At 32.9% G+C, this 71107-nt stretch overlaps 8 protein-coding genes and 1 pseudogene across 11 annotated transcripts in view; 5 read left to right on the plus strand and 4 right to left on the minus strand.

The window, feature by feature from the left end:
* The first annotated feature begins 7841 nt into the window (after positions 1–7841).
* LOC100265112 (protein STAY-GREEN homolog, chloroplastic) lies at positions 7842–9865 on the plus strand. Its single transcript, XM_002282147.5, has 4 exons — positions 7842–8553; positions 8652–8825; positions 9122–9289; positions 9386–9865. Exons 1-4 carry the CDS (start codon positions 8434–8436, stop codon positions 9746–9748), a joined length of 825 nt encoding a protein of 274 aa, XP_002282183.1. The 5' UTR covers positions 7842–8433; the 3' UTR covers positions 9749–9865.
* Positions 9866–13972: 4107 nt separating this feature from the next.
* Positions 13973–15550, plus strand: LOC100251244 (protein STAY-GREEN homolog, chloroplastic-like; annotated as a pseudogene).
* Positions 15551–17662: 2112 nt separating this feature from the next.
* LOC100256403 (B-type cell cycle switch protein ccs52A) lies at positions 17663–27197 on the minus strand. The gene is made up of 10 exons (XM_002275613.5): positions 26404–27197; positions 26187–26309; positions 25797–25901; positions 21379–21558; positions 20993–21055; positions 20673–20867; positions 18780–18881; positions 18626–18688; positions 18441–18509; positions 17663–18089 (listed from the first exon to the last, which is right to left on the minus strand). The coding sequence occupies exons 1-10, from the start codon at positions 26941–26943 to the stop codon at positions 18036–18038; spliced, it is 1494 nt and encodes a 497-aa protein (XP_002275649.1). The 5' UTR covers positions 26944–27197; the 3' UTR covers positions 17663–18035.
* Positions 27198–29308: 2111 nt separating this feature from the next.
* On the minus strand, positions 29309–31316 carry LOC100261490 (uncharacterized). Its single transcript, XM_002275597.4, has one exon. It carries the CDS (start codon positions 30689–30691, stop codon positions 29774–29776), a length of 918 nt encoding a protein of 305 aa, XP_002275633.1. The 5' UTR covers positions 30692–31316; the 3' UTR covers positions 29309–29773.
* Positions 31317–32089: 773 nt separating this feature from the next.
* Positions 32090–34363, minus strand: LOC100266697 (expansin-A7). The gene is made up of 3 exons (XM_002275577.4): positions 33463–34363; positions 33041–33356; positions 32090–32437 (listed from the first exon to the last, which is right to left on the minus strand). Exons 1-3 carry the CDS (start codon positions 33626–33628, stop codon positions 32125–32127), a joined length of 795 nt encoding a protein of 264 aa, XP_002275613.1. The 5' UTR covers positions 33629–34363; the 3' UTR covers positions 32090–32124.
* An 89-nt stretch (positions 34364–34452) lies between these two features.
* Positions 34453–43800, minus strand: LOC100242824 (PGR5-like protein 1B, chloroplastic). 3 transcript variants are annotated; one of them, XM_002282084.5, is made up of 11 exons: positions 43396–43800; positions 43017–43132; positions 41688–41784; positions 41488–41588; positions 39701–39757; positions 36542–36618; positions 36307–36358; positions 35866–35976; positions 35674–35771; positions 35441–35516; positions 34453–34834 (listed from the first exon to the last, which is right to left on the minus strand). In XM_002282084.5, the coding sequence occupies exons 1-10, from the start codon at positions 43610–43612 to the stop codon at positions 35447–35449; spliced, it is 996 nt and encodes a 331-aa protein (XP_002282120.1). In that variant the 5' UTR covers positions 43613–43800; the 3' UTR covers positions 34453–34834; positions 35441–35446. The 3 variants fall into 3 exon arrangements, with proteins under 3 accessions (XP_002282120.1, XP_010661470.1, XP_059599221.1); XM_010663168.3 differs by having other exon boundaries at positions 34453–34848; positions 43396–43761; XM_059743238.1 differs by having other exon boundaries at positions 34453–35771; positions 43396–43761.
* Positions 43801–52022: 8222 nt separating this feature from the next.
* On the plus strand, positions 52023–52575 carry LOC109124255 (receptor-like protein kinase ANXUR2). The gene is made up of 2 exons (XM_019226207.1): positions 52023–52157; positions 52243–52575. Exons 1-2 carry the CDS (start codon positions 52023–52025, stop codon positions 52573–52575), a joined length of 468 nt encoding a protein of 155 aa, XP_019081752.1.
* Positions 52576–65165: 12590 nt separating this feature from the next.
* LDOX (leucoanthocyanidin dioxygenase) lies at positions 65166–66404 on the plus strand. Its single transcript, NM_001281218.1, is given in 2 exon segments — positions 65166–65668; positions 65840–66404. Coding segments are annotated over 2 exon segments (1068 nt in total).
* A 3597-nt stretch (positions 66405–70001) lies between these two features.
* The window catches only part of LOC100253090 (glyoxylate/hydroxypyruvate reductase HPR3), a 3476-nt gene continuing 2370 nt past the window's right edge, over positions 70002–71107 (plus strand). Inside the window, exon 1 of one of the 2 annotated variants that reach the window (XM_002282042.4) lies at positions 70002–70821. In XM_002282042.4, the coding sequence (XP_002282078.1) occupies positions 70333–70821 (489 nt within the window). In that variant the 5' untranslated portion in view covers positions 70002–70332. The remainder of the gene's footprint in view (positions 70822–71107) is intronic. The other variant, XM_019225395.2, reaches the window with a different exon arrangement.

Genomic DNA, 71107 nt, shown 5'->3' on the forward strand with positions numbered 1-71107 from the left:
GAGTTTTATCTAATTTACAAATTTAAGAAATAAAAAAATATGCATTTTTGTATTAAAAGATATTTCAAGAAAGTTGTTTGAAGTAGGTGACCGTAGTAGAAATTTTTAAATCAGTCTAAGAAAAATTCTTCTTGTCTATTTACTTTTATCATTATTTTTAGGGTTATTTGATTAAAATGACAAATCCTTCCCAATTTGTAAATTTAGTCCTCTATTTTTTTACAACCTAAAAAACATCTATTTTGGATAAAAATTCCCTCACTTTTTTCTTACAAAAATAACTGTATTTTTTAAAACATATATTTAAATAATAGAAAATTTAAAAGACATTTATGTTAAAAATTAGTTACTTTTCAAGTTCAAAAGTAAGAAATGTTAGATTTACAAATTTGAGATATTTTCATCACTTTTAACTAATTAATTCTTATTTTTACCAAGATGACATTAATATTTTGTTTCAAAACTATAAAATCATTTTATCAAAATTTTTATTTTGAACTCATATGTTTACATTTTAAAATATATAAAATAAGGGACCATAGTGAATAAACAATACTTTAGAACTCTCCATGGCTAAAACCCAAAAAATTTCCTAGAAAATAATCACAAAGCTACTAATATAATTAGGATGAAACTAGTAATTTTTTTTTATCTTTATAATAGTTTCTTTATTCAGCTGATGGAAAAATAATACACACCCATGGTTATAGCCTCTTAGAGAGATCTTTTACTTTGAGTTTGTTTCTCAAATTCAAAAACCTAACACTTGAGATGGTCTTGGTTAGAATGTTTGCTATTTGGTTCAAACATGGTACATATCTAACCTCAACTTGTTTTTACAATACTCTTACGCGAACAACTTGTTTTTACAATCTTCTTTTGCAAACAAAGTATAAATCTAGCTGGATGTGCTTGGTTCTGACATGTAAAATAGGGTTAGTAGTAAGTCTGATTGTACTAATATGATCACACCAAATTACTGGTAATTGTGGTATATGAATTCTAAGCTCTATAAGTAATGATTAAATCTAAAAAGCTTTTCTACTAGATTAATGAAACTCCAATACTTGACTTTTGCGTTTGACTTTAAAATAGTATACTGTTTCGTTGAATTCCAAGTAATCAAGTTAGATCTCAAATAAACACAAAAACTAGATATTGAGCATCTATCACTAGGGTTTGAGCCCTAATCACCATCACAAAATCCTGCCAATTCAAGCACAGTTGATGTTTTGAAATGCAAACCATAGTTCAATGTACCTCTTAGATACCTCAAGATCCTTTTGACAACCTTCCAATGAGCTTTCTAAAGGGTTAGATGTGAATTGACAAACCTTGTTTACAATGCAAGAGATTCTAGGCTTAGTTATTGTCATACACTACAATGGTCCAACAATTGATTTATACAACTAGGGATATGCAACTAGAGGATTGCTGAATCTAGACAATTGAAGCCTACTTGTCATTGACATGGATAAAGGCTTAACATATTGCATTTTAGCTTTGTACAACAAGTCTGTGATATACTTTAATGCATATTATTTGTAGGTTGCTTTAATTGTATTCCCAAGAAGCAATTGACAACTCCTAAATCTTTTGGAGCAAATTCCTTATACAAGTTCGTTATCAAAGTTGAGACAATTTAAGCATCACTTTTGATTACTAGTATACCATGTACATATACTAAAACATAGGTAGCATGTTGTGATGTGGTCCTTATAAACAAAAATTGATTTGACCTAGTAAAAAGAAATTGAAAGGAATATAGGGCTATTGCAAACTTCTCAAATTAACCAGGCCCGAGGAGCTTGTTTTAACCCGTATAATGCTTTGTGAATCTTGCAAATAAGATGGAATTCTTTAGTATGGACAAAACCAGGTGGCTGCTAACTTCTTGTTTCATTCTCCAATTGATCAATATGTGGAAGTGAGAAACAATCTTTCAAATAAGCTTTATTTGAATTTGAGCATTTTACACATACTTTCCATTTTCCATTATTTTTTAGGGGAAAACGGTAGTGTTGAATAACCAAGTAAGCTAGTAAGCTTCCTTAATAAATCCAACTTATAAAAGTCTTTGAACTTGATTAACATTTTGTTGCATATCTAAAGCATATTATTTATCTAAAGTGAGGTTACCTATGAATCCACAGTTAGTTTGTGCATGACCGCTTCTAGATTTATCCCCTTCATGTTATCTACCTAATATTTTGGATCACTTAGACTTTAGACTTTTGTTGATGATAATATTTCCCTTCTCAAAGAACTTACTTGTCCATCAACCAAACAATTAGCTAAGTTAATGACTATAGTCCCCTTGACAATTAAGAAATAATCATCCCTTGAGCATCACATTGCAAGGTGATGGCATGTCCATTATCAAGAAGTTAACTACAACTGTTTGTGGTCCAATGTTATCTAGTTGGGCTCTTCCCCCCTACCCCAACCCCTAGGGTATTTATTTTTCAATGAACCCAATGACTTTGTTAGTAGGACCTCTTTTAGATATGAAACTATCTAAAATTTGGAAACTACAATATTTCTTTGAAGATTTGCATATATGTTGTCATTATATTGGTGAAAATTGGCTTAGGGTATCAAATTTGAGTCTTAATACTCTTTGTGGAATTGATGGATTGTTCCATGCATTGATATTTCACTTTTGAAAACTTCCTCAAGTTCTATTAGCCTTCCTTACTTTAAGGTTGGCAGTCACAATTACCCGACGCATAGAGGTTGCCATATCCTGTAAACTTGCATACTTGTAAGCTTTAGTAAACGTCTCCTCCATATTTTCTAACTTTTTTTTATAGCAACACTAGAAAGACAAAATATAACACTTTATATCAAATACTTTCATAAATTTTTATAAATAAAATAATACCATATATAGCATGAGCCCCACACAAAGACAAGATTACATGTATATATATATAAATGTATGTATGTATATATGTATGTAACAATTAAAGGAATTATTGGAATAAACAAAAGATGGTAAATTTGACAAAGGAAAAAGTAATTATCAAGTCATATTAAGAAATAAATTAAATACTACCAATATTTCAATGGATTAAGACTATTAAATATAAATTTTTTAAGTCTCCCTTTATATTTACTTAAGGAATAAAATTTTCAAAGATTAAAAAGCCTATCTAAAGTTAGAGTAGAACTCTTCAAAGAGATTCAAAGCTTTTTGAAATCTTCAAAGGAGATTTCAACAAATATCTAATTTCCTCAAACCGTCTTCAATTGTCATGATTTTCAAAACTTCAAGTTTCAAGCTTTTAAATCTAAATCTAAAAAAGATTTATTTGATATAAGATCAAGTTGCTCATGTCATAATTCAACATTGTTTAAGTCAAGTTAAATCTTAAGCCATGTGAAGGCCTAACTCAATCAAGGCTCTAGCACGCCAAGGCCTAAGTCACACTAGGTTTAAGTCAAGTCAAGTCAAGGTCTAAATCATACCGAAGACAAAATTAAGACAGGACCTGAGTCATGTAAAGACTAAAAAAACTAAATCAAGTTAAGACTTAAATTAAGCTCAAGATATCCTAGTCTTTGATTAACAACTAAGAAAGAAAGAGTTAGATGACAAAATAAATATTGTACTTGCATCATTCTTCAAATCAATAACAAAAAGAAAAAAGAAAAAATCAAATTTGACCATACCTAGTTTTCCTCTAAGAGAAGTTTATATGCATTACAATGAAAATAAAAAAATTTGAATTTGCCAGCAATTCCCTTTTAAAGGAAATTCTTACTATGGCATTATCATAGTTTTCACTTGCATCTCCTGTATATCCTCAAGAATAGCAAATTCTGGGAGATAAAACTGGTACCTAGGAACAAAATCACCAATGTTGGCCTTTGTGGACTTGTAGAAATATCTTGCAAAGAAATATGTTATTTCCTTCCATCAAAATCATGAGTAATGCATTAAATGGAGGACAGGGTCTCTCCATCATAAGTAAGGAATTTTGAGAACGTAAATCCTGGGGCTATGTTTGTCACTGGTAAATGGACTATTTACCAGACCCAATAATTTGGTTCACAAAGTCACGAACAATTTTCCCTTTCATTGAGTCAACTTTGATTTTCAAGTTTCAACTCATCTAATTGCTCCTCTATCGCACCCCTCCTTTGTTGGAACGGGTTGTTTCATTCTGAGCCAACTTTCTTTCTAAACAGTGAGGACGAATCCTTTTGGTAAGAGCTATCATCAACGTGTGGTATGGATAGGCTAAGGGTACAATTGAGTGTCTGGAACGCAACATCTCAACTCCTTACATTTGCTACTGTTCTGGCTGTCTTTGCATTCGACACATTGACTCCTCTTCAGCCATGACTCTCTCCTACAATGATGCGTGTTGCTGAGATATTCTCCTGAGTCACTATTCTTCTTCCTCCTTTTTTCAATCATATAAGCGGGTAATTATATGAACATGGTGTCTAAATATCAAAATACCCCCTTTCTTTGATGTGAAATGGGTATAAAAAATTTGACAAAGGGTGTTTTTATTTAAAAAAAGAAGTTATTTTTCTTGTTTTGAAAATATGAAGGTCATTTTTGTAATATTTGGTAATATTTTGACTTTTTGTAATAAAGACAGTCAAAATATCATGGTTTAAAAATTGGACCGATTGATTATGGTTCCGGTTCAGTTAATTGAGCCGATAAAGGGTTAAACCAGAATCGAACTCATTGAACCGGTGGTTAGATCGGCGAATCGGATGAACCGACTAGTTCCCTTCGAACCAAACGATTCAACCTTTTTTTTTTTTTTTTTTTTAAGCCAAAAATACATTTTGATGTATTTTGCACCAAAACGATAATGTTTCCTAGGGGAACCAGATCACTCTATGAAAAGCTCATTCAACCCATTTGTCATCAAACCCAATAAATTTTTAGTTTTACAAGTTAATGATTTTTGCTTGCCTTTTATGCCTTACAATCCCTATATATATATATATATATATACATATATTATCTATTTTCCCTTTCATTGAGTCAACTTTGATTTTCAAGTTTCAACTCATCTAATTGCTCCCTCTATCGCACCCCTCCTTTGTTGGAACGGGTTGTTTCATTCTGAGTCAACTTTCTTTCTAAACAGTGAGGACGAATCCTTTTGGTAAGAGCTATCATCAACGTGTGGTATGGATAGGCTAAGGGTACAATTGAGTGTCTGGAACGCAACATCTCAACTCCTTCCATTTGCTACTGTTCTGGCTGTCTTTGCATTCGACACATTGACTCCTCTTCAGCCCTGACTCTCTCCTACAATGATGCGTGTTGCTGAGATATTCTCCTGAGTCACTATTCTTCTTCCTCCTTTTTTCAATCATATAAGCGGGTAATTATATGAACATGGTGTCTAAATATCAAAATACCCCCTTACTTTGATGTGAAATGGGTATAAAAAATTTGACAAAGGGTGTTTTTATTTAAAAAAAGAAGTTATTTTTCTTGTTTTGAAAATATGAAGGTCATTTTTGTAATATTTGGTAATATTTTGACTTTTTGTAATAAAGACAATCAAAATATCTTGGACCGATTGATTATGGTTCCGGTTCAGTTAATTGAGCCGATAAAGGGTTAAACCAGAATCGAACTCATTGAACCGATGGTTAGATCGACGAATCGGATGAACCGACTAGTTCTCTTCGAACCGAACGATTCAACCTTTTTTTTTTTTTTTTTAAGCCAAAAATACATTTTGATGTATTTTGCACCAAAACGATAACGTTTCCTAGGGGAACCAGATCACTCTATGAAAAGCTCATTCAACCCATTTGTCATCAAACCCAATAAATTTTTAGTTTTACAAGTTAATGATTTTTGCTTGCCTTTTATGCCTTACAATCCCTATATATATATACATATATTATCTATTTTCGATGTGGGATTAGTTAGTGAAAAGAAAAAAATTTTGCAAGCCTTGAGTTGGAACCTTCAAGTGTAAAAATTGAAGTTTAACCATTAAACTATGAAGTTTCTTCATTATATTATATTTACAAATAAAAATATATAACAAAATTAATATTTTTTTTTTCAAAATTTTATTGTATAAAGGTATAAAACACTTTCACATTTATTTTTATAATAATTATATAATGTAATTTCAAAAATAATATAAATTAATTAATATAATAATTTCAAAATAATAAAATACAAAAGACATGATAATAAAATTAAATGTTATTAAAAAATTTCATTTTAAATATATCTTTATATTTAAATATTATAAATATTCTATTTAATAAAATTTAAAATATTAATATATTTATATTTCTCTTCATCATTTAATTTGATATGTCAAATATAAAAAGAAAATATTATTAAATTTTTTAATTATATATAATTTTAATTTCTTATAATTATTTAAAATTTTATATAATATATAAATTATTATTTACGACATAACCAGACCATGGTCCAACTATCATTTTAACCAATGAACCGTGAACCAATAACTTTTCTAATTCAATTACCGATTTGATTCTAAAAACATTACAAAATATCAAAGATCCATAACTTTAAGAATGAAAGAAAATATAAAATGGAAGTGATTGGATAAGCTATTAAGTATTATGGGTCATGTTCTTTCCCATCAACGACTTGAAGTTAGGGCTTAGGCAACAGACTCTTTGGTTACCAAGTAACCTTATCTTTATTGAAGTTTTCAATCCTTCTCTTCTTCAAACTTTACACTTCAAACTCTTGAATTGCTTTTTTCTTTCAAACTCTTTAATATGAAATAAAGATTAAAATAACAAAAATAATATAATCAAGAGACAGATGAGTTTTTACGATGACAAATTTTGTTTAATATCCACAAGCATATTACCCATATAATTGCTTAAAAATTAGCACCATATCTTCGCCTCATCTATTTCACAGTTAACCATATCAAGTAATTACCGAGTGAAATAAGTAAATCCGCTATTTCATCCACTTAAGAAGTCTTCCAAGCCAAATCCCCGTCTGATTAATTTGGTAAAACTCGTATCTCGAAATATAAAAAAAATACAAAATGTGAGGTTTCTAATAATTTTACTTCTCTGAAAGGGGGTTTTATTGGCCATAATTCTCAATACAGACAAACATCATATTGCGCCTTTGAAAGAGAGAGAAAAGAGAAAAAGACTACAGAGAGAAAATAGAAACGTGCAAGAAGAGAAGAGTAGTTGTGATGGCTCTGTAGAAAACTCCAAAAGAACCGGAGGACGACGGAGGCTTGGCAGTTGCAAACAGGTTATTTCCACATGGCTCCTCCACTGCTCCCAACCTACTACCTGCAAATCCGGGACCCACCCTTTAGTTTGCCCGGCCATGGGGCCATTTCTTTTCGTAAAAAAAAAAAAAAAGTTTTAATTTTAAAAGATAAACACCATCTTTCATCTTTTTAATCCCTCCCGAATTTTCAATTTTCAAATATTTCAAATTTACATTAAAATTTATATATCACTTATTATTCTGTATAAAATAATTTTATCTAATTTTCAAATTAAGAGAAAAAAAAAAGAAAAAAAACCCACTGATTTTTTGTATTTAAAAGAGATTTCAAGAAAGTTGTTTGAAGTAGGTGCCGATAATATTGAATTTTAAGCCGATCCCAGAAAAGGGCTTCTCTCTACAACTTATTTTTATAATCATATGGAAACTAGTAATTTTCCCTAGAAAATAATCACGAAGGATGAAACTAGTAATTTATGGAGTCCATGAAGTTACAAAAATGGAAAGAACCAGGGAGGGACGCGAGCATTTGTCCTTTTCTAGTGCTTAATTTTTATGATTGTATTTATTGGGAATACGTGAGCATCAACTGAAGCTCCATCATTTTTGTTTCCATTGATCGGATTTACAAAGTTAGAAGGCATATAAATTGTCGGAAAGCGGCCGAATTAGTCAAAGTAAGAATCTAACTTTCGGAAATGAATCGATTAGAAGTTGAATTTGGATGTTCCGGAAAGATCCGTCCAATTGCGAGGCATGAATATCAAGAACAACTCAACATCAGTGGAAAAAGGAGGCGTGTGAGTGAAGAGAAGTGGCGTGGGTGCACAAGCAACCTTCTCGTAGCCTAGGCTGATCTGCGGACACGCAATCAATTTATCCTTCTTTTTCGGAGAACAAAACTTAAAACTCAACTTGAGGTCTTCACAGCCCCAGCTGCCCTCGGTGCAGTGCCGGTTTCAGTAAGCAAAGTTAAAGCTAAAGGTAAAGCTAAAGCCAGAGGCATAGCGTAAAAGCAAGAAAAACATCGAACCTACAAACTCGGCCCATGAGCAAATACCCCACGAAAGTTTCTCTCTGTCCCCACTTGTAAGTTTTTATTTGTTGGTTTCTAAATTTGGGTTGCGCTCACAGTACAAGGGTTTGGAGGTTGAAGGAGAGTTTAACGAAGACGGTAGGAGAGAGGGGAGATGGCTACTTTGACTGCTGCTCTTGTGCTTCCGTCTGAGCTCAAACCTTCTTTCTCTCCACACCAAAGATCTCTCTTCGTTTGTCGAAGAAGACCAAAGAAGAGTCACCCTGCTTTTCCTGTATGTGTATCTTTTTTTTTTCTATGTGGTTTTGACTAGTTTTCAAGGGTTCAGTGTATTTTTATCTCTTGTGAAGTTGATGGGTTTGATTGGATCAGGTCGCAAGGCTGTTTGGTCCTGCAATTTTCGAAGCTTCAAAGCTTAAGGTTCTGTTTTTGGGAGTGGATGAGAAGAAGCACCCAGGGAAGCTTCCTAGAACTTACACGCTTACGCATAGTGACATAACATCTAAACTCACTCTGGCTATATCTCAAACTATAAACAACTCTCAGGTAATCATGATCCTCGAAACCCAGATCAAAGTGACGTTTTGTTATCGATTTTAGCTTGTGGGGTTTGAATATTATTTCTCTTATCTGTTTATGAGTCGATCTGGATGTATGAATGAATTTAAAAACAGAGGAAAACAGGGGTTGACTGAGAGGTATTAGAATACGAAAAAAAACAGAGTCAAACATGGATTATCGTTTGTTTAGCATGGATTTGAAGCTAATTTTGATGTTTTATCCTGGTTGAGTTGATCACAAGAACTGAAAGAATGAAGGGTAATTGGAGTTCTGAATTGCAGTTGCAGGGGTGGTCCAACAGATTACAAAGAGATGAGGTGGTGGCAGAATGGAAGAAAGTGAAAGACCAGATGTCTCTGCATGTGCACTGCCACATAAGTGGAGGCCATTTCCTTCTAGATTTGTGCGCTAAACTTAGATACTTCATCTTCTGCAAAGAGCTTCCAGTGGTAAATATCCAGCAATCTCCCAAGTATTGGCTTAGTTTCTTCTAGTTGTTTAGTGTAACAAATTAATTTCTTAACGGAATGATGAAAAAATCACAGGTTTTGAAGGCTTTTGTTCATGGAGATGGCAACCTGCTCAACAATTACCCAGAATTACAGGAAGCTTTGGTTTGGGTTTACTTTCACTCGAACCTCCCAGAATTCAATAGAGTAGAATGCTGGGGGGCGCTCAATAATGCAGCGGCGCCTCCTCCTCCTGCCGCCGGTGCTGGCGGTGGTAGGGTGGAGGCACACCAGGACATGAGGCAGGTGGAACCATCAAGCAAATGGGAGAGACCAGAAGAGCCATGCATTGAGAACTGTACATGTTGCTTCCCACCAATGAGCCTCATCCCATGGTCACAAGATCTCGCCCATGAAAATATTCATGATACCCAAAAGGGATTACGGCAGCAAACCTGACCAGATGATCTTTACTCTTTAAGAGTCTGTAGGCTGCTATTCACTATTTTCAAGCACTTGCATTGCTACTGTAAAATTTGTTGTAAAATGTAAATAAAAGGTTCATATTAGTCGGCATGGTGGGTTGGAACATTTATGGCTATATGTCTCTGTTCATTACCATCGTCTTTGTACAACGTGACTGCACAATCTTTCCCTGTTTCAGAATACTGTTAGTTGCCTTCTCAGGGCCCTGAATGATGGCCATATCCAAGTATCGTATTTTGGTATTGTGCTGGCTGTTTGATGGGACCAAAACCAACTACATTGACACATAACAATAGGAAAGGAACAATCGTGTTCACAATAAAAGCACGATTTTTTTTTTGATATTTGTGCGGTAGATCTCAACCTGTAAGACGTGTTGAGTTCGAATACTCTCCCTATTAACATCTGATTTCCTCAAATTGTGAGGTCCATTGGAGTCTAGTGCCATGTCCATATGCAATGCTCCGCCACTAATATTTGTCATATATAAAAATGAAGAATTGAGAGGATTAGAGAATGGAGCAAAAGAGATTTTTCTTGGGGGGTGGGGTGGGGTGGGGGGTTGGGTGGGAATGGCAAGGGGGTGGGTTCGGGACGGGTTGCCCCCATCCCAACCCCGTCCCGTTTATTAAAAATAATTCCCATCCCCATCCCGTTTAAAAAATTAAACGGGGCGGGGTGGGGCGGGACAGGTATGGGAAATTCCCAAACCCGCCCCGTTTAGCCTCTTTTTTTTAAAAAAATTTGCTTTTAAAATTTTTAATTACATTAAAATAAATATATTTATAAATAATAAAATTATTATATTTTTTATAACTTATTTTATTAATTTTTTTTATTATTATCTATATATTAAAAATAGTAAAATAAAATTAATTTTAAATTTTAAATTAAATTAAATTTTAAAATTGATTTTATATGTAAACGGGGCGGGGCGGGGCGGGGCAATACCCGAACCCGTCCCAGGTTTAAAAAAAAAATCTCATACCCGTTAAAAACCCGTTTATTAAATTTCAACCCCGTCCCATTAGGGGCAGGGCAGGGCGAGTACCCGAAAAAACCCGCCCCGTTGCCATCCCTAGGGTTGGGGGGTTGGACAGGGGGGGGTCCGAAGGTGGTGGTCATCCACCATCATATTGAATGCATTTATAACACTTACCTTTGGATGTCCACGGTATTAAGATGAATATATCTCATTAAAACTTGAATATATCTCATTAAAACTTTGCTAGTAAAAAATCTTAGAGGAAAAACCTAACGAATGGAAAAAAAAAGATAATATCCTTATAATTCTTTAGTTGCTCTTAGTCTATAAGGACTACCTTGTTAAAAATCTTACTAATAAAATCCATTGGGACAAAACTTTCATGAAGGGAGAAAGAGTACATTATGCTAATAATATCCTTGTATAAACTTGCTCCCCCTCATTCTTATATTCTTATACTAAATCATTACAAAATATCCTTGAGTTGGTGAATTTCAATCTTGTGTATTAACCTCTTAAATGTTGAGGTTGACAATGACTTTGTAGATAAATTTACAAGATTATCACTTGAACATATTCGTTGAATATCAATTTTACGAATCTTTTGGAGTTTATGTGTATAAAAGAATTATCTGTTTGGTTTTATCCCATTTAATATAACATCTTTCCCTCTATTTGTTCAATGTATGTAGTATTATCTTCATATAATATTGCCAAATTGCCTTTGATAGATGAGAGTCCACATAATTCCCAAATATGCTAGATCATATATTTTAACCATATACATTTATGACTTGTTTCATGAATTGTAAGTATTTTTTAATGGTTTGATGATATGACCACCATCGTCTATTTGACATATCTCCATGAAATAATAATATCATCACAATTAAACACATATAGATCTTGTTTGTGGCCTAACTTTATATGAATTTAAAGGGTCTCCTGCATTTGTATATCTAAATAATTATAGCTTTGATTCTCTTGAATAAAATTAACTCATATCAATATTTTCGTGAATATAGTACAATATATGTTTGATATCATTTTAATGTCTTCGAGTTAGAACAAAACCGAATCTTGTTAATAAATTGACATAAAAAACAATCTATGGGCATCTAAAATTGGCACGATACATACGTGCACCAATAACTTTAAGATATGATACTTTAGGACTAAATAATTCTTCGTCATTTTCATAAGGGTGGAATGAATCAGTTTTCAAGTTAAGTGATTGAAGAACTTAAAGGACTTGCTTTATACATATGAAAACATTTCAAAAATTTCTTAGTGTATGTTGATTGATATACTGAACTCTAATTGGAAAATACTTTATTTATAATCTGAGTCAAATTTTTTTCCTCAAAATCTATCATCTCAAATTCCTTTATCAAATAATTTATTATTCTTGTAAGCTCTTCAAGAGTCCCAATAAGATTTACGTTATTAACATCCATTATAATAATTGCAAATTTTCTTTCTAATTTCTTTAATAAAAATGCATGAACATATATATATATAGGGTTATTCACACAATGTCTTTTTGTAGGTATTTACTGTCACATGCATTCAGATTGTTTCAATCCATACAAAGATTATTGTAACTTGATCACATATGTGTTGCAAGGCTCTCCATTGCTTGCTTTTGGTAATTTAAATTATTCAAAAAATTATTTGCTTCAAACATTTTAATCTTTTAAGGAATTATTTGTTTTATACATTTTAAATCCTTTAAGAAATTATTTTCTTCATGCAATTTAAATCTTTTGGGAAATTATTTGTTTTAGACATTTTAATATATATATTAGCTATGTAATAAAGTATAAATTAAGTCCTTCATAGACTATTGATCATATAATTAAATCATTACATGAGTTAATACAAAGTTTCTATAGGAACCTTATGCTACTAATCATTTTTTTTTTATGATATCATTTTTCTTATTGTGCTTTCATACAAATACTTATTTGTACTCGACAAGCTTTATGTCTTCAAGTCTTTAGACTACAGGTCCAAATGTTTCTCATTTTATTAACGAGTTTAATTTTGTCTACACTGTTTCTTTCCAATTTTTACCAATCATTTTTATATTGGGATTTTTCCATATTTTGTGGTTCAAAATTTTCATCATTTCTTATGATTTTAAAGGCCACTTGGAAAGCGAAATTATTGTTAATAACAAAATACTTTTGATCTCATTTTCCCTCGTATGTACATAACTTATTGAGATCTCATTATTTTCAAATAGTTGTGCCTCTTTAGAGGCTATTTATTCAATTTATACATTTTCAAAGGTTTTTTATTCAATATTTACTTCTTTAAGGGTATGTGATTTATTTGTGCATCTTTGGGGATTATAGATTCATTAGTTTTCGATTGAGTAGTCATTTTTATAAGCTCTTCTAGAGTGCCAAGTTTTCCTTCAAGTCCACCACTCTTCAAACATATCTTAAACTCACTTATTAGGTATCTTATAAGGACATTAATTTGTGTTAGGATATTTGCAATCGAGATATATGACTTTGTTATTTTTTTTGTATCAATAAATGCATTTGGTAATTAGCAATCCATAAAATGGTTGTAAAAACATTACTTGTCAAGGGTTTTATATATATCTTATGATCGATAAAGAATCAAATCTTATATAAATCCCAAGTCTTGGTGAAGAAACCATTTTAGAGAATTGTGTAGGTTCAATTGGTTCATAAACTACATAACTAAACGTTAGTAAGTGAGAAATTTGATTTTTTTTTTTCCAACATATGCTCAATATACAACCCCTAATTGACGTGTAATAGTTAATAAATGTTTGAAAAGTAAATTTGTTAGCATTATCAAAATCTATAATTTTGATTGAATAATTTAGAAATTGTGTTTGTAATTTTATTATTTATGCAATGAGCTTGGAAAAGGTAAGCATTACATTTAAAAATGAGACAAATATATGATCACCTGATTGAAACATCTATTAAGATCATAAAATAATGAAATAATTCACTGGGTGGATACTCCCTGAGGTAGACGTAGATATGATTTTAGTGAAACATGGCATACCTATCAAATTAATCAGAATTCCCATGTGAGTATTTGACGTATCATTGAAGAGATTGGGTGAAGCACAAAAATTTTTGGATCGTTGCTGGCTTGCGAGAGTTAAAATTGGCCCATAATATGCAAATACCCCACGAAAGTCTCTCTCGCCCTCTTATAAGCTATTATTTGTCGATTTATTTGGGTGAAGCAAAAAGAACTCGAGGTTGAAGAAGTGTTCAGCAAAGAAGGTAGGAGACAGGGGGGATGGCTATTTTGACTACTGCTCTTGTGCTTCCGTCTGAGCTCAAACCTTCTTTCTCTCAACATCAAATTTCTCGCTTCGTCTCTAGAAGAAGACCTAGGAAGAGTCACCCTGCTTTTCCTGTATGTGTATCTTTTTTTTCTCTGTGGTTTTGAATAGTTTTCAAGGGTTCAGTGTATTGTTTTCTCTTGTGAAGTTGATGGGTTTGATTGAATCAGGTTGCAAGGCTGTTCGGTCCAGCGATTTTCGAAGCTTCAAAGCTTGAGGTTCTGTTTCTGGGAGTGGACGAGAAGAAGCACCAGGGGAAGCTTCCTAGAATTTACACGCTTACGCATAGTGACATGACATCTAAACTCACTCTGGCTATATCTCAAACCATAAACAACTCTCAGGTATTATCGATTTTAGCTTGTGGGGTTTGAATATTATTTCTCTTATTTGTCTATGAGTCGATCTGAATGTATGAATGAATTCAAAAACAGAGGAAAACAGGTTTGACCGAGAGGCCTTAGAATAAGGAAAAAAAAAAAAAACAGAGTCAAACATGGATTATTGTTAGTTTAATTAGAGCATGGATTTCTAGCTAATTTTGATGTTGTCATTGTTGAGTTGATCACGAGAACTGAAAGAATGAAGGATAATTAGAGTTCTGAATTGCAGTTGCAGGGGTGGTACAACAGATTACAGAGAGATGAGGTGGTGGCCGAATGGAAGACCAGATGTCTCTGCATGTGCATTGCCACGTGAGTGGAGGCCATTTCCTTTTAGATTTGTGTGCTGAACTTAGATACTTCATCTTCTGCAAAGAGCTTCCAGTGGTAAATTTCCAGTATTCTCCCAAGTATTGGCTTAGTTTCCTCTAGTTGTTTAGTGAACAAATTAATTTCTTGACGGAAGGATGAAAATAATCGAATATCACAGGTTTTGAAGGCTTTTGTTCATGGGGATAGTAACTTGTTCAATAATTACCCAGAATTACAGGAAGCTTTGGTTTGGGTCTACTTTCACTCAAACCTCCCAGAATTCAATAGAGTGGAATGCTGGGGGCCGCTCAATAATGCAGCGGCGCCTCCTCCTGCTGCCGCTGCTGGTGGTGGTGGCGGTGGGGTTGACGGACAGCCGAACATGAGGCAAGTGGAACCATCGAGGCCAGAAGAGCCATGCATTGAGAACTGTACATGTTGCTTCCCATCAATGAGCCTCATCCCATGGTCACAAGATCTCGCCCATGAAAATACTCATGATACCCAGAAGCGCTTACAGCAGCAAATCTGAACTGATGACCTGACTCTAGAGTCTGGTTGTTGCTATTCATTACTTTCAAGCACTCGAGTTACTGCCGTAAAATTTGTTGTAAAATGTAAATAAAATTTGGTGTTTAGGCCAAACACATGTTTGGTCGGAGGGAAGGACAGTGGAAATCGACATCTTGTTTCTTTTCTCATCCATTCTCATATTTGGATACATTAAATAAATGAAATGTTGGAAGAGTGCATGAATATGTGTTGTGGTGTATAAGCTAAAGTGTACCTTTCCCGTAGATAAGGGACTGAATACTTTAAGTGTCTTGTATTGTGAACCATTTCTTAAATCTCTTGGATGTATGAACAGGAAAGTGAGAGTCTTCTACGTTCATGGGTCCAAGCCTGTCAGGTGGGATTTCAGATACCTCGATCTAAGAAACCTTAATTTGAGTCCATTATAACCCTCTTACATCGGAGTCCATGGTTGACTTTCTCTCCACACATCTTTTGGGGGTCCTTCAAAATCTCAATTTTTTTAATTGGTTTTTGTATCTTAGATGACGTTTTGGTTGTTGAATCCCAAAGGTAAAACATTTATTCCCTATTGAATCAAGACTGATCTTAGAGGAGGATAATCATCTCTCACTCCTCAGTCACACTAATCCAATAAGTGTCCTATAATTCTGTTTGTTTCCTGTTTATTCTGTTTTAAGCTTAGTTGGTTTAAGTTTCAAACCTTAAATTGTTTTGAACCAATATGAAATCTTATTCATAAATGGATGTCAATTTATTTCTAATGAGAGATATTTTGATTCTTTGAATATAAAAAAATGATATAAAACATGTTAAACTTATTATTTAACTTCATCTTCCTTACGTTTGTTTGACTTTTTGCGGTTATTGTCAATATTCTTGATTTTTCATTTTCACTCGCATTGTTATCTAACATTGAAATGTAAACAAATAATAATTCAAACCTATTTTTAGGTGCATCTAAACATAAAAATTGAAATCACCAAATTCATTCATATTTAAGAATGAGAATCGAAATAAAGGCTTGGTAACTGTTTTTTTTTTTTTTATAACATAAAAAAATAAAAAACCCAAAAAAATATGGCCGACAACCAAAAAAATAGAAAATATTTTTAAAAAAAAAATAGAAATCATAGTGTTTTGAGTTAATACTTTTAAGTAATTTATTTGTTTTAAAAAATAATTATACAAATATTAAGAATGATTAAAAATAAAATATTATATGTCAAAATTATTTTTAAATTATAGAAAATAAATTAAGAACATTTTACATTTCAAATAAACTTTTATTATACAAAAATTAGGGTCTATTTGGCCATATTTGCTGAAATTTATTTTTAAAAACTGTTTTTTATTCTTTAACTTAAAAACAGTATTTAAAACAAGTTTCTAAAAACATAATTAGCGGGTCGTGTTTTCCTTTTGTTTTTAAAAATTATTCTATATTTTACTTTGCTTTTAAAAAACAATAGTCAAATGATATTTGAAAATTTTAAAAACGGTTTTCTATTTTTAAATCATACCATCAAACAGATCTAGTTTTCTAAATTGTTTTTTAAAATACGTCCCGAATAAACCTAAAATATTTATGCTTATTTTCCATTCTCATTCTCATTTATCCAACATGGCCTTAAAAAGTGATGAAAAATGAAAATGGTGGGTTGGAACATTTATGGCTATGTCGGTTCACTATCATCCTCAACATGTGAATACAACTGTGATGTACCATTCGAGGGCCCTGAATGGAAATGTGCAGGCTGTTGGAGGGGGGCCCAAACCGACCACATTGACACATAACAATCATGTTCCAAATAAAGCACGTTTCTGATATTTGTGCAGTGGCTCTTAACCCGCGAAACGTGTGAACTGTATATTCTTCCCATGGAGATATCTCATGGAGTCCATTGGAGTCTACTCCCGCTTGAAATGTTCCCTCACTAACCTTTGTTTTATATGTATATTTTTCTTCGCAGATTTTTCTAATAGAGCATATTTTTATAGCCTGATTTTTTCTTCTATGTTGATGTTGAAGAAGATGAAGAAGAAAACAGGAGCATTTCCATGAACCAAGCTAAAAGAGCAGTTTGTTGAACAAAGAAATGGAAAAGGGTTGGGTGATCAAAAGGGGTTTTGAAATGCTCTCATTATTATTGTCTTTCATACCTACTTTCTTCCTTCTTCTCTCCATTTTTTGATTTTCAATGGAGTATATTAGAAGGCATACTTCCAATACCGTTATGTGTTCCAGAAGACGTCCTTACCACTGGGTGGGCATCATACCTAATATTTCATGAAAAATCCACAAATACTTGTTCAGGGAGGCAGAAATGTGAAAGAAAACTAATTTATTTACATAAACTTTCAAGAACCATGCTACATCTGATCATTGAAACATTCTTAATTATAGGATGGAAGGGGGGCAGTTAAGAGTTAAGAGTAACTGACACCGCTTCCCACTATACATTGTATAACCATTCAGGGAAAACTAACAATAATCAATTTGCAAGAATGCAGGCATAATCTACAACTTCCACTCAGATCTTTGCTTTTCAGGTTCATGCAAATTTTCTTGTATGGGTGTTGGTTCCAGTGGACTAATCTGATGAGCTCGTCATCTTGACAAGTTATTACCTTTCTCCTCATCCTGCCATGGCACAAGCAAGTGCAAAAGCTGCTAACTCAATACACATCAATCCCAAAGAGTCATCGGATTTGAGTTCTTCCAAGGGATGATGCTCCAATTTCACTATCAGTATTCTGCATTAACAGTTCCAATTGTAATAAGTGTTTTGACTTTTGGTCTCCCATTTAGATTAAGAAAGGCTAAAGTAAACAGGTTGATGCACGAGGAGGCGAGATATATAGTTTGTATATGCCTTTCATTGGTCAAACAATCAAAGGGAATCAACAGGTAAAACAACCTTCCATGAAGATTCTGCCTAATAGGGAATCAGTTTCCCCTCCAGCCTAAATAGTAAATAGAGAACCCAATGCCTAGGAAGTATGACATGCATATTTCCATCATAATCAGGCTTAGTTATTATTAAAAACAACTTAATAGCATGGGAGCCCCAAGAAATTTTTTTTACCATCTAACAAATCACTTACCTGTGATTTGGGAGAAGGGAAGACATTCCAAAACCGAAGTGTTTCATCTCCTGCTCCTGTGACGATTGTCTGAAACAACAGCGATTATTGGAACTATGAGATGAACATCCTCAAACTAAAGGGAAATAAATGGTATTACAGCTCTCTCATAAGAAGAATACAAGGAATGATGAAGGATGAATTACCTGTCCATCGGGGGAGATGGCAAGATAAAGAACTCTATACGTATGGCCGGTAAGGGTTGCCAACTGTATTAGCCAAACAAAATTATAGAACCAAACTAATAAACAATGCTTCTTCTTTGCTGTTTGACAAATAATAATACACCAACTTTCATACCTTTGACATGGTAGGATATCTCCAAACTATTATTTGATTCTGGGAGTACCCATGGGTGCTTACAAGTTCATTGACATTTTTAGACCAGACAAGGTTGCATACCTGTCATGTTAAATAGGAAAAAAAAACAAAATTAGTACTGTTGAAAACCATGAGATACAATTTCTCTTAGTGTTGATATAAAACATGAGAGAGAGAGAGAATAATTCATTTTTATGAGTGCCTCATTTCTCTTGGTCTCCTTATTACCAAGGGGAGGTAGAACTACTTATTTGAAGTGCCTAGTATGAGGTTTCTTCATCCTCTTTTACTCGAGTCTTGAACTGACCTCCCTTGGAATGGAAAATGAGGACATAAAATAGATTTGAAGGCTTGATAAAGTGCTTTTTATTAGAGTGATTCTCGCTCCCTTAAAAAGGTATCGTCTCTTCCACAACATTAGTCTTTTCCTAAATCTCTCCTCCATTGCATCCTACACCTTGGAAGATTTGTATGAGGCTCTCAAGGGGAAACCCAAATATTCTACCCCTTATTACTCTTTCATCTTCCTTCTCTTGCTCTTTAGTCTTCTTCTCTATTTCTAGTATGCCTGCTTCTCTCTTACATTTCTTATTCTTTCTTGCATCAGATTTATTTATATTAAAATGGAACCCTCACTTTTTGGGTTTTCTACATTGCTGATCATACTTTCAGAAGGCTTCTATCCTAAATATTGCTTCATACTCTTGAAGTTTGCAAGCATTTCTCTGATATAGAACCACACTGCCAACATAATAGAACTATTTAACACTCCATTTTTCATTGCTTGGAAAGTTTGAGGGAAAACAAAGCGAAAAGAGAGAGAAAAAATGGAAAGAAAGTAAAACTGAAAGGAAAAAAAAAATTGAACTCAATAAAATTTTCTTAAATCCTTCACCAAATCTATCTCTTTTTCTCTCCTATACAAAGTATAAAGAATTTGAAAATATATAAATTTCAAAGTAATTTTCATTAAATTTGATTTTTCTTCATATTTTCTTTGGTAAACCAAACAAGAGATTTTGAATTTGTTCCTCCCTTTTTTGTTTTTTTTTCATTTCCCTACTTTCCATGATCTAAACAGAGCTTATGGGAAAAGCATTCCCTTATTCTCAACCCTGAACCCACTTCCTGCAGCCACCTCTAGATCACTCTAGGCTATGTATCTTTGTGATTTTGGTCCACAAGACAATGTGATCCCATATACCCACAACATGCTCTGACATGTAAGAAGCCAGAAAGCAAAAGCATTATGAGAAAGGCTCCTTCCACTCCATTCCAAACTGTAATCATTTGAGACTTATATGTTATATCATGGTTTCAAGAATATGAAATTAAGGAAGGAATCATTTATGAAGTTCTTCCGTGTGTTTGTTTATTTCTTCTGCCTTAAGTTGAACAGCCAAACTAAACAGTTCATTATCCATTTTCTTTTCCAATATGACTGAACTGAAAAAGAAAAACATAATGTTGAAGAGAAACAAAGAAAGACAACAGTCACTACTACTTTTAGGCTCCTTGTCTGTGTATTGTCAGCTGCTTTTTCAAAATGAAGATTTTGATCTAATTATTTTTGTTCTTGTAGAGGCATGTGCTACTTAATTCCACTATTGATATCTCCTGTTCAGCATATTTTTAGAGTACAACAGAAGTTTCAGGATAAGGAGCAAATACCTCTAGGCCTTTACATTATATTTGTTTTATTGACTGTTAGAAAACTGTGTATGTATGCATCACTCATGCAACATAATAAGTCGAAAAAACCTAGGTGGATGTCCCTTTTTCTTTGCATGTGCCAGAAAGTATGAATAAAAAAACCATATGAATGAAAAGGTAGACAAGCTGCTTAGCTATAAAAAGGAGGATCAGTATCACCTGACTGCCGGTGTCCATGCAGCTCAGGTGTGAGTTAGTGGTTGTATTCCAGAATCGAATGCAGCGGTCTGCTGTACCACCCCCAGATGCAAGAAGACCATGAAGATGGGGGGACCATGCTATGGCTTTTACAGCTGCTGTATGCTCACAGTATTTTAGGACAGGTTGAGTTGAATGTTGATTCCAAACAAAAAGCTGCACATAGATGAGACACACTCAGGAGCCGATATTACTATCACTGCAGGAATACATGAATTCCTCTGTAATAACTGCTAAGCATCAACATAAATAGTAGATGATAAATAAATAAAATTACATACTCTATTATCATTTCCTCCTGATGCTAACTCACGGTTATCATAAGACCACTTCAATCCACAAACCTACACCAAAGGTAAATGATTCTCAGGCTGAGAAAAATACAAACTCATAATTTTAATGAATAGAACAACATAGCTATACTAAATGGTTTTTAACAAAAAGGAATGCAGCATGAGACATTGGGAAAGAAAAAAGAAGCAACTATAGTTTTAAGAAAACCAGAATCTGCAAGAAAAATCAGGATAACAAATGGTTTAAAAAAAAGAAAAAAGAAAGAGAAACAAAAAGATTAAAAAAAATATATATACTAAATGAAGAGTAAACATAGAAAGAATTTGATTGACCAAGAAATTCAAGCGGTAACCAATATGTGTAGGAGTCTGACCTCTGACTTGTGTCCAGCGAGCTTATTAACAAAATCATCCTGAGCACGTATATCACGTTGAAGAATTGTTTTATCCCGACTACCTGAAGACAACATGGATGAGCTCCAGGCTAGAGCTCCAATACGTAACCGATGACCCTCCATAGTTCGCACTCTCTTGCAGCGAGATGCATCCCAAATCTACATAGAAGGCGGTGAGAGGCATCAGTTAAAGGTAAAACTAGTGAATACCGCATGTCATATGTCAATATTAGATTATAGCTCCTGAAGAAAGATAGACAATCATCTTTTGTTTTATTTTATTTTATTTTATTTTTTGATTAGCAGCCGATCATCTTTTATTTTCATATTGGATATTTGAGAATCTCAAAAAAGGATTTTCCAAATATAAATTTGGAGCAGCCGGTCCTTTAGGTGTAAATTATGTAATAAGCATGTTCATATTTTGCCACTGTACACATCATTTTGAAGAAACAAAACCAAACATATTCCAAGTTTTCCAACCAGGGATAAACATCAGGCCAGGTTTCATCGTTTCCCAAACAAACACATAAGCAAAGAAAAAATCTCAGAAAACAGTTGAATGGATCCAATTCATCCAATCATTTCTGCATAGAAGCTTCAAGCTTTACCATATGAAATGAAAAATGAAGCCTTATGAACGTTACAAGAGCAGTTATACATATAGTAAGATAAGAAGTAAACATTGAAAACAAGCTTGCATTTTGACCGCATGCAAATGATGGTTCTCCAGGCAACCAAAAAAAGAAAGGACAAAGGCCAAGGGAGTCCCCTTCCAAAGCCAAATGCAAGTTTTTTTTACACAAACAATTCAAATTCTTAAGGGGCAATCTTTCCACCCTTTGTTGTGTCTCACTTACAACTGGAACATGATATGCTCAAGAATGCCAAGGTGTTCAACAAACATACGCATCCCATATGCTCAAAAGCAAAGCCAGTTCCAATATAACCAAAGGGAAACACAAAATCTGAAGCCAAGATAAATGATCTTAAAGGTACAAGTTACCATGGGCAATTAATGGAGTTCAACTACGAAAGTATTTACTTCAAACTTTTTTTTCTTTCTCCATTTTTTTTTAAAATTCTGTTACCCTGTTTATAGGCAAAAGATTTTATTAAAAAAGTGCTAACAAACAGGAGGCATAGCCCAAGAGTCTCATTACAAAAAGGCAAATGAAAAAAGACGCAAACAACACCTTTCTTGCACATCCATACAATTAAAGAAATCTAACATGGCCCAGCAATCATTGCTCAAACACTTTCAACACCAAAGGCAAAGAGAACAAAAAAAGACTCCTTCAATGATTGATCCAAGTCCCCCGAGCCTTCAAAAGTTCTGCTACCTTGCTATATCAAGTGGTCCAGTACAAACACTATGGATTTTTTTCCACAAATTCTTTCGCTTTTTGCCAACAAATTTCTCATGCCACTCCCAATAAAACTTCTTTCACTGTCTTAGTACGCACCTAAGAAGGGTCAAAACAAAAGAATAACAAATGCTACAAACTCACAACTTTACCAGTTGGCAAATATGATTGGTCGATTCCTTATTGCATATGCACAAACACAACCAGTTAGCTAAATGCCACCCTCCATTCCTTAGCTGGTCCATTTTCTCCCCAGACAAGTCTCCTAAATGAAGAAACTCACTTTTGTAGGGTCCAAGGACTTTTCAAGGAAGGGACCTCTTGAATTGGGCTCCAAAGTTCAATAAAAATATTTGATTGAAAATTTTCCATTCTTAATGCATCTTTATACTAGCATATTGTCATGGGCTCGGATCTCCCCTAAAAATCCATGCAGCAATTAAACACCTCAACACTTTGAGCATCTAATTCGGCTTGATTCATGCAAGGAAGCAAACCTAACAGCCAAAAGGAAGAGAATGCTTGCAGAAATCAAGTATAATAGCACTAGGAAACTTTATTATACAAGAGTCAAGACACTTCTCAACTCTTTGAAGTTGTTAGAATAGGTTACAAGGTTCCTTATTTATAGGTACTAGGGGAGTGTACCCTTCTAGTATGTTTTCGATGTGGTATTCAAATAAGCTCATCAAGCACATCAATTACCAAGTACCTTAAAAGCTGCTCCAAGTTTTTCCACTTCTCAACCATGGTCATGCTACGTTTACTACTACAAGATTGTTTGCTAAGAGCTGCTTCATCTATCTCAAAGTCAAACATACTTGTTAGCATCCTCTCTTCCTTAGTTACAAACTTCTTTTGTAACCTCAACGTTGATGTCACTTGTTATAGACTAAGATCTCTCCTAAGATAACCATGCAGCTATTAGGCACCTCAAAACTCTAAGTACCCAAGTTAGCCCAACTCAAGTGGCTACAAAAGCAAAACTAAGAACCAATAAGAAGGGAATCTTTGAAGAAAGAGTTACAATACAAGACAATTCTCGACTTCTTGAGGTGGTTAGAATGGGTTATCTAGGGAAAGTACCTTTCTCCCATGAGTATGATGTGGGATATAGATAAGTTAGTCAAGGTCAACATGCATGTCAATTACATCCAAGCACCTCTAAGCTACCATAAGAACCTCAATGTTGCTCCAAGCAGCTCAGGGTTCTATAAGGTTTTGAAGCTATTTGAATTTAGGAGAACGGAAAAAGATCCACATAAAATTGGGGGCAAACTATGATACCATTCTTCCTATCCCTAAGCATTGTTGCCCTTCTAAATTTACTTGAGTGATTCTACATTCAACAACTCCCAATTATGAAAATGTCTTAGAAAACATAGACTTCAGTGCCCACAGCCTCCAATCTCCCCATAAAAAACAACCACCCAAGCATTCTAAATAAAAACAATTGGGAATAAATAAAAAAATAAAAAAAGGAGGTACTCAATAACAACTCATGACACCAAACGCTATGTTAAAACTTACATTAAAAAAAAAAAAAAAAAACTGTTTATGAAAGAAGCTTTGCCCATCCTATCCTTGTCACTTTCCACAATCCCACTCCCAAAAACTCTCTAGAGCACCAAATACTCACCCCTTGCAAGGATTATACATCCAACACCATTACTCAAGCATGACCTTACTAAGGAGGAATGAGTTTCTTTGACCTAGTTCTTGCTTTCCCTTATCAAATAAAAGATTGTACCATTTCACCAGCACCTCACAACCACCGCTAACACCATTACTCGAGCATGGCCTTACAAAGGAGGAACAAGTTTCTAAGATCTAGATCTCGCTTTCCCTAATCAAATAAAAGATTATACCATTTCACCAGCAACTCACAACCACCACTCTTAACACACAGAAAGTTAAGCCTAATCTTTTCTGTTTTCTTTTTTTTTTTTTTGGAAACAAAACAAATTCATTTCATTGAATGGTAAATACAAAGAAGAGCAACCATTCCAACATGTACAATGTTAAGCTTAATCTTCTCATGCCTCAACAACATCATTCTAGGGATAAAAAGGAGGGACAGGCAGTAAATAAGAAAGCTAGACAAAGTACTCTTCAACGAAATTAATTTCCCTCCCCTAGACAAAGTACTCTTTCATAACGTTACCCTTAACTAATCCTTCATGTCCTTGGGATTTAGCAACCAAGGGAATTTGAGAAAAAATCTTGCAGTGAACAACTACTAGTTCAATGGAAAACCCTTCACATATTCCATTCATTCTAGTCCGCTAATTTATTAGATTGGCCATAATCTTAAACATTTATCATCAACCACACTGTCTCATATCACTATTAGTGATCACATTTTGAAATTAAGGAGAAAAATGTTTCTAAGACATAACCTACAATTAATGGAGTTCAAATAGGGGCCACTGAGGAAGCCTATCCCGAACAATAAGTTTTCTGTCCTTTGCTTTTAATTTCAAAAGTCCCCCACTTAAATTGAAAACTTTGTGGTCCTTTTGTATTAATAGCACATTCCCTTATTTAAAAAATACAAAAACAAAACAAAATAAAACTGCAAACTGAATCAAGAAGTTTCCAAAATCTTGTCCTGAATAATAATGCTTGTTTCCAATTGTAAGACTACTTCAGAAACTTCTAAAAAACCCATCAACTTAAGTATTTGCTTTTGAAGTTTATCTTCTATAGTGGAAAGAACCTGAGAAGTATGGTTTAACAGGAGCTATAGCAACATATAGCACAAAATGGTGAAATAAAATTCATGTGATTGATGCAAATTGAGTTAAGGCTTGTCTGAGTTGAGTGAACATCCAACATATCACTATCAGCATCTAAATTCATCAGGGATGATTGGCATCCTGTATTATCATATTTCATTAATTGAATTTACAAAGCCTATGTTGATGTAAACAAATGGCACAACACCCAAATAACTGAACGACCACATGCCTTGCTCAAATCTAGAACTTGCAACAAATACGAGATTTTGATCAACTAATAATTTCCAACCTGGAGTTTTCCATTACTTGTTCCAACAGCAAGATGTGTGCCACGCTGCGCCCAGCCTACTGAACAGACACTTACATCCATTCCCAGGTCACACAACTTTGTCACCTGCAGATGGCAAGGAGAAGGAAATTAATTAACTCAAAGAGCAAAGTAGGTGAGACAGAAAATAGAAAAATGAAAATTTATGGAGGTAAACATAGAGAAGTACTAAAACTCTGTGTGTATGGCCACATTAGCGATCATGATCATTTTTGTAGAATTCGCAAGGCAAGCATCAAACACAAGAGTGCAAAACAATCATGCCAGGTTACAACATATACACCAACCTCAGATTACATTCAAAAGGGAACAAATTTAACTCTCATTTAGAATGGAAAATCCAGAACTCACCTTGCTACTACAAGCATTCCATAAATAGACACAATTGCCCAACCCAACTGCCAACACATTATGCGCGGACCAATCAACGAGATTCAGATAAAAATCATCTTGTAATGCCGGAGCATCCAAAACCTAGTCAAAGCACGATAACCTCCATAAACCATAAAACCCAAGGACAGAAATTTATGTCTAAGCCAACACATCATCAATCAAACAAGAAATTCACCTTATAAGGCGATCGAGGAACCTTCCGTGCTGCCTTGACCGGGCCATGACTCACGCCCGGCAATGCATCTTCAAACCCGAAAGGCGACAGCGAGTGCATCGACTGCCGAGTCTCCGTCTTGTACCGAAAAATATTCCGGCTCGACGGATACACAGAAGAATTCTTCCCATCCAATCTCATCAACTTATCCGGCGTGCCTGGGGAACAGACTCCGGCATCGGGCCCGAATAGGGCCGTCCTCAACAACGTCGCATACGCGCCAGAGCCATCCTCTCGCCCCTCCGCCGGCGAGTTAGCCAACGGGGAGATGTCGAAGAGCGCAAAATTGGAACCTGTTCTGCTGGGGATGAATCTATCGCTGTAAATCGTTCTCGACGGCGACGGCTGATACCCTACACTGATCATACGCTCAATGTGGGTCGACGGGGTTACGGGTTCGAGAGATAGAGGGGTCTTCGACATTGTAGAAGGTAGATTTAACCCTGAGGAGCTTCTGAGAGCTGATTGGTTGGTTGTTGAAGGTGTTGTGGGATCATCCATAAGCGATCAGAGTGAGACAAGAAACCCTAGACCTGGAGCGAGAGAGACAAGAGAGGTAACAGGTTAGGGTTTGCGTATGGTAGAAGATAGATGTAGAAAAATAATGACCGTTTGGTTTGTGGGAAATTGACAAGAAGCTGTTATTTTTCCCGGGAAAATTTAGTATTAGAAGTTCCCTTTGCGGGAAAAAATAGACGCTGCGTTTGCGGTGGATGTCAATTGTCAAGCGGCTTCAAGTGTAGATTTCCTTACCTTTTCCGAATCCAAACTGCAAGTTGGGCTTTCACCTTATAGATTGATTAGACCCAATGTCTTGGGCCTTTGAGCTCGAGCAACCCAATCACCAGGCATATATATATATATATATATATATATATATATATATATATATATATATATATATATATATATATGTGTGTGTGTGTGTGTGAAATCTTAGAGATTGTTTAATAAATCAAATTTATTAAGGAAAATAATTATAAGGAATGCATAATGGAAATAATTAAAAATTCAGATTTAGTAAGTAAAATAATTAAAAATCAATGCATAATTGGAGATAATTTAAAAAAATACCTAATTTGTTGCAAACCCTTAAAATCAAACTAGGGTATTGATTTAGGAAGTATCTAAAATTAGAATTAGATTTTAGTTTTTTAAAATTATTATTCAAGATTAATAAATATAAATAGTAGTTAAAATTAATGAGGATTTGATGATTTTAAAAAAATTAAATTAAATTTATTAAACAATTTTAATACTTAGGTAGTAAGTTTTAAGTAGAAATTTAAGAATTATTTATTTTAAAATCAATTTATATTATTAAATAATAAATATTAAATTTTTCCAAACACCCTTTCATTTGGAACTTTTTTTTTTTTTGGTTAACTCAGTTAAAAACTTGCTTTAAAAAAAAGAAATAGAAAGTGTTATTAGTATTTGGTAAACTTAATACTTTTTAGTCAATGACTTAAAGTTATTAAGTGCATATTTGAATACATTTCTTGTTTTTGTTTTTAAAAATAAGTCTTATACAAAATAAAAGATTTCTCATACAAAAAGTAAGTACATACCTTGCATCCTTGAGAGGATCTTTTAAAATTTTAAAATTTAAGGAAAATTTTTATATTTTTTTTATAAGGTTTCTTATATTTTATATAAGGGAATTTATTTATAAAAATAAAAAAATATATCATCTAAGTTATTAGCTTAAAATTTATTAATTAATTTTTACTTCACATATTAAAATTGTTTAATAAATTTATTTTAAATTTTTTTAAATCATTGAATTGTCTTTTTATCATCATTAATTTTGATTAATATTTATCTTCATTAATGTTAACCAATATAAAGCTTCCTTAATCTTGAGTAATAAATTTGTTATAATTTTATATTCAAAGTCTTGTAGACATATAAAATAACTGCAATATTAAAAAAAATGTTTAAAAATGATCTTCTCATTTTTTATTTTACTATTAAAATTTTTTTAAAATAAATATAATTAAAATTAATTAGAAATATAAGCATTTATATAAAAGGATTAAAATAAGTAAAGAAGTAACCTATAAAAATAATTTATTTGCTTGACTTTAAATTTTTTTTTCTTCACTTTTTCTTTTCTTTTATTTTTCTTTTTAGTTTTTTTTTTTTTTTTGCAATTTCTCAAATTTTATAAGAACCAAATATAAGCTTAAAACTATTATTAATTTTAAGTTTTATTATTAAGTTATTTTATTAAATATAATTAATATATTTAACGACTTAAATTAGATTATTAAATCAAATTAAGTCATTAAATTGATTTATCAATTACACTCAAAATATAAAAATTTTGAAACAAAATACTTGTATATCTAAAAAACACTTTTTAAAATTTAAGGAAGTAAATTTCACTTTTTTATATTTTTAAAATTTTGAAAAGAGTTTAAAAATATAAAGTGAATTTTTATTTATTTTTTTATTAGACTTTCTATTTTTTAAAAATAGAAAGTGTATCATAGGGCACCTAAATTATGATTTTAGGGGAATAATTTTGATGTTGTGAATATTTTATTAAAGGTGATACAATATTTTACATAAATGAGAAGAAAAAAACTTTCTCCTTTTTTTCTTTAAAATTATTTATTAAAAAAAAAACCCTCTAAAAATTCACAGCGAGACTACATTCAACTAGACAAACAGTCTTCGACTTAAGAAAGAATGAATCCAACAAACTTTTTTACCCACGATTTCGCAGAGAGCTGTTAATAATCTTAATGTGGAGCCCATGCTGTGTGGAGAGATTACTGTTGAATCACATATTGCTTTTCCTGGGATGCCGAATCTCACCTCAACCACCAGATCAATAGTTTGCCCCTCCCAATCTCATTTAAATTTGACTTTCTCTGTTGCTCTCATCAATCTCACATTTGAAATCCATGGCCTACCTGGAAGTTGGGTGATTCAGAGTTGACCATACAAGATATAATATAATTGATCCACATTCGAAACCCTAATCAATTCACTTCCCTCTCTTAAACACTGAACAGAAATTACTTTTGGTGATTGACCCAATTTAGCATCTATGTTTGATCTTTTTTTTTTCCCAATCCTTTTTCTCCTTCTCTATGCTTCCTCTTTATGAAACATTGGACCAGAAGATCATACTCTGTTTTACAGGGCATTGTCTCAAAGAAGACCCAGAACTGCTTTTGTGAATATGATTCTAAATGAAATTTATGGAAGAAAATTAAGACGATTTCTCTTAATTTCTTCTTCTCAGAACAAAAAAACTTAATATATTTTGAGCTAATCTTACAGAAAGAATGAAAATGGCTAATTGGAGTATAACAATTCAAGGAGGAGGAGGTGTGTACTCATCCTGAATTGAGGGCATTGTCCTAGTTACAGCAGCTATAGGAGCCCTCACATGCCCAACCATGGACACCTGCAAGGCTTCTTCTTCATAGGCTCTCCTCTCCAACTCCTCCATTCTTGATCTCTTCTTTACCTTCACAAACATTGCCACCAGAAGCAATCCCAGGAGAAATGCACCCAATGTAGCCCCAATGGAGGCCCCTACTGCCACCTTCCACCAGCTCATCCTTTTCCCCTCCTGCAACTCCGGTGACTCCATCACCAACCCGAAATGGCCGTGCTTTGATGTGACACAAACATACGGTGATGTCTGGGGTGTCAATGTCACCTTGCCATCATGCTCAAATGTAGCACATAATGGAACAGTTCCCGGAGTCTGGACCAGGGTAGTGTTGCTGAAGTCTACCTTGATGGGTGTTTTTCCGGCGAGAATGCCGAGCTCAAAGGGGTTGGTGTAGTTCCTGTTGTCGCCTGCATTGTATGCCAAAAGGCCTAAAACAGGGGAAACAAGCTGGTATCCAGATAAATTGTAGCTGTCCGAGTATATAGAAGACAAGTTGTTTCCAAGGTTTTGCCTAATCACTATGACTCTCTCCACACAAGGGCTGACTTTTACCCCGATACCCAGTTGGAATTCCTTGACCTGAGCGCCATACCGGCGAAGACTACCGCACCTGAATCTCACTGTGTCGACTCGGATGCCGGAGAAGTTGGCCGGTAAGTCTACAGTGTGTAGCATTCCTGTCCTGGAGCGTGTGTTGTAGGATCTGATGGTGTAGTCTCTGAGGACCAGATCAAGCAGGCGGGCTGATTTGATTCCCTGAGCTTCAGTTTTCATCAATGCAGACGACCCCAATGAAAGAACTATTAGTATGAGAGGGAAGAGAGAACCCATGTGAGGAAGTGAGGTTTGGTCTAAAAAGAAGTTAAAGCTGGATATACCAGGGTTTTCCACTGTTGTGGGTCTGGTACATTAAAGGAGAGCTTGATTTCTGCGAGAACTGGCTACAATTCAGCTTTTTCCTTCCTGTAGATTCATACAGGAACCGAGTTTTTAAAGAGTAAAGTTTGAAGTCTGGACTGTTCGGGGAAAGTTATAGATCAGAGAAAACAGAAGCTTGACTTCATTAATAAAAAAAATGGGGAATTCTAAAAGAGGGGAAAACTTAAAAAATTTTCACGTAGTATAGGGAGTTTTGGAGAGAATATAGGTTAGGTGGGCTGTGAAATTTTAGATCAAAAACTGCCTGTTGGTGTAGTGAAGGTGGGGGATGAATCGTCCAGAGAATTGACTTCTGGTTTGCATGTAACAGAGCAGACCATCCTCAAATGCACTGCAGTTTGTATAGGCTACATAATCAAAGATATGCAGTTCAATTTGTCTAGGCCCCATTGAATGACACAGTAATCGAGTTTTAAACAATCCCCAGAAGGACAAAATGTACCATTATTTCATGTTAAGAAAGGCTACGCGCCGCACGGTGGCATGCACAAAGCGATGCAGTCACTCAAAAGGTTAAGGGTACTTGGCAATTCACCTGTCTTTTGACTGTTTATTTTTCTATGGAGAAAAGAAAACTTGAAGTATAAGGGGGGGTTAGAGTGGGTTTGGGTGAGGTGGGCAAAGGTTGGGAGAAATGATTCCGGTGGCGTGCGAGGATAATGACAATGAGGATCAAAAGGGCTGGCGTGCTTAGGGAATGGAATGAGGGCGCATAGTCTCTGTTTGGGACTCAATTCTCTTTAATTGTATTGATAACTTGTCCCCCACTCCAACAACTATGGTGGGTCTCATGGTAGCTAGCATGGCATCCCCATTTTTTTTTTACCTTTGATGGCCCCATATGCTCACATGGGGGTCATCCAGTAGGTGTAGATCACAAGGAACCAATTAGCCATTTTTCTTTTTGACTGTTCTCTCATGCTAATGGGGCTTTCTGTCTTGTATCTCCATTTCAGATTTATGCTAAGAATTCCTTTTCTGATGTTGGGACACAGCATACTAGAAAATCCTGAGCAAATCTGGATAGAGTATATACAGGGTATATACTGAGGAAAACCTTAATTTATTACTCTTCAATGGCGACATTGACTTCACTGAGAGACTAGAAAACATGAAGATGTAGTCTTAGCATTTCCATCTACCCTCACTGTAGATGTGGGAAAACATATTCTTCCTCAGCAGATACAATCACATACAAGAAAACGAAAATTCTTCTCCGAAGAGGAAAAGTAAAAGCAAGGGATGAAAGCTCTAGGCCTTAAAAGGAGCCACAAAAAGGGGGCAAGCAAGAGAAAAAAGGCTGGAGGCAGTGGTGATCTCTTCCATCAATGGAAGTTCACATTGGCCTTGTAAGTCATTCCTACATTCCAGTTAGAGGGAGCCACATTGTTTGCTACTAGAATCTGCTTGGTTGAGTAGGAGATGAGCTTAAAAGAAAGAGCTTGGCCTTTCAGAGTTGCAAACGCCTGGTATGAGGCCCCCCAGTTGTGGCTCATACTAATCCACCCTGTTTTGCTTCCCTTCACCCACATGCTCGCGATATCTCCTCCTCCACCAACATTCATCACATATACCAACAGCCAGTATCCGTTCCCTTGGAAAGAAAATTGAAGCCCGCCACGCTTAACACATGGTACTCTACAAGAATCATGCAGAACGATTAGAATTTATGTTTGTTAAATCTTTTCTGGGGAAAAAAAAATTGATTATCTAACTTTTCATGTTGCTGTTAGCTTTCCAATAAGGTTTCTGTTAATATTCAGATTAATTTTATCTTCCAGAAATTCAACCTTTCAGACTAATTCCTGGAAGAAACAGTCCCCATCTGCGCTTTTAGGAAAAGTTAGAGAAAGGGGTCATGTATGGAGGTTGAAACTTGAAAGTGAGATGTAATTGAATGATGTTTTAGAAACCAGTATAGTGGCATTAGGAATGTCTTTGTTCCTTAAAGTTGCTTCCAAGGGCACCATACTGGGCATTAGGAATGTTTTTGTTCCTTAAAGTTGCTTCCAAGGGCACTATGCTGCTTTTCCTTTAGGTGATGTGGATTGTTTAATCTGCCATTTTGAAATACAAAACCAACTGCTCTGAGAAATCAAAAAATCTTAGGATTATACGTAAAGGCATCATGTGGGGGCATTATGAGTCATGACCAAGAATAACATGCATCATGTTTTTTCTGGATTTCAGAAAAAACATAAACTCTTTGGCAAGGAATAAGTTGTGAGAAGGAAGGGGTACCTGCGGTACATGACTGGGATAATGCCAGCCTTCCACTGAGCAATTTTCATGAAGGCGGGCTTGGACATGTCGAAATGGACCCGTGGTGGGTTGCACCAGCCACCGGCATTGGAGTCCTGGGCCCAATTAGGTGGGCAAAGGTTTGTAGCAGTGACTGTGGTGTATGGGGACCCTTTATAGCATGCACTTGACTGAACACACTTGATCTGGTAACAACTCCCACAAGAATATCCATTGTTAAACAGTGTGGAGCTCAAAGCCACTGTGTCTGTCCCGTAACCGTTAAGGAACAAGTTTCCATAGCCACATGCTCCTCCTAAATTCACAAACAAAAAACACCCAACACTTAGTAAACACATTTTTCAATAATGTGAAGCATTATGGCATAGATAAAGTTGCATTGAGAGCCATCCACTACTAACCCATGGTCTCGGAGGCGGTGTCGTCGCCATAAAAGGTGGCATGCGCAAGTGCCCATCGGCTTGGCCTGAAGACAGGTGCAACAGCGAGGGTTGATTTGGCAATGATTGTGAATACCAATCCCATGAAGAGGAACCTGCAGCCCCATGAGTGAAGGGAAGAAGCCATTGGTTTTGAGTACAGATTGAGACCTTGTGGGTAAGTACAATGGCAATTGCCTTGTACATGGTGCCTTATATGCTTCTAAACTACAAGATGGTAGAGCAAAGAATGCCTTCGTGACACTCACGAAGAAAATGTATTTCAAGTCAAATGAGGATTTTAAATGAAAAGAAGGTTGAGGTGGCAGCCCAACATACATACTAAGTAGGCTTGTTTGTTGCAGGCCATGTAGCCGTGCATTGACTTGCTAGATATGACTAGCAACGTGCGGGCAGGTTTTATCGTATTGGATGCTACCTTCGGATTAAACATTGGACTTGGAGTGGGATAGGGTCATTAGATTTAATATTTGAGGCGGAGAAGATCAATATTGCTTATCCTAATTTCCATGATTGATGGAAATGGAAAATTCTCCACCTCGTCAATTGTCTTTATCATATCAATTCAGATAATTCGGAGTTTATTAGGTATAGCTCCATGGAGGTTTCAGTTTCTTATACTCCAAAACAATAAAAGTATTGATATTCAAAGCTTCCATTTCTCTGCCTCCATTTTCTCTGCATTTTTAGCTTGTTAAGGCGTTTTTGGATTATCATTCACACCCACAAAGCGCCGAGCGTAGTTGCAGACTTTTAAACTCCAAGATTTTATTGATGTGAAACTTCCAGCCTCTCCTGCCTAAGGGATCAGTTTTGGTTGAAAAAAAATGTGTTCTTAGTCATGATTTAGGAATGCAGAGACTAAGTTGGCCAAGTTGAGATTCAATCAGTTACTTCATATCCATTTACGTTCAAAATTAGCAAAAGAATGAGCCTACAATTCATAAAATCTGCCAAAAACCAAAAACAGGGGGGAATATTACTGTAGTGACTTAGAACCCATGCTGAGGAGGGGTTACATGAAAGACTTGCCGGATTGTAGGAGAAAAACCCAAAACTATGAAGTTACACAAAACACAATTCTAATAAAGTAGGACGTTTTGATTACAACAATATCGTCCCTCTCTGAGTGTACAAGCCTGTATTAGATATCGATATGAACATATAGATACAAGCAATATTGACATGGAGCTAGAAATTCAGCTCCAACCCATCACATTGATGTCTGCCCATCTCTTTGCACTTCCTGAAAACACAACCCGATTCCTTTCCCAGTAACTTTACATGTTACCACAAAGTTATGTAGTAGTAGGTCCTTCCACATAGGTCGATCCTGCATTGAGAAACCTTGAGATTTTTGTTTATTGAATCAACAAAATGTCAAGAATTTTAACCTCATTGCTACTCTGCAAAACAAGGAATCTTCCTAGGTCATAACTGGGCCTGCAACTTTGGGTTCCAGCTGAAACCTTCCAGCTGCAGTCACTCAAATAGTGGACAGGACTAAGGTTTTACTTGGCTGGGGTAGGATCAGATCTAAATTTTGGTTTTACCCTAATAATGCTAGCAAAAAAGGAGATTCCAACACGAGATAACAGTATCTTCAAATCAGTAAACCAAAAGTGGATAAAACATAAACAATGAAAAATGAAAAATAAAATCAGCCCAGGCCAAGCCTTTTAATCCCCTAAGCAATCATGGATGGAAAAAAGGTCCAAACCAATAAAAAAAATTGGACTATTGGACTCGATTTTGACCAGCAGTGTCTCGATGGGAAAGCTTGAACTGAACTTGAGATGGCCCAACTATCTGAAGTTGCAGCCTTGATCAAGCAGTCAAATTGCATATGGAAACTAAAGTAGAAGCTTTTGAAATTGTTAACTCTTTGGTGTTACCATGATCAAGTACAAGGATTTTAGGGTTGAATGGGTATATGTACCTGCACTCAAGCTTCACTTCCTTCAGGCAATGTAATCAAGCGTGTCTTTGAATCATACACCATTTGAGTCTCACAACTATAGACAAAATATTATAGACGAGATTTCAAAAAGTCAGTGGAGAAAATATTGCCTCTTTAACTAATGATCCCAAGAGAATGCTTGCAGGAACATCAATATTAAAAATTCACAATGTCTATCGATTAATGCAGTTAGTAAATAGCTTTAAACTTACTTGGAACATTTAAGATTGTTGGTGGTACCACCATTGGAAATTGACAGTATAGTGCCAAAGAACGAAACATTCTCTGTACCACAGTTTGGGCAGGGGCCCTAAAAAACAATGTTTTATTAGTTGGGCGGTTAAACTGATATAACATGGATTTTCAGTATAAAACCTTATAATAAATGTGTGCAGAAATTTTACCTTTAGGATCAAAAAATCTTTCAAAATAAATTTGGTAATTGTCTGAGATAGCCAAAATATGAGGGGCACTGCAGCAAACCACGTGAAAATGAAACTGAATGGTTCCTGGAGCTGCAACTCAATGATTTACAGATGAATCAATAAATAATAAGATAACCAGACTTTAAATGTGAGAAGCAATGACTAAGAATGGTCAAAAGTTTGTTTTTTCAATGAGCAAATCTGATTCAATTGACCAACCCACTCAGCCATTGGAACATCTCATTCAGCATCTTCCATAGTGATAAATGGAGAATGAGTTATGAGAAATAATTGGCAAGCTTCAATTTCAATAAAAAGTGTATCTAATCACTTACCTTCAAATGGTCAAAAACTAGAACAAAAAAATAAACACTGAAATGCATAAGAATCAGAACAAAAATAATAATGATAATAGCTCACCTCCAAAAGAAAAGTGATTTCAAATCCAGTCACATCATCCAGGAAGAAAAACCTGTCAATACAAAAAGAATTGAACAGGTTTAGATCCACAAAGTAGGCTACATGCCAGTTGCTTTGGGACAACAGCAATTTATTCCTCCAAACCACCACCATAAAGAAGAACCAAAAATTCCAAAAAAGAAGATAAAATTTGAAGTTAAAGGCATACTAATACAGTGGTGCAAATTCTACTTACAATGACAGTGCAACAACAGCAGCTGGGACATTCAAGAGGAACATCTTGAGATAGTCGACAGACAGATCACTATAAACCTATATGGAGAAGATGAAAAAAAGTTAACTTGAGTGTATCTAGTAAATAGTAACTAGTAGCAAGTTGCATGCACTAGAATACGACTGCAAAAAAGATATCAATAAAGGTCTCCAATAAAAACACATCAACTCTGTTGAATTTTGACTTAGTATTTGCTGGAATTTGAATTTTGAATATTGCAGCTGGAGTCTTGCACAAAATCTGCAACATCTAGATATTTTCTTATTTTTATTTGGTCAAGATTTGGTTTCTATTTTATAGGAAGTAGTTGTTCATCATCTAGTAGCTTGATTTTCTGCTATTCTAATGTCATTTAAGTTACAAGTTCATGTATAAATTCAGCATTCTTCATCAATAAAATTAGAGCTCCGGTAGCCCAAAAATATATATTTTGTATAAGTGTTAAATCCAAATACCAACAAAGTGGTATCAGAGCCTTTCTTATCTTGAGGGGCCAGTGAGGTGAGTGAACCCAAACACCTTCTAAAATCATTTAGCAATGGAAGAGTCAAGTCTCACAGTTGCACCATCAATTCTTGATGGAGACAATTATGAAACTTGGGCTGTTAGAATGACAGTTCATCTACAAGCACTTGATGTTTGGGAAGCAGTGGAAGAAAATTATGAAGTTCCTCCCCTGGGAGCCAATCCAACTGTGGCTCAAATGAAGTTGCATAAAGAAAGAAGGACAAGAAAGGCTAAAGCGAAAGCTTGCTTGTTTGCTGCAGTTTCACCATCAATTTTCATCAAAATCATGAAAATTGATTCAGCTGCAGAAATTTGGGAGTATCTCAAGGAGGAATACAAAGGAGATGAAATAATAAAAAACATGCAGGTGATGAACTTGATTCGAGAATTTGAAATGAAGAAAATGAGGGAGTCTGATGCTGTTAAAGACTATGCTGCACAACTTCTTTCAATAGCAGACAAAGTTAGGCTGCTTGGAAAAGAATTTTCCAATGAGAAGATTGTTCAAAAGATATTGGTTACACTTCCTGAGAAATATGAAGCTACAATTTCCTCTTTGGAGAATTCAAAAGATCTGTCAACTATTAGCTTGACAGAATTATTACATTCCTTGGAGGCTGTGGAACAAAGAAGACTCATGAGACAAGGAGATACTGCAGAAGGAGCATTTCAAGCAAGAATGCAGAAAAATGCAGGCCATAAAAATGGAAAGGTGAACAACAACAAGTCGTGTGGCAACAACCAGAAAAATGGAGTTTTTCCACCTTGTCCTCATTGCAAGAAGACAAATCATTCTCCACAAAAATGTTGGTGGAGACCAGATGTGAAATGCAACAAGTGTGGTAAACAAGGACATGTGGAGAGGATTTGCAAAAATCAACAGCAAGAAGAAACTAGTGCAGCAGTTGACTATTGCCAGGAGGAGCAATTGTTTGAAGCAACGTGTTTTGCTAATAAAAGCACCTCTAAAAGCTGGCTTGTGGATAGTGGTTGTACAAACCACATGACAAATAATCAAGATCTCTTTAGAGAACTTGATAGAACAACTATTTCCAAAGTCAGAATTGGAAATGGTGAGTATATTCCAGTGAAGGGCAAAGGAACGGTTGCTATCGAAAGCCAAACAGGTTTGAAACTCATTTATGATGTTTTGTTTGTGCCTGACATTGACCAAAACTTACTCAGTGTTGGACAGCTCGTTGAGAAAGAATTTAAAGTTTATTTTGAAGATAGGAATTGCATTATCAAGGATGCTGAAGGCAAAGAGGTGTTCAACATAAAAATGAAGGGCAAGAGTTTTGCCTTGAATTTACTGGAAGATGAGCATACTGCTATTTTACAACAAGATAGCACAACAATGTTTTGGGACAGAAGGGTCGAGCACTTTCATCATGATGATGTGCTCTACATGAAGAAAAATCAAATAGTTGAAGGACTTCCTGACTTAGAAAAAGATCTTCCTATATGTGCTACTTGTCAATATGGGAAGCAAACTAAACTTCCCTTTCCAAAGAAAATATCCTGGAGAGCAACCCAAAAATTGCAACTGGTGCATACTGATGTTGGTGGATCTCAAAAAATGCCATCCTTGAAATGGAATGCAAACAATGTTTGGTGGATCTCAAAAAATGCCATCCTTGAAATGGAATGCAAACAATTTTGGGCTAAAACTGCAAGTAGAGCAGTATATTTTCTGAACATATTACCAACAAAAGTGTTAAAGAAGCAGACCCCTTTCGAAGTTTGGTTTGAGTGTCTTTGCATCTACGAAGTCAAGGAGGAGTGTTGAATTTTGACTTAGTATTTGCTGGAATTTGAATTTTGAATATTGCAGCTGGAGTCTTGCACAAAATCTGCAACATCTAGATATTTTCTTATTTTTATTTGGTCAAGATTTGGTTTCTATTTTATAGGAAGTAGTTGTTCATCATCTAGTAGCTTGATTTTCTGCTATTCTAATGTCATTTAAGTTACAAGTTCATGTATAAATTCAGCATTCTTCATCAATAAAATTAGAGCTCCGGTAGCCCAAAAATATATATTTTGTATAAGTGTTAAATCCAAATACCAACAAACTCCAATTCCTACAAAGGTTTAAATTTTTAAAAACTGGAGTATTTATGCTATTCCTCAGCAGACAACTTAAAAACACTAATGCAATGAAATTTTACAGGCAAGTCAGGCAATCAATGTTCTGATTTGCAGACAAGTATCTAATTAATCAATACAAGGTAGATAATGATGTTATGAGTCAAAATTAAATCGTGAAAATGTAATTGTATTTGTTGGGAGGCTACCGTACCAAACCCAAATAGTACCAGGCTTATAAAAGATGCTGCTTGTATTTAAAGCCACGTGGAGCAAGATATGGTGGAAAGAATGAGAGGAAAAGAGAAGTGGAGCTTATAACATTGGCTTAACTACCTACTTGGCATTTTTAAAAGTTCATAAATAAATCATATAAGCAGTAAATAAATCGAACAACCAACCCACAATAACTTCAAAATAATAATCATGCAGTTTTAGCCATGCAACTTTTAAAGCTTAAATGACACACAGGGTTACATTAAAGCACACACCATGAAAAGGGAGAAGATACAGAAAGATACACACCTTTTTACTACGAAGACTGCATCTTGGACCCTCAACTACAATTTCACTTCCTTCAATCTAGAAAAAGAAAATTATGGATAAGAAGAAAGCATAATAATAGCAGCAATTATATGGATGGCCAAACACAGGAAAAAACAAACTTGAAAGCTAAATTAACAATGGAAGCTTTTGAAGAATCTTTAGTTGGATAACTTTCTATGTAGCTCCACCCAAATGCAATTGCATCACTTGAACTGAATTCATTATTGTGAAGGAAGAACCTCATATAGTATTTTTGAGAGGTGATAGAGAAGTATGGTTTGTGAAGTCTTTAGGTCCTTCCAAAGGCCAAATGGAGGATACTAACTTAAAACCATTTATCATAGATCTAAAGTTGGCATCATCAATCTTATTCTACCATTCAACCTTATGTAAAATCATGTATTCTCTTAGTAATAAGTAATCTGGTCATCCCTATGACCACCTCAGACCACATCATTTATGGCCTTCAACTACAATTTCACTTCAATCTAGAAAAAGAAAATTATGGACAAGAAGAAAGCATAATAATAGCAGCAATTATATGGATGGCCAAACACAGGAAAAAACAAACTTGAAAGCTAAATTAACAACGGAAGCTTTTGAAGAATCTTTAGTTGGATAACTTTCTATGTATCTCCACCCAAATGCAATTGCATCACTTGAACTGAACTCCTCATTATTGTGAAGCAAGAACCTCATATAGTATTTTTGTGAGGTGGTAGAGAAGTATGGTTTGTAAAGTCTTTATGTCCTTCCAAAGGCCAAATGGAGCATACTAACTTAAAACCATTTATCATATATCTAAAGTTGGCATCATCAATCCTATTCTACTATTCAACCTTATGTAAAATCATGTATTCTCTTAGTTATAAGTAATCTGATCATCCCTATGACCACCTTAGACCACATCCTTTATGGTCTTCACCTTGTTTAAGGGGACCTTCAACTTAACCATCTCACACCTTGTCACTACTACAATTATTGGTCCTCGTTGCATATGAACAAAGTATGCGAGTCAAAATCCATTTTATCACTTCTAAGTGCTCCCCTAGTATTTCAATATAATGCATTGTTGGTCTTACATCCATCATCTAAAATTCCCCCTTCAATCAAATTGGTGTAACATGCCAATCACAAGACACTCAAGTGCCTATCCAATTAATTTATGTAACTTTTTATCATACGTAAGATCTCTTCAATCTCTACCTCCTTGTGGACTGCATCTTACACAAGTGTGGCCTTACAAGTATTTATAGTGGGTCGAACTTTCTAAAGAGATAGTCATTAGATGCTCAAAAGTCAGCACAAAAGTTTTCTGAGATAGTCATTAGCTGGTCAAAAATCATCACAGAAGTTTTCTTCATGTATCTTTGGCTGAAGCTTCTATATGGTTGGACACTGTAGAGGCCTCCAAATTAGTGTGGAGTTCTCTAGAGTTAGGTGGAAGCCTTCGGAGTAGTATAGGAGTATCTAGAATACTTCAAGCAGAGTGTATTGAGTATCAGTTTTAGGAAGATTTTGGACACTCAACAAACAGTTACAAAGGCAGCTATGAATAGATGAAGGCCCATTTGGTCAGAGCAAAGTCTTTGAGATGTCTACGTGCCACATGGTGGTTGAGAATCTCCTAACTTCATGGCTGAGTAGACTAAAGCCACATTTTTATTTTTATTTTTTGATAGGTGACTAAAGCCACATAATGCTAACCCATTGTATAAATTATTTGTATAGAGATACTTGCAATCAAGAAACAAATGGGCACCAACCTTAAGCTTTATCTTCAAATCGTCAAACTCTTCATCAGACATTATCGGGTTCCCTGCAACATAGGCCATGGAGGCTTCAAGAAACTTCTGTTCATCAGAACCTGCATTACACATAAGCCAATTTTACATTTTAGAGATTTAAAAAGTATTACAAACTATTATATCATAAAGATATTGATTAAGATAATCTAAATATGTACTTAGCATAACAACGCTGCTTCCTTCCCACATGAGTTCTTCCTTGAGGTTGTCAAATTCCTCATTTGACATAATAGCCTTTCCCTCATAATAAAAAGACTACAACAGAAAAATGGAAAGAATATTACAACAAAATGTAATGAGAATAAACACAAACACACCCCACACAAAATAGTGGAGCTGCAAATTTGCTCTAAAGGGGCCACATAAGCTCTGATTAGGTTAGGCTAAAAATGAGGCCAATAATGACTAAGCCAGAAATTTGCCCAAGGATATAAGAGTAAAGAAAAATTTCAAAATGATGATAAATATAAAAACTTTACAATTCTTTTCAACAAGTTTTCATGAGTGGTCATGAGTATTATCAAATAATACTCACATGCAAATTAAAGATTATCAAAATTATCTAATAATTTTAGAAAATCAAGATTTTGTTTAACTTTTTATAGAAATTTAAAGCGTGTTTGGCAAATCAACTTAATAATATATGATTTAATAACTTAATTTAAGTCATTAAATAGATTAAACATGTTTAGAAAAATAGCTCAATACCATAACTTAAAAGTTAAAAATAACTTTAAATATTAAAATCAAAATAATTAAATTATTTCTAAATCCCAGATTTTTTTTGCCTTATTTACCCACATCTGGTGAGAGTCTCCTTTACATCTATGAGGCTCCACGTATATGACCCATTTTGCACTGTAAATATTTTGTAATTATTTTATGGATCTATAATAATTTTAATATGAATGTTTAACAAATAAATTTATCATTTAAGATTAATGAGGGAAAACATTAGTTAATATCAATGAAGGTAAATATTTCAACTTGTTAATTTAGACAAAAATTAAAGTTAACTTACCAAACAACCTTAATAAACAAAGTTAAAAATAAACTAATAAGTTTTAAGTCAACAACTTAAGAATAATTTAATTTAGAATTAACTTAATTAGTTAGGTGTAAGGTTTTACTAAGCACTCTCTTATTTTTGTGAGAAACGCTATAGATTTATTTCAATAAGAACAATGAGAAATGGGTACCACAATACCACTAGGGTCTGGAATATCATATATCTGGCATCATTCTCTCTCCCTTTGTTTTTCAAGGATAGAATGAACGTAGGTGGTATCATTTTGTGTATTAAGGCTTGGTTGCATATAGTAATAGAGGTTCTGTTATGCTTGGCCAAAGTTGGATCCTCACAGCCTCATTTAGGAGGTTTTAATTCAAGGTTCAGGATACACGTGGCCCTGGCCCTATGCTAAATCAGCAAGATAAGCAACAAAATTAAATATAAAAGCAAATGGGTAAAATACAACAGAATCAACCTGCAGTGCCTGAAGAAAATCTTGTTCCATCTCCCCAATTGACCTCTTTTCTTTCTTGTCTATGCTACAGTAGGGCAAGATTTTAGAATCAACAACGTCATCTCCTTGGACCTGACCTGTAAACATTTAAGTCAGCGTATCTTATGCAAACCAAGGTTGAATTCCAAATCTAAGTAAATCTGTGTGAAGTTTCTTCTTCTGTGCATAAATTACTTGTTTCTTCTCATGTGCATAAATGTTTTTTAATTTTCTTTCGTATTTTTTTCGTGATAAATCAATAACATCGTATTTTTTTTGTACGTTTTTTCCTTTTCTCAATATTTTCCTGAAACCAACAAAATATAATAAACACTTCTGCTAGGGATGTAAAAACCCTAACCTTGCTGGTCTGCAGTGGCCTTAGGTGAAATAATAAAAAGTCTACGCGAAAGACGCAACTGCCGACCGACCAATTGAAATGACTCAACTCTCGAACAAGATGATGCAGATGACAACGATGCCGGCGAAATCAATGGCTTCCGTGACGAAGAAGCGAAGAGGCGCGGCGCTGTGGTTAGAGCAAACCCCAACTTGGTAGCCATTAGGCTTGAAAACATGAGCTTCTTCTCCGGCGGTGCCGGTGGTGGTGGTGGTGGAAAGTGGTGGTTTCAGGTGAGAGTGAGGTGAGGGAAATGAATTGCATTGTGATATTTTTGGGTTGTTTGGAGGGAGAGAGAGAGAGGGACAGCTCGGAGATAAGGTAACTCTGAAATGTGTGGAGGGAAAATGCAGAGGATCTCATAGTTTCCCACTTTTGATTTCGTGTCATCTGCCACGTCATCAATTTTCCTTTTTTATTTGTACTAGGATACACGTGGATGGTCTCTTATACTTATTACCCTTGGATACACGTGTCGATTGCTTTGTGGATGGGTTTGGTGGGCCTTTTTTGGCCTGGGCCAGAGTCTGATTCAAGTCCACTATCAGCTTTTTATTAATGACACTCGTTATTATTATGATTGCCTTTATTAAAAACATAGCTAATTGTCTTAATATAAAATAAGATCTTTTGACTTATTTTAAGGTGTTTTTAATGTAAGCATTACCCAAAATGATTAAAAAAATTGGAATTATAGATTTTTATTTTATTATATCATATTAGCTTAATTTCTCCAAAAAAAATCCATATTAACAAAAAAAAAATCATGATAAAAATCTTTCATTATAATAAAAAATAAATAAATAAGTGGTGATATGGGGGGATTTGGTAAATCAATTTAATATCTTAATATAATTTTAAGACTTAATTTAAGTATTAAGGTGGTGTTTGATAAATCAATTTAATAACTTAAAATGACTTAATAACTTAATTTAAATTATTAAGTAAATTAAATATATTTGATAAATTAACTCAATGATATGACTTAAGATAAAAATAATAATAATAATAATTTTAAGTAATATATAAAAACTATTAACTTATTTTTAAGTTAACATATTCATTTTATTTTTTTACCTTCATTTGCCCTAATTATCTCAATAATCTCGTTCGCTACTTCATAACCTCCATAGTTATTTGATTTTCTTTGCTCTAATTATAATTTATCATAATAATATGTCAATTTAATGATTTGAAATAAATTTTAAGTTAATTTTATCAAATAATCTTAACAATTAAAAGTTATAATTAAGTAATAAATTTTAAATCAACAATGTAACTATAATTTAACTTAAGGCAACTTAAATCATTAAAATATAAATATTAGTCAATATTAATAGTAACTCTTACTAAACTTAAAAAATAGTTTTATAAATCAAACCTAATGATGCCTAAGAATTTTATTTTTTTTATTAACTTAATTCTGTAAAAAATTTAAAGCATTTTTAGAGCTAGTTATTGATTAAGTTATTATTTTTTATAATATAATTTTATTTTAATAAAAATAGTGATTTTTGTTTTTGCTTCTATCATGGAAAAAGTTTTTTTTTTCTTTCCATTTTTATCCGTATTGGACCATCAAACTAAATTTCTCAAACAAAATAAGACTAAAATAAAATAATTTAATTTGAATAAGAAATTAATCTAAAATAAATCCACAATATATGTGTATGGTTCAATCTCAGTTTTTGGAATTTTGTGGATTTATTTTAAATTAATCTCTTATCCAAATTAAATGATTTTGTGTTATTTATTTTATATTGAGATTAGACTTGTAGACCCCTTTTAAAAATCAAATGTTATTAGTTTTATTTATTGCTTTTATAGCATTTGAAGGTTTTTTTTCTCTCACACTCGGGAAGAGTTGGCCACACCTTAAAGGAGTGAGGGACCCCCTTTCTACCGAGAACCAGCTGCATGGGCATGTGGCAAAGAGCATGGCTCACCATGGTGGTGGTTGACAGTGATGACATCCTCCTTGAACAAGGAGCAGTGGAACGGGTAGTGGCTTACGAGAAAAGACAGAAACAGGAGAGAGGCAAAAAGCTAGAAAATTTGAGGGAGCTTGGGAAGAAACCAGTTGGAGGGTGGATAGCTGGAGAATAGAAGATTTTCTAGAGATAGCAAAAAAAAAAAAAAACAAAGCTTGGAGTCAAGCGAGCTTTTGTTCGAGAAGAGGTTTCTCAGGTAAGGACCCTGTATTTACCATTGCTTCTGTTCATTATCTTCTCCTTCTTATTTCTAGATATTATTGTTTGTTTTGGGTAGGGGTATTAGGCTATATGTTTAGCTTTCATTAATCTCTGGAATATCTATAGATTTGTTGTCATTGTTTTATCACCTCTTTTCCTTGGTTTTATTGAAAAGTAACTTTACTCTACTTTAGTTGCATTATGAGATATCCCGGAATTCATACCCTTGTTTTTTTTTGTATGAACCTATGGTCCCTCAACCCACTTGCAAGCCCGTGGATAACTCGTGAAATGAGGCTTCGATTTATGTCCTTTTGGTTCATTCATTCTTGTTTTCTTTTTGTTAATGGTCCTTGCCCTATACTTCTCTGTTTTTGGTGTCTGTCTGTGGTGTGCTTTGGTTGGTGCGTCTTCATCTAAGAGTGAAAATACAGGGAGTGAATGACGAGGCTGTCAAGATGTTGTTGTCCAACCTGGAAGCATAGGACTGGATCTTGTTCATGTTGCCTTTGTCCAGATGTTTAACACTCCCATCAATAGCAACAAGGATGTAATGAAGACAGTTGTTCCTGTATAGTTTGTTAAGAAGAGTGACAAAGTGGGTTCACCTGAAGCTGCCTTTTTTTGCAAAGTTGGGAATGAGACCTTTCTCTTGGGGTCTTGTGGTGTTGCCCGTTTATGGCCATAACCCCATTTTCAGTCCCGAGATGCTAGAATGTATAAAAAGAGGATCACATTGGTGAGTTTGCAGCTAGAGTCTCTATGGTTCCCTTACACCCATTGATTATCTCATACCCCACCCTAGCAGTTGCACCTCAGACCCACGTACTAGACCCCATTACCAGGGTGGAAGCATGGTGATAACTCCATTCAGGACCCCATCTGTGACTTTGTGCTAAGGAGTCAAAGCAGCTCAAAGAAATGATGGCCCAAATGAAAAAATGATTCAATAATGCTCCACGTGCATGAATTCCCATGCCATAGCCATCCTCATCTCTCCATCTTCACACCCCACGAACCCTCTTCATACCCACTTCTTTCTCTAAATCTTCATCCATCGTAACCTCCAAACCCATCCCCATACCCGTTCATTTATCCATCACACCCATTGCAACAACCCGCTTCATTCTCATACCCATTTTCACTCTTCCCATACCCACCACATACCTATGCCTCCATCCATCATTTCACCACCTTATCTGTTCAAACCCGTTCTCCTAGTCCCATGCATGGAAGCCTCATCTCACTCCGTTCTTAAGTATTATACCTATCACTATACTCCATTTATCACACCTCATGCCCACCGAAACCTTCTCTTTACCCACCAATGTCTATCATCACTCTATCTTCATTTTCTAACACCCATCAAACTCATCACCCTTCCACTTACCATCAAGCGCTCCTGTCTCCTCCACCACAGGTTTTAAATGCATTGCTTTGGGTATCAACTATCATGCAAAGTTCAAGTCTATGTTTTCCAGAACAGTTTGGGATCTTTAAGGTTCTCCATACAAAGGCTTAGAGTATTCATGCTGCTACCACCACTACCGTTGAGGCCCAACTCGATAATATTATCACTCCACCCTAGAATTTTAGCCTTATTTCCCTCTACAGAGGACTGGATTCAAATCTTCTAGCATTGCTGATTGTTTTTTGTTCTAGGGTTTATACATAGGTAGAAGGCGGAGTGAAAGGGAAGAATCTCTTTCTTTTTTTCATATAGTAATCTAGGTTTTGCTGTTTTTGTGTGTCCGTGGTGGTGGTAGTGTTGAAGAGGGTGAAAAAGTGATATATGTGTTATAATTTTGAAAAAAGGGCTTGGTGTGGGTATGGCAGTCACGTGCATAAGAGAATGGGTTTGTGGTGTGAATTTCAAAGATATGTGCATTGGAAAATGGGATAGTGTAGCATTATTGCAATGTAAAAATGGGTTTGTAGTGCTATTGTACCTGTACGCGTTATGATACTTAGACCATGTCTTTGTTTTTTTTATTATTTTCTTAGTTTTCTTCAACTTTTACGCAAAAAAAAAATTAATTTTCAAATTTTTAATCTTAAGATAATTTCCCAAAACTCCAGTTTTAATTTAAATTTTCAAAACTCCTATTTAAAAAAAAAAATTATTTTCAAAACCTTGACTTTCCAAACTTTAATTATTTTCAAATTTAATTTTTAAAATTTCATCTTTAAGTAATTCTTCAAAATCCTAATTTCCAAATTCAATTTCTAATTTTTGGAATTCCGATTTCCATATTTATTTATTTAATCATTATTATTTTTGTTATTATTATTATTTTATTTATTTATTTTTAAAATTTAATCTTTAAGTAAATCTCAAAATTATGATTTTCGAATTTAATTTCCAATTTAAAAAATTCCAATATTCACTTTCATTTATTTATTTTAAAACAAATTCCATCCTTAAACAATTTTTCAAAATTCCGCCGAATTTAATTTGTAATTTTAAAAATTCCAATATTCACGTTCATTTATTTAATTATTATTTTTGTTATTATTATTATTCTATTTATTTATAAAAAATTCTATCCTTAAACAATTTTTCAAAATTCCAATTTCCCAATTTAATTTCCAATTTAAAAAATTCCAATATTCACGTTCATTTATTTAATTATTATTTTCATTATTATTATTATTTTATTTATTTATTATTATTATTTTTATCAAATAAAAAAATCAATTCTTGAACATTTTTTCAAAATTATGATTTCCGAATTTAATTTCCAATTTAAAATTTTCCAATATTCACGTTCATTTATTTAATTATTATTATTTTTATTATTATTATTCCATTTATTTATTTATTTTTAAATTTCTGTCCTTAAACATTTTTTTTTTAAATTCCGATTTCCAAATTTAATTTCTAATTTCCACAATTCCAATTTTCACATTTATTTATTTAATCATTATTATTTTCGTTATTATTATTATTCTATTTATTTATTTATTTTTAAAATTCCATCCTTAAACAATTTTTTTTTTAATTCTGATTACCAAATTTAATTTCCAAAATTCTAATTTTCACGTTTATTTATTTAATCATTATTATTTTCGTGATTATTATTATTTTATTTATTGTTTATTTTTAAAATTCCATCTTTAAATAATTCTTCAAAATTCCGATTTTCAAATTTAGTTCTTAATTTCTAAAATTCCAATTTTCCAATTTCCAAAATTACAATTTTCACATTTATTTATTTATTTATTATTATTATTATCATTTTATTTTTTATTTTTTAAAAAATTCCACCTTCAAATAATTTTCAAGATTCCAATTTTTATACTTTAATGTTTATAGTTTCTACTTCTCAAACAATTTTCAAAATCCTAATTTTTTTCAAATTTATTTTCCAAAATTCCAATCTTTAAATTTAATTCTCAAGACTCCAATTTTCAAATAAATTTCAAAAATCCAGTTTTCTTTCGAACAATTTTAATTCCACTTTGGTTTTCAAACAATCTGCTGTTTCTCTTGATTTTACATAAGTAAGAATGTTTTTTTTTCTCATAATTATAAAATAATGGAATTTGTGAGACCAATTCATGTAAAATCATTTGGGTTTTGGTGGGGGCCCTACATATGAGTTTTCTCTTATGATCATTGATGGTTATGCTTAATGAATATTGTTCGATATTTGTCTTGCTCTTTAATATACATGTGATATATTTTATATTCATTATTGCACACTAACCTTGTTTCTTGATAGCGCTTTATTGCCTACTGCCAAGGTACGATCTCACTTTCACTTTGCTTATTCTTATGTATGATTTGTTTTAGTATTTGATCATTTTCATTGGTATCCATTGATTTTCTTATCAATTGCCACATTTACTTCACCTTATTTAGTAGAGATCTTATTATAGGGCTTAGAGGGGCGTTACGGCCCACCACCGTTCCTTCCCAATAGGTAACCTGACCCCGAACTCGACTTTGGTTTTTCATAGACTTGTTTTTCCTTTAGGAGTCACACTTAGAGTTTTTCTTTCTTATTTTGTTTTTTCCTTTAAAAATAAAATAAAAATAAGTGGCGACTCCAAGTATTTTTCTAAAAATCAATGTTTTCACCGAAATACTAAAAAGCGAGTTGCGTCATTGAGCTAAAATGTGGGGTCCATAAAATGGCGACTTCGAGTCTTTTTCTAAAAATCAATGTTTTCATCAAAATAATAAAAAGCGAATTGCGTCATCAAGTGGGAACTCATCGAGCGAAAATGCGGGGTCCACATACCTCATGAGAAAAAAAAATAAATCTAAATTTTCTTAAGAAACAAAAGGAAAAATTGAGAAAAATAGAACATATTTAAGTCATATTTTTTTTACAATTTTGCTAATTTAATTTTCCCTCCCAAAAAAAAATAGAGATAGCTTGATTTATTTTTAAGTCAAGAATTACACAAAATTCTCTAAATAAATTTGGTTTTATTGTGTGTGAGAAATTAGATTTATTGTAACAAAATTAAAAGGTTGAAAAGAGAAAATAAAAAATAAATAAAAATTGACTTTTTCCACTAACAAAAATTGTTTTAGAAAAAATTGATAACTTAAAAAGATAGATAACCTAAAAATGTCTTATAACCTAACTTAAAGTCAAACAAATAGAGTAAGGCGTTATGTTTCATAAATTAATTTAAATTTAAAAATAAATTAATTTAACGACTTAATGACTTAAAATATAATTTAACCTAAACTTAAATTAATTAATTGAACATTAATTTAATTTAATGATTTAGCTTTAATTAATTCTACTAAAAATCATTAAACTCATTAAACATGTTTAACAGAATAATATAATATTAAAAATAATTTAAAATAGTAAGTTAAAATAAACAATTTTGTTTACTTGCCCACTTTTCTTTTCTCCCTCCTTTTATCTCTCATAATCTTATTTAATATGATAATGGTGAATATCTTAACTTAATAATTCAAAAAAAAAATTAAGATCTTTTCATTTAACTATCTTAATACTTAAAGTAAAAATAAAATAATAAATTTTAATCAATAATTTAATTTAGATTAATAATAATTTAATCATAATTTAAATTTAAAATCACCTTTAAGTCATTAATTGTTTGAATTGGTTTTTAAAAGATAAAAAATTCTTCTTCAAGCTTTTTTATCTACCGGAGTAGGTCATACTAGGTATAAAACTATGTCGTATAGGGTGTACAAGGTGTCGGTGATTTTTTTATATTTTTGTAGACCCCCTCCCGAGGAGGAGTTTTTGGGGCGGATTTTTTCTATCATGATGACCCTCCTGACCACCCCGGGAATTAAGCTGACGGGGGCGGCCAGATTAGACAGAAGGCAGAGAGGAAGTGAGGGCTGTGGAAAAAAAGGCGGGAAAAGGGAAAAATATCTGGGGGGAAAAACACAACTGTAGAGGGTGCGGCAGATTACGAGAGAGGGGGAGTTACCAGTGGAGCAAGGGGAGAAAGCAGAGGAGCTTTCAAAAATCTGGCTAGTAGAGGAGGCAGTGAGGGCGGTAAGATAAGTGAGCTTCATCGGGGAGGAGTGCTCTCAGGTACGAGTATTATTGACTTTTGATTCATATTCCCCTATCGCATTTGCTTCTTCACTCATTTTTTTTTATGTAGTTTTCGTTCATTAAAGAGACGTGTTTGCTATGCTATTCTTTCACTCTCTTGGATTTCATTCGAGAATATTACGTATATGGGTTTGTATGGATCATGTTGATGTTCTTTATATATATATATATATATATATATTTTACCTGGTTCATAGCCCACGGATTAATGCTTGGAAAGAGGCTCAATATATTTGCTATTTGTTTTCTCCCGTTTGTTTCCTTTTGAACATTTTACACCATTTCAATCTCTGTTCCTTCTTCCTTCATATACGTCATTTTGAGTTGGTGAGTTCACTGCTAGTCCGCGGGAATCGAATAGGGACTTGGATTTTAGAGTTGTTTATCTTCTCTCAGTTTGAAGAATCCGTCTATCAACCCTGTAGTCCCAGTTTATGAAATGACTCCTCACACAGCCGCCACTACTTTGTTTTTCTTTTTCTCACCATTCTCTTCATTGTCTTTTCATTCATCTCCACTTTTTCCCTCCTCCATTCTCATGGAAGGCCGCCCTTGCTCTCAGCTCGCCTTCGCCATTGCCGGCCACTGACCACGCAGTCTTTCCTCGCCTATATTACTACATAGCCATCAGAGTCGCCATCTCCACTTTACAACGCCGCCGCATCCCTCATAGTTGAGCCACCACCTTTGTATCTCTATGAAACCGCCTTGGACTAGCCATTGTTCACCATCCCATAGCTCCATGACGCCACAGCCGCTGCCCATAGCTTGCATGGTTACCACACCGCCGGAATGACACCAGAAATGCCAACCTTCACGCGGACCACCAGCAATGCCACTGTCTATACCGCCTCCTCAACTCCGTTTGACGATGGAATCATCAGCGGGGAAGAACCATGAGTTCTGGCCGTCAAGGTTCCACAATCTCCATCTAGTCCCTCTTATAAGCTGTTGCGACCATCCCCAAGCAAGGATCCTCATATACGAACGTTGCCCAAGGAAGCTTCCGTGATCGTTTTTATAAAACAAATAAGGTTCTATTGACATGGAAGCAATGGCTCGAGATCGGTATCGGTGCTGTTTGGGGACTGAAGCATCTACATCAAGGCTCGGAATGCGAAATCATTCACCAGGACATCAAGACCACAGATATTTCGTTAGATGAGAAACGGGTGGCCAAATTTGCTGATTTCGGAGTGGTGTTGTTTGAAGTACTGTGCGCAGGACTGGCTGTGGAAGGGAGCCTGATGAAGGAGCGTTCTTTGAGGGGCACAGAGACGAAGGTGATGCAATGTTATGCAGAAGTAGATGGAAAGGGTTTCGAGATTAGCATGGGTGTATTTGCTTTCTATATGGTGTTGGATGCTTTGAGTGAAAATGGGTAGTGTCAGTGCTTTTTAAAAAAAAATGATGATGTTGGCAGAGGCTTGACTTGAATTTAATGGTGTACATAAAGCATGTGTTTGGCTCAGCTATGCATGACCACTTTCTCTCACGGCGCGTGTCATCCTTTTAAGAGTATTTACTTATTTGCTTATTTTCTTTCCATGTATTTAAAATTTTCATACCAAAAATAATTTCCTTCAAAATTTAGTTTTTTTTTACGTACTGTTCTCAAACAATTCTTCGACATCCCGGTCTCCGAATTTGTTTTTTTAGTATTACTATTATTCCAATTATTTATTTATTTTAAAACTTCATTTTAAATCAAATTCTTTAAAACTTCTGATTTTCGAATTAGATCCCTAATCCCGTAAATTCCCATATTCCCATTAATTTATTTAATCATTAACATTTTATTTATTTATTTATTAACCCCATTTTAAGTCTAATCCTTCAAAATTTCAAAATTTCAAAATTTCGATTTCCAAATTTAATTTCTAATTTCAAAAATTCCAATATTTCTGTTTATTAATTTAAGTATTATTTTCATTATTATTATTATTCTATTTATTTATTTTTAAAAAATCCAATTTTTAAATAATTCTTTAAAATTCTGATTTCCAATTTCTTTAAAATTTAATTTCTAAAGTTCCAATTCTTAAATTTAATTTTCAAGACACCAATTCTCAAATCCTTTTAAAAATTCCAATTTCTTTTCCAATTCTTAAATTTAATTTTCACGACTTCAATTCTCAAATCATTTTAAAAATTCCAATTTCTTTCAAATTTAATCTCCAAAATTCCAATTCTTAAATTTAATTCCTAATACTCCAATTTTTTAAACAAATTTCAAAAATCCAGTCTTCACTCGAACAGTTTTAATTCCATTTCGGTTTTCAAATAATCTCATGTTTCTCGACTTTACATAAGCATGAATGTAATTTTCATAATTCTGGAGTAATAGAATCTGTGATATAAATTCATGCAAAATAAACGGGTTTTGGTGGGGGCCCCACATATGTGACTTATCGATCGATTGACAGATAGATCAATTTGATCATGATACATGATTGATTTATCCTGCTCTATGACATGCTCAGAATTATTTCTTAATTGTGCACTAACCTCACTTCTTGATAGCGCTTCATGGATCACTGCTCAGGTACGCATCCACATCCGCTCTGGTCATTTTCGGTATGCATGTTTAGATTCTCACGTGTGTATGATCACTTTGAGTATTCATTGATTTCCTCATCAATTATCATGATTGCTTCATTTTATTAGTAGAGACCTAACTTTAGGGACTTAAAGGGGCGCTACGGTCTGTACCGTACTTTCCCGATAAGTAACCTGACCCCCGAACCCGATCCGGTTTTTCACAGATCACCTTTTTCAAAATAAGGAGTCACACTTAGGGTTTTCTTTTTTATTTTGTTTACCCTTTTAAAAAATAAAACAAAAATAAGTGGCAACTCCAAGTTAGTTTTCTTAATAAAAATAAATAAATTAATCAATTTTTCAAAATGAAAAATCGAGCTCGTCATTCGAGTGGGAAACGCATGAGCCGAAATGCGGGGTCCACAATTTTATTTTTATTTTTTAGTCTCCAAAATTCAACTCGACCTAGGCTAAGCCCAAATGCCAAACACATAGTATGATATAATCATATAACCCAACAACCCAATAGCCCATCCAACAACAATCTAACACAACCTAATAGCCTAACCAGGCTTAAAATTAATTTAATTAAAGCTAAATCTGGGATTGGAATATGTATGTATATGCCTAGCAGTCCATTGATCACGCGGCAGACCATGGTTCAATTCTTAGTTATTTCGTGGAAATATTGCCCATATGATGCAATAGTTACGATTTTCTCCTCCATTACTAAAAGAAAATATTTATATAGTTTTATTTCCATAGTCCACAAGTATTGATTTTTTTTTTGGAAGCTTACTTTGAGTGATTTCGTCGTTTATAAGAAGTTATTTCACCTTAAAAAAATCAATTGAGTGATTATAAAGACATAATGAAGCCTTGAAAATCCGTTATAAACCTTAGGACTTGTTTGGCAATTATTTTTAAAAATAGTTCTAAAAAACAATTTTTAAGAATAATTTCTTAAATATATATATATATATATATATATATATTTTAATGTTTTGTAAAATAAAATTTTGTTTAAAAACTTAAAATTTTTTTAATATATTTTTAAATATGTTCTAAAAATAATTTTTATGTCTAATATTTTATTTTTAATTATTTTACATATTGTATAATTATTTTTTTAAACAATCCTAAAAAAATAAGTGAAAATAATATAAAATAATTAAAAAATGTTATCTGAATACACTATATTTTCTGTTTTTAAAAACATAAAATATAAAATAATTTTTAATTCCTAAACGCGTTTTTTTATTTTCTTGTTTTAAAGAACATAAAACTATTTTCAAAAACAGTTACTAAACAAACCCTTAAGATCAAGTTGAAATAAAAAGGAGTTGGTGTAATCAATTATGGAACATATATTTTTATTGGGTGTGCTTTATATTACATTATTTCTTATCGTGTACATTAAAATTTGAAAAAGAGACTAATGCCAAGTTTAAAGAAATTTATATATAAAAAAAACCACGTAATTAAGAAAGAAATCATATTTAATTTTTTTTTATATTGGTTGGCGGAAAAAGAATGATAAAATGAAGAGATCATGTTCCTTTTTTCTTTTGGTTTTTAAAATTTTTTTCTTTTCAAAAAATAGATGTAAACAATTTAATCAAATATAGGTTAAATATTTTAAATATATAATTAAGTTAATAATGAGATTATTAAATGGATTAATTGGGGTTAAATTCATGTTATGTAGATATGAACCTGCATTATTTTTCACGTGTCTCCACTCAAAACGGTGAGACTCGTTTTTAATTTGATGAAAATTTAATTTTTGAAAAAAATTGAAATCACCACTTATTTTAGTTTATTTTTAAAAGGGAAAACAAAATAAGAAATAAAATCTTACTATGACTCCTTATTTAGAAAAGATATGTCTGTAAAAATCGAATCTAAATTGGAAGATCAAGTTACCTATTGGGAAGATACGACGAAAAGCCGTAACACCCTTCTAAGCCCAAATACCTATGGTCACTACTTAATGAATTGGAAGAATCACAATAATTAATTAATTAATCATCGATACCAACATTAATGACATAAATCAATATACAAAAAAAAAAATCATAAAAACAAATTACCATAATGTATAAATAAATAACAAGAAAATTTTCCAAATTGATTCATTCAGCCAATTAAAAAAATTAAAAATTATTTTCTTAAGAAATTCCAAATGAGTTTATTAAAAACAATTTCAAATTAATGATTTTAATTTATTTATTTACAAAATGATTTCAATTCATTTCTAATAAATGATTTGATTCAATTTTATTTGCATTCACTTTTTAAAAAGTTATTTATACTCATTTTATCAAAAACAAATTATTACAAAAATCTCAATTTGACAATAGGGTTTTCACTAACTTTTAACCAAAAAAAAAATTACAACTTTATTTACGAAGGAATTAAATTTTTTACAAATTTTGTTTAAAACATATTTTCAACCCAATTTTATTTATATAAAAAAATTATTTCTACAACTTCAGTTTGCAGATTCCATTCTTATAATCCTATTCTAATTAGAGAAATAGAATTTGTTTTAAAAAAATCTTTTTTTTGGACAATTTTATTAAAAAATAACCTTTTGAACAATTTTATTTACAAAACAATTTTTTTTTTGACAATTTTTATTAAACAAATAAATTTCTTAACAATAGTTGCTAAAAACGATTTTTTTGAATTTAGTTAAAAAAAATTTAGATTTTCCTAAAAACATTTTTCTAAATTTTTATTAAAAAAACTTTCATTTTTTAACAAAAATATTTTCTAAACAATTTTTTTTATTAAAATAAAATTATTAAACTATTTCTTTTATTAAAACAAAATTTTGTAATCATCTAAATAAAATGAAGAAAATAAAATATACTCAGATAAGCTTACAACAAACTTAATGCCTCATTTACAACTTACGTGAGTCTCATTTTCTTTTATTAAATTTGGTTCTCTATGGTCACCCATCATAATACCAATAGTAGAATTGGCTCATGCAAACAAAAATGAGCATAAATATCAAGAGTCCAAAATAATTATTCAAGTCAAAATTCAAACTTCAAATTAATTCAATAAATTTTTACCAATAAAATTGCACTCAAATTAATAAATCTAACCCAACAAAAATATCCCTTGTTACTAGCCCTAGTCTAAAATTTCCAAATAAATCACCAAAATACAACACAATCATTAAACCCAAAATATCATAAACAAAATAAATTCAATTATACTTAAATTTAATATCTCAAGCCCCATTTAATACACAAATCCAAATTCACAACCAAACCCAATTTAATATATAGAGACTAAATGTAACAAAAATATACTACAATATTAATTCATGTACAAATTAAACTATTCAAATGAGCAAAACTCAAATCAAATATCTTCCAACAAATTTCACCAATAATGGACCAAATTTCATATTGATTAACAACCCCAAAATTCACAAATAATTACAATTGAAATCAAAGCAAAATAATAATAATAATAAAAATAAATAAAATAAAATAAAATGAAGCATAAATAAACTTTCACTTTTTTTTTTTGGTTTTTTGAATATGGATGGTTGCTGAAGGGTGGCAGTGGAGTTGAGAGGAGAAAGAAATGAAAAAAAAAAAAACAAAGAATGAGAGGGAAAGAGAGAGAAAGTAGTGAGAGAAGAGATGGGTGGAAGGGGAGAATGAGAGGGGAGGAGGGGGGTCGCCGACCGGCAATGGCTTGCCGGCGGTGGTGAGGTTTGATGGGTTTTTGGGTGAGGGAAGAAATGGGTATGGGAAAGAGGAAAAGAAAGAAAAAAATAAGAAAAGAAAGGGAAAGTGGGTGTGGTCGTGTGGCAATCGGAGTTGGGGAGAGAGGGTGGGGAGGAAAATGGAAAGGTAGAAAAAAATGGAGAAAAAGAAAAAGGAAAGGAAGGAGAGAGGAGGAAAGAGAAAGGAGGGGGGAAATGGAAAGGTAGAAAAAAATGGAGAAGAAGAAAAAGGAAAGGTAGAAAAAAATGGAGAAGAAGAAAAAGGAGGGGGGTTGGGGGGAAGAGGGGATGGGGTGGCTGGCTATGGTCGTGCGAGAGTCGGAGTTTTGGGGGAGAGAAAAATGGGTGGGAAAAGAGAGGAGGAAAAAAATAAAAAAGGAAATGAAAAGAACTAAAAATAGAAATACAATAATAATAAAAATTAAAAATAAGACAATACAAAAATAAAAAATTAAAAGGTTTGGACGAAAAATCAAATATAATTAAGTTTAAAATTTAAGAATAAAATTGAACACCAAACTAATATAAAAGTAAATTCAAGATAAATTTTAAGATTTACAATATATTGACCCAAAAATTATTTATTTATTAAATGAGTTATTATGGTAAATATGAATTTGATCTGAGCTTATTTATACTCAATCCAAACCCACAAAAAAACATGTTGAGTTTGTGTCATATTCAATATTTAATTTTGTCATTTCTACAAAAATTAAGAATATGTTTGGTAAATATTTTAAAAAATAATTTTGAAAAATAGTTTTTATAGAGCAAAAGTAAATTTGAAAACTTAAAATATTTTTAACTCATTTTTAATATTTTTAAATATGTTTTAAAAATAATTTCTATATTTAATGTTTTATTTTTAATCATTCTACATATATAATTATTTTTTAAAATAATCTTTATAAAAACAAATGAAAAATAACTAAAAGACATTATTTGAAAACACATTATTTTATGTTCTGGAGAAAATGATAGTAGCGTAAACTGATAAGATTGCCAATAGCTGTGAGTATGCAATAAACAAGGATGAATTAAGAGAAGAGGTGGAGAAAATGAGATTATTGAATGGTTTTTTCGGATGAATTATCTAAAGGATTTCTGCATTGAGTGGGAGGAACAACAACCTTAGCAATAGAGAGGAATGAGAACCGTAAAATGAGATAGGAAGACCGAAAAGGTCAAAGGAAACAAATATTTATAGGTGGGGGTAAACTTGTAATTTCATATTCGGAGCGGAGCGGGACATATTATTATTAAACCCGACCCCGCCCTGAACTCGTCTCATCTCCGAATTCTATGCTCCCATACCCATCCTAATAAGTGCGGATGACCCGAAAAAACCCACGAAATTATTATTCCTATAAATAACTATCAAAATTCAGTTTATAATCAATGTGAATGGTAGTTGAAACTTCAAACTATTCCATAACATTTTTCAACTAGTATTAGAAGTTTTAGTGGTGTCCTCACTAATTACTACTCAAAAAAACTTGCAATGTACAAGTCTATAGTCTCACAGAAGTAAATAATTATAAAAAGAGTAAAAGTAATCTGGAAGGATCCACTCCAGGGACTAATTATTTAATATGATGACAATGTTGAAGACTATGACCACAAATATTTCTCTGGCCTGATGTGATTAGGGTTGGACCAAGTCCAGCAAATGAGTCCACAACATTATGTTAATTTTTTTAATATATATATAAATAAAAGCCCACATACTCTACGGCGATTTCTCCCCTGTTTGGAACTGTGAGTCAGAAAACGGTGTCCTAGCCACAGATTCCATAGAGATTTCTCCCTGGTTTGGCCCCGAAACACTCTGATAGCCACGCATATATCTATCTACCCGTCATGCTTAAAGGAAAATTTTACCTCTGTGGCTATTATAATTTTAAGAATATTGTGGTGAATTGGGTATAAAGAAGTGGTAGTAGAGGCAGCCACTTTTCAGGCCTGCCGACCACAGTATCAAATCTTCTAGAAACCCATTAATGGGCCTCGGGAGCTTATTCTAAAAAATTTGTTAGAAAAAATTGTTCTTGGATCTCAAAGTTTACTCTTGAGTCTTGAAAAGTTGTTAAAAATGTAATTCTTTTTTAACTTATTTTTAGAAACGAATGCAAGTGCCACCTACTTTCCTTGTACATAGAATTTTTTTTATTTATATTGTTATTATTAGTCGATTTATTTTATAACTTGACAATTATGTTAAATGTCTTACATTTATTTAAATATATAAATTTAATAAATACAAATTCTATTAAATTATTCACATGAGCATGGAGGCTTCATGTTTCCTTTGTTTCTATCAAAACAAATGTATTATGTTGAGTTACCAATTTTTCAAGTTTAAGCTTATAAGATTTAGATTTCATATTCGTATTGTGCTCTTAATAAAAGGGATTTCTCCTATTGCATTTTACGATGAAGGCAACATATGTGCATTTGAGAAGCTTGATTGTTTCACTCTTCTTACAATTATGTTGTTTCTTCTAAAATGTTTATGGATAGATGATTTCTTAAACCCCTTAGAAGTCCGACCCTTGACACAATGCCTAAATCATAAAATGTTTGCTCTAGAGTGTGGAATAGGGTTCCAAACTTCCAAAATGGACTTGATGCATCTCAATTGTGAAATCAGTCTTCCTATAATTGAGTACTTTAGGGTTGAATTGACGGTGTTGGATTGATGGCTAAAGTTGGATGTTCCCTAAGACGGATAAACATCATCTTGTGAAGGAAACTTGAAAAGGGGACCATTGTGTCATTTCGAGATGTGTCATTTCCAAAAGCTTTCACATCGTCATTAATTCATTAATGCAAAAGTTACTATTTTGCAATACCATAAATCATAAAATGCTTGCCCAAGTGTGGAGTAGGGTTCCAAACTTCCAAAATGGACTCGATGAGTCTCAATTGTGAAATTAGTCTCCCCACAATCAAGCACTTTAGGATTGAATTAAGGGTGTTGGATTGATGGATAAGGTTGGATATTCCCTGAGGTGTGATTAACATACAACATCTAGTGATGGGAGTTGATAAAGGAGACCATTGTGTATTTGCCACGTGTCATTTCTAAAAGCTTTCATATCATCATTGATTTATTAGTGCAAAAGTTATTATTTTGCAATACTATAAAAATACCTTATTTTTCGCCAAAATAATAATAATAAAAAAGGAATATTTCATTTGTTTCTAGCCTCCTAGACCTCTCACTCTCCTACACTCTCTTCTTACAATCTTGAGACCTCATTGTGTCTATGTCTTTGACCTCCTACAAACGAGGAATCTATATAACTTATATTAAAAAGATAATGTCTTTTAAAAATTATTTAAAAAAGGAATGTATTAAAAAATTCTGATCACATCAAATTTTAAAATTTTAAAATACATAAGATATACGCATATTTTTTATATAAAAGTTGTCATTACTTTCTATTTTGAAAAAGGGGAAGAAAAGGACGTGCAAAGAAGCTATTGGTTAATGAGAATAACTATAACTAAGATAATAATTTTTTTTGGGTATAAAGAGTATTAGTTTAAATGAATTATATTGTATTACATAATTTTAATGATTTGATGATTTCAAGTATCTTGTATTTAAATTTCATTATGTTATTCATTTTTAAATATTTAAATACACGAAAAATATGGGATTATTTAAATCTAATTATAATTATTTATTTTTAAATATTTAATTATATGATGAATATGGGTTTTATTTTATTTTATTTTTGAAAATGAGTTTGTTTTAAAAAAGTAAAAATCTTGTTTCGTTTTGAGTTCTCATTCACGTTATAAATGGTTTAATAAAACATTCTAATATGCCCATAATTAATCAAATAAATTGTTCCAATATAAAATGATATCCACCTATAATTATCCATAATTTAATAAATAAATAAAATATTTATATTATATTTTTAGAATAATTTTTTATTTGAAATATATATGAGATAATATTTTATTCATATTAAAATTTCTCTTATATTATAACTAAACAAAGTCTTTTATATGATTACATTATGTTTTCCATCTTTAATTGTTTAGAAAATAATTTTCATTTTTAAGAAAATTTTGAAATTTTCATTTTTTTTAAGAAAATACCAAATTAGTGTTTTTACTTTTTTTTCTTTTTCTTTTTCTTTTTTCTTTTTTCATTTTTGTAGCTTAATTTAAAAAAAAAAAAGGAAAATAAAAACATCGTGGAAACATATTTTCAGCCCAATTTTTGTTTTACTTGAAAATGAAAAAAAAAACCTCTAAACAAATAAAGAGTTAAGTAGTGTTTTTTTTTTACTTAATTCTAAATATAACTTAAAATTAAATAATATTTAATAATATTAAGTATTTGATGGTTTGTTTTTATAATATTTTATTTCTATTAATCATTAAAAACTAAAGAAAAGATTAATATGTTACTTTTTTTCATTTAAAAAATGCTAAATGTTTTACCTTTTTCTATTTAACAAAAACTTTATAATAAAACATAAAATAAAAAAAAATTAAAGTCATAAAACAAATTACTTTCAACAAAAACTAAAAAAAAAAAAAAAAAAAAAAAGCACCCTTTTAATCTTTTCATGGGCTGACATTATGTTTTGCATTTATTAAAGTTATAAAATAAATTACATTCAATAAAAATAAATAAAAAATACAAGCACCCTTTTAGTCTTTTCATGAACTCGTATTATGTTTTGCATTTATTTAATAGAATAGAAGTGACTTTTCCGTAATTTCACCCTTTTGCATTTATTTAATGGAATAGAAGTGACTTTTCGTTAATTTCACTCATTTGAGAATGACATAATTATTTTTTATTTATGGAATCATTGACCAAGCCGATAACTATGCCCTTTGATTTTAGCTTTATTTATTATTATTATTATTTTCATTCTATTTTTTTTTCTTAATATATGTTTTAATTTATGAATTTTTTTAAGATAATATTTGACCCCCAAAAATTACTAAAAAAATTAAGAAAAATGATTTTTTTCTATTTATTTTATTTATGAAAAATATATAAAAATCAAATATAACTAAAATTAAGTAAAAATTTATAAAATTTTAAATTATTTAATCTTAATATAAACGAGAAAAAAAAATATGAAATGAATTTAAAATAACATATAATAATAATTTATAAACTTTAAATCTAATTTTATTTTTCTTCCTACTTTTTCTTCTTCTCATTTTTCTTTTTATTTAGTATTTACTTTTCCTCACTTTTTTTATAAGATTATATTTGGTTCCTAGAAAATTTTAGGAAAAATACAAAAATAAAAAAAAAAGTGAAAAAAAATAAAAAATAGGTTTAAACTTAATAAATTATTTTTATATATTTTTTTAAACTCATTCACTTATTTATCTCAATTATATAAAAATTAAATCATTTAAATATATATAATTTTTTTTAAAGTTTTATTTGTATTTGGTTTTCTTGTGTAGTTTTTATAAAAAGAAAAAGTGAGAACATTAAAGTGGGAGTGGTTGTGGTTGTGAAGTAATGATTTGCCTTTATTTATGAATTTCACCTTTTGGTAGTTCGGAACGGAAAAAGGCAGATACAGACTGATGGTTGCGGACACGAGCCTCAACCACCTCGGAGTCGTTAGACTTTTGTTCATTTTATTTTATTTTTTATTTTTCAATTTTGACCAACTCTCTCTCTCTCTCTCTCTCTCTCTCTCTCTCTCTCTCTCTCTCTCTCTCTCTCTCTCTCTCTCTCTCTCTCTCTTTCTCTCTCCCCTCACAAGTCACATCTCAATCAAATTTAAAAAAAAAATTTGTTCATTGTCATCCAATTTATATTATTGTTACGGTAGTTAAGAATATTTTTAAATTGGATGACAATTGATTATATTTTTTATTTTTTTATTATTGGATAAACCCATATTTATGCGATAATATTTGTTTGCCACGTCCATTTCCTTCCTTCCTACCTAACAATGTGGTTTATTAAATGCAACCAAAATTCTAATAACGTATTTAGGCGGTTTTCTCTTCTAAGTTCTAGACTTATATGTATGATTTTGACTCATCATGAAAAATAGAAGTTGTCTTTATCCATCAGTATGTCAATTTCAGTTTGTTAACTAATGTATGAATTGCGTATGAAAGTGAATAAGCCTACAAAACTTCAATTTGAATTTTAATGATTAACAACTTTTTATAGTTTTTTTTTTTGAAATAAAATTATGTTTAATAACTCAAATATAAAAATTATTTTTCATTTATTATTTTGTTTAAAGTTTATTAATCATATATGATAACAAAAAAATAATTCTCAAATTATTTTTAGAATATTTTACAAAAACACCTTTAAAACAAATTTTAATTTATCAAATTAATTTTCAAAAGTGTTTTCAAAATGAAAAGGCCAAAATGGGTGCTACTCTATGTATCCTTTGAAAATTGAAAAGAAAAAACGCTTTAAAGTATTTTAAAAATAAATCTCTTAGTTTAAGTTCATCTATAGGAATACAACCACATACAAGAGTTTCTTGTATAATATATAAATGTTTTTAATTTTATAATAAAAACTATATAAATACAATCGAATTTATTAAAGGGGTGAATTTGTCAAATTTTTTTTAATATAAAAACAAATGTATTTATGTAATCAATTTCATTTAGGAATAGTTTCTTATTTTTGGCTTTAGTGGACTATTGAAAAATTTAGTATAATAGTAAAGGTATCTGATTGATTAATATTCACATATACACGCGACAAAACTTATGTGTCATGAATAAATACCAAAAACATTAAGAGAGAAGAATATTATAAAAATATTATATATTTGTGGTCTTTGATTAAACTATTTTGAATAAAATATAGGGAATGAGTGATATTAATTTTATTATAAAGAATGGCTAATACATTAATAAAAAATTGTATGATTGATACACTTGTCAATGGATAAAGTTGTTAATGTTTTATTAAATTTTCTTGCATATTTGTCCCATTTCTATACATACCACTACGTACCCAGTTTGAATTATATCCTAGGATCTACTGCATAGAGAGAGGACATCAACCAATTTCAATGTTAGGGTTTATCAGAAATTGACATACAAATTAAAGTTTTTATGCATTAAAACTTCACCCAATTTAATTAAATATTAACATCCCCACAGAATCATCTGCATTTGTCAGCTAGCTAAAGGTCAAAGTCAAAAGTCTGGGAAAGCTATCCTGGGAGGAGGGGTAGCTGAAACGTGTATGGATTAGATGGTAGATGGTAGATGGTAGATGGTAAGGAATCTTTAGAGAAGTTTACGGTCATGAGGTGATTGGCCAAGGGCCAAGAGGTTCGTGTTGCCCGTTGATTTCTCCGGTCTAAATCTCACAAGGGTTAGAAGGCCCCGTGCCTGAAACCTTCCAGTCAGCGCACCTTCCTTCTTGGTTCTCTTCGGCTGTTGAGTGTTGAATCTGGTGCGGAGGTCATCACGTGAGTAACTGACACAATCTCTCTCTCTCTCTCTGATTTGGTGGGTTGGTAGCTTGGTAGCGCTACCCCATTCTCATGTTCTAGAGTAACACAGTATCTTGAAGAGACGATCTCTATAAATTAAAGCTTCAAAAATGACCAATGCAGCGTGCTGATCATTCAGACTGCAAGCAAGAGAGAAAGGGAAGGGAAAACAAGTAGATCAGTGATATTTACTAGAATGGTGACTTCAGTGGCTCCTAGAGTTGAGAGCTTGTCCAGCAGTGGGATCCAGTCAATCCCCAAAGAGTACATCCGCCCCCAAGAAGAGCTCACCAGCATTGGCAATGTCTTTGAGGAGGAGAAGAAGGATGAAGGGCCTCAGGTTCCAACTATTGACTTGAAGGATATTGAGTCTGAGGACGAGGTGGTCCGGGAGAGATGCCGGGAGGAGTTGAAGAAAGCTGCCATGGAGTGGGGTGTGATGCACCTTGTTAACCATGGCATCTCTGATGACCTTATCAACCGTGTTAAGGTTGCTGGAGAGACCTTTTTCAATCTCCCCATGGAGGAAAAGGAGAAGTATGCTAATGACCAGGCCTCCGGCAAGATCGCTGGCTATGGCAGCAAGCTTGCCAACAATGCTAGTGGACAGCTTGAGTGGGAGGACTACTTCTTCCACCTCATCTTCCCTGAAGACAAGCGCGATATGACCATCTGGCCTAAGACACCAAGCGACTACGTGTAAGTTCAATTCATTGTTTATGTAATTATACGATGTTTGCTGATCTGTTTTTCCTCTGGCCAAGTAGTTACTAACTGAATTTTCTATTATAAAAAAAAATCTGCAAATTTTACTAATTTTGAAATTGTTTCTGGGTTCTAAGAATTACTTGTTCAAACTTGTGATTGCAGTCCAGCAACCTGTGAGTACTCGGTGAAACTTAGGAGCCTGGCAACCAAGATACTATCGGTGCTATCGCTTGGGTTGGGATTGGAAGAAGGGAGACTAGAAAAGGAAGTTGGTGGGATGGAAGAGCTACTACTCCAAAAGAAGATCAACTACTACCCCAAGTGTCCCCAGCCTGAATTGGCTCTCGGGGTGGAAGCTCACACTGACGTGAGCGCTCTCACCTTCATCCTCCACAACATGGTACCCGGCCTGCAACTTTTCTATGAGGGCAAGTGGGTGACAGCCAAGTGTGTCCCCAACTCCATCATCATGCACATTGGAGACACCATAGAGATTCTCAGCAATGGTAAGTACAAGAGTATTCTTCACAGGGGACTGGTCAACAAGGAGAAGGTGAGGATTTCATGGGCAGTTTTCTGCGAGCCGCCTAAGGAGAAGATCATCCTGAAGCCACTGCCAGAGACGGTGTCTGAGACTGAGCCACCACTCTTCCCACCTCGCACCTTTTCCCAACATATTCAGCACAAGCTCTTCAGGAAGACCCAGGAGGCTCTACTCTCCAAATGAGCTGTAGCCTTGTTGTATTTCATCTGCTATACTAAGCTCTCTATTTGGCTGTTTTGTTACAGTTTGGTCTGTGTTTCAAGCTTCCCAATCTTTGATCATGGCAGGTATAGGCCATCATATATGTTTGTTTCTCTGCCTGCTTTTATTTAATAAAATTCGAGATTTCTATTCTTCTTTTGTGCACAACCAAGTTTTGGATTTGAATTACCAATGTCATTATGCATTAATTCTCAAGCTACTTGTATTGAAAAATAAAGCCAATATGGTAATGGTATGAGTGGTGGGAAGAAAGCTGAAATCTATGCACTTATGTTAGCCTTAAATTCTTGATAAAGATTTGAGACTTTTTCGAGGGGCAGTTGGAAAATTTTCAACCCTACACGCAGCTCCATTTTTTGTTTCATCCAGATTGGGACTGTGCAGTAACTTGTGGGAAAAATTGTCATAGTTAATCCCATCCTGTAATATTCATCCAATAATCAAAATGAAGGGGTACGAATTACTTTAATCCAAAGCCTTGGACCACACACCTTTACACAAAATCCTGACCCTCCACATGTACTTAAAAAACTCCTGAGTCTGATGAACCAGAAGGACCCAATTGACCGGCCAGAACCAAACACAAACATTAGGCAGATGGGTGATTCGTGAAGCCATCTGGTGTTAAATAGGTGGCCCTAATTTTTAAACAACTATGACTTAATCTTTGTCAGTTTGTGACATCTAGAAATATGATTAAAAATTATCAAGCCTGAGATGAATCATATGCATGAAAAATCTTATGGTGCACAGATTTTTGTCTAGGAAAACAAGTGCACAGATTTATTTGGACCAAACCCAAGGAACTTATGGTGGCATGTACTGTATACTTTAACTCTACTTCAAATGTGAGTTATGAACTCTTGAGAGTCTTGTGTATGTTCAGCAAATTCCCATCCACCAGCTTTCCAAGGAAGCTCCCTTGAACTTGTCTTTTCCTGTCCTTAAATTCCTTTCTTCTTGAAGATCAAATTGAACCTATTGGTCTTAACTCTTAAGACATTCCCTTTCCAGATTGATTTCATGGAGTCTAGTTGAAAAATCAGTCTATGCCACATTTGCTTTGCGTACAAGTAAAACCTTTCCCTGTCGTCTCCACTAAAGGATTAGATATTTAAAGGTCCATATATCTATATCTTAATTTTAGTTAACAAATCATTCTCCTTGATATGCCTATTGCTGAATGCTGATTCATTAGTTCCACCCACTAAAGATACGGTGGTCTGAGATTTTGGTTTAGAAACCGTTAGACATGGACTGCACACATAAAGTTTCAATTCCATCCCTTTCAGTGCCAGGAAATGTATAAAAGAAAAATGGAATATTGCTACAATCCTTCCATCATAATTGGTTGACAACTTAATTCTTAGTTCTCTTTTAGACGTTTTCTTCCCAACCAAACAAACCCTGAGCTTAGGTTGTTCGGTAAATTGCGGGAAGTTTGAAAAACAAGTGTACAATGAATGTCGAGAGTTGTAAGAGAATTGGAGTTGAAATATTAATGCTAGTTTTGTCCTTTGTTATGATAATTCAGTATGGCATTTAAAATTCTTTTGGGGTAGGTTTGTACCTTGAGGGATTGCTAGAGATATTTAAATATATATAATGTTTTTAAAAATTAATTTTTGAAATTTGAGATAGTAAAATTTGTTAATACTTCAAACTTTTTTTTTTAAAAAAAAAAAACCGATTTTTTAAAAATCATTATTTCTTAAGTCAAGTTTTAAAAAATATTCAATTTTCCAAAAAAAAAAAAAAAAACTCTTAGATGTAAAAATTCTTTAGCAAAATAAAAATAAAAATAGAAAATTTGCCCACTCTAAAAGAATATAAATTTAATTTTAAAATTTTTAAAAATAAAAAATAATGGTGACTAAATATTATTACCAAAAAATAATATCTACCATTAATTACTAATAATATATTAAGATTGAACTAAAGTTCAAAAATAAAATAAAATCTTATTTAATATTATCCATACTTGTTTTTTCTTGTTCATTTGACCTTTTTCCTTTTTTATATTTACTTTTTGTGGTTGGTTTAACTAAATCATAAAAAAAAATTATTTAGTTTTTATTAACTACTTATATTTTTACTTGTAAGTAGGGATATAATGTGAATCCATCAATATCTAACCATTAAATTACTAGTGTTTTAACAATTTATTATATGAAATATAAGTTTTAAGTAAAAGACTTTACTTTCAAATATCTTATATTTAGTTATTAAAAAAAATTAAGGTATTAATTTGGTATATATGAAAATCTTAATTTTCACTTTTGAAAGTATATAAAAAAATTCAGGCTCCTTAATCTAAGTATAAAGAATGAGATTAATGTATAAATAAATGAAATCAAGTGATAAGACAATGAGACATAAAAGCCCCGCACCTCTTCTATTTGAAAAATATCAAAATTTATAATAAAATTGTTAAATTCTTTAAAATAAGTTTAAAGGTTTTTGGTACAAATTGATTAAAATTATTTTAAAATTCTAATGATTTTTCTTTCCATTTTTTTAATTCTATTAAGAAATTCCTTTAAATATTCTTGATGATTTTTTTTATATATAAAATCTAAAACTTTTTTAAAGTGTTCTTAGTACCATGATTGTTTAATTTGATGCATTTTTAATATTTTATAATTAATGTTTAAAATTATACATTTTTTAATAATAATATAAAATACCATTAATTTGATAGAATAAATGTGGACCGATATCATATTAATCATTGTTTAGGATTTAGCTATCCATATATATACATATGATTTTTATTCGTTTCAGAGTATAGACCACCTTATGTATAGAGCTCAGTGTCATCATGGGCCTTAAATGATGGGCCTAAGATTTGTGAGGCCCAATAACCAAAGGATATGGTCCCTAAGGCAGGAGGGTATAAATCCACAGAATAGTGTTAGTTCTTGGGATGACAACGTTTTGAATACAAAATAGAACATGTTCTCTCCCGCTTCTCATCGTCAGAGAGAATCGGAGTAAGGTGGTGCCCTTTACAACCTTAGAAGATTTGTACCTCTTCAACAAAATTATGGAAAAATGGACTCGGGTATGTTTCAAAGAACAATATATAAGGTATGTTTTGAATGAATTAATATATACATATATCCTCCATGTGTTTTTAGTGATAATGGAGAATGATCGTCCTTCATAATTATCTTATAATTTATAAATAATGACTATAATATAATATTTTTTTCATACCCGTCTAACAAAAATCTCTGGCTCTGCTACTATCAACCACACCTTCATTACTTTTTTTTTTTTTAAATATTAATTTTTCTATGTGTATATATATATATATATATATATATAGTTTCAAAATTAGTCTGATTCATATTTAATATATATTTTGTCATTTATAAATAGGAATATTTGTGCCAAATGCACAAAATTGATGAAGGGCATTTTGGTGAATATAATTTTATTTCCATATTTAAACAAGTGAAGATTACTTTTCTAGATGAGGAATTGTTTTATCATCACATGTTTCAAGTAATAACACTATATGGAATCTGGAAGTTGATTTGAAAGTTTTGAATGGCTGGCTATTAGTGATCCGAAGAGCCACCATTCCACGAACTTCTTACATTCCTGCCAATAAGTGTCACGTAGTGGTATGTGACATTTCATTTGGAAACTTCCCGGTGTGTTGCATGCTGACTATGTAGTTTTGAAAAATCAACAGGGAGAATAAGGGTGTGATAATCGACTGCATGTCATCTTTTGGAAAGCACGTATCTTATACGTCTCTATGTGTGTCTGCTACAGACCCGTGTATAACAAGAGAATCCATACGTCAACCAAGGCCAGATTGAATAATCCCAACGCTTCTCCTTCCCAATCCCTACAATAAGTTAGCAAAAGGTGGAAAATGTTAAACGGAGAAACACCATTGCCGCAGAATGGACACCGGAGAAACTCCATGGCTGCTATCACTGGTGAGGCAGAAGCAGAAGCACCAGGGGTGGTATTTGTTCATGGCAGCCCACCGTTTGGCCTCCCTTTCAAGGACCGGTTACTGAGTCGGTTCCAACTCATCCACATGTCTGAGTTACCTGAATCCTCCCACGTCAAGGTCATGCTCTGCATGGATCACACTCCGGTCACCTCCCAGACTCTATATAAACTCCCTTCACTTGAGTGCATCGTGGCATCAAGCGCTGGCGTTGACCACATTGACCTCACGACTTGCCGCCTCCGTGGGATTGCGGTCGCCAACGGCAGTCAGGCTTTCTCTGAGGACGTGGCTGATTACGCCGTCGCCCTCTTGATGGATGTCCTCAGAAAGATTTCGGCGGGCGATAGGTATCTGCGCTCCGGTTTGTGGTCCACGAAGGGAGATTATCCGCTTGGTTGGAAGGTAGGCTGGTACTTCCTTGGTAGGTCATGTTGGTCACGTACTTAGTCACGTAGTTCAAATAACCTATGAATAATATTTAGGTTAAAAATATATATGTAAATATGATCAATAACATGTTATTTAACTTATTTAATAACAAATTTTTATTTAATAATAAGATTGGGTTAGGCTTTCTTTGAGCAGATATTATTAATCTTTCAATCTAATATGTTTAAGATTCAATTCATCTATTTATTCAAAATCAAAATTTAAATAAGAGTGTATTTAAGAGTGATTTTAGAAAACG

This window comes from Vitis vinifera, chromosome 2 (assembly GCF_030704535.1).
Source record: "Vitis vinifera cultivar Pinot Noir 40024 chromosome 2, ASM3070453v1".
Lineage (NCBI taxonomy): Eukaryota > Viridiplantae > Streptophyta > Magnoliopsida > Vitales > Vitaceae > Vitis > Vitis vinifera.

What these genes read in the sequence shown, in the direction of transcription:
- LOC109124255 (XM_019226207.1), top strand. Translation starts at nt 52,023, where the DNA reads ATGCCACTGTCTATACCGCCTCCTCAACTCCGTTTGACGATGGAATCA. An exon ending in GCTGTTGCGACCATCCCCAA is followed by an intron (nt 52,158 to 52,242) that starts GCAAGGATCCTC and finishes TTGACATGGAAG; the next exon opens with CAATGGCTCGAGATCGGTAT.
- LOC100266697 (XM_002275577.4), bottom strand. Translation starts at nt 33,628, where the DNA reads ATGGCTTCTTCCCTTCACTCATGGGGCTGCAGGTTCCTCTTCATGGGA. An exon ending in CACCGCCTCCGAGACCATGG is followed by an intron (nt 33,357 to 33,462) that starts GTTAGTAGTGGA and finishes TTGTGAATTTAG; the next exon opens with GAGGAGCATGTGGCTATGGA. An exon ending in ATCCCAGTCATGTACCGCAG is followed by an intron (nt 32,438 to 33,040) that starts GTACCCCTTCCT and finishes TGATTCTTGTAG; the next exon opens with AGTACCATGTGTTAAGCGTG.
- LOC100265112 (XM_002282147.5), top strand. Translation starts at nt 8,434, where the DNA reads ATGGCTACTTTGACTGCTGCTCTTGTGCTTCCGTCTGAGCTCAAACCT. An exon ending in AGAGTCACCCTGCTTTTCCT is followed by an intron (nt 8,554 to 8,651) that starts GTATGTGTATCT and finishes TGATTGGATCAG; the next exon opens with GTCGCAAGGCTGTTTGGTCC. An exon ending in TCTGCAAAGAGCTTCCAGTG is followed by an intron (nt 9,290 to 9,385) that starts GTAAATATCCAG and finishes AAAAAATCACAG; the next exon opens with GTTTTGAAGGCTTTTGTTCA.
- LOC100261490 (XM_002275597.4), bottom strand. Translation starts at nt 30,691, where the DNA reads ATGGGTTCTCTCTTCCCTCTCATACTAATAGTTCTTTCATTGGGGTCG.
- LOC100256403 (XM_002275613.5), bottom strand. Translation starts at nt 26,943, where the DNA reads ATGGATGATCCCACAACACCTTCAACAACCAACCAATCAGCTCTCAGA. An exon ending in GCATGGACACCGGCAGTCAG is followed by an intron (nt 18,882 to 20,672) that starts GTGATACTGATC and finishes TTAACATGACAG; the next exon opens with GTATGCAACCTTGTCTGGTC. An exon ending in CCATCTCCCCCGATGGACAG is followed by an intron (nt 18,510 to 18,625) that starts GTAATTCATCCT and finishes CTGTTGTTTCAG; the next exon opens with ACAATCGTCACAGGAGCAGG.
- LOC100242824 (XM_002282084.5), bottom strand. Translation starts at nt 43,612, where the DNA reads ATGTTTTCAAGCCTAATGGCTACCAAGTTGGGGTTTGCTCTAACCACA. An exon ending in GGCCACTGCAGACCAGCAAG is followed by an intron (nt 43,133 to 43,395) that starts GTTAGGGTTTTT and finishes AAATGTTTACAG; the next exon opens with GTCAGGTCCAAGGAGATGAC. An exon ending in AAATCACTTTTCTTTTGGAG is followed by an intron (nt 35,977 to 36,306) that starts GTGAGCTATTAT and finishes ATTGAGTTGCAG; the next exon opens with CTCCAGGAACCATTCAGTTT.